The sequence below is a fragment of the Dendrobates tinctorius genome, unplaced genomic scaffold, assembly GCF_039654945.1.
Source record: "Dendrobates tinctorius isolate UK_male_01 unplaced genomic scaffold, ASM3965494v1 ptg000086l, whole genome shotgun sequence".
NCBI lineage: Eukaryota > Metazoa > Chordata > Amphibia > Anura > Dendrobatidae > Dendrobates > Dendrobates tinctorius.
The window spans coordinates 32632993-32705081 of record NW_027361754.1 but is presented as its reverse complement, the minus strand read 5'-3'; the positions used below and the strand labels follow the sequence as shown (position 1 = coordinate 32705081).

General features: G+C 44.3%; 1 protein-coding gene across 1 annotated transcript; it reads left to right on the top strand.

Moving 5' to 3' along the window:
• The first annotated feature begins 15210 nt into the window (after window positions 1–15210).
• Window positions 15211–67118, top strand: LOC141098103 (5-hydroxytryptamine receptor 3A-like). Its single transcript, XM_073585672.1, has 10 exons — window positions 15211–15521; window positions 17459–17503; window positions 24591–24700; window positions 30042–30211; window positions 36165–36326; window positions 44135–44335; window positions 57378–57599; window positions 59553–59791; window positions 66144–66383; window positions 67062–67118. Exons 1-10 carry the CDS (start codon window positions 15342–15344, stop codon window positions 67116–67118), a joined length of 1626 nt encoding a protein of 541 aa, XP_073441773.1. The 5' UTR covers window positions 15211–15341.
• Window positions 67119–72089: the final 4971 nt, after the last annotated feature.

Genomic DNA, 72089 nt, shown 5'->3' with positions numbered 1-72089 from the left:
ACCCCACTGCCCTGGGACTGGAGGGCGACCCACGAGTACAAGGTGTATGGTGGGGGACAGTCCCTATTTTGAGAGTCTGCCCCGCTGTCCTTACATTTCTCGCGGACGCAGGAGTACACGGCGGAGCTCCGAGGAGCACTTTAAAACTCGCATGGGACATTCCACAGGAAGTGATGTGCTGGAAGCTGACCGGAAATTAGATAATTTCAGGAGAAGATTGTGACTAGAGTTGAGCGACTTTTGGTTTTTTAGGGTCGCGTTTCGTTTTGTGAAACCCGACTTTTCCAAAAGTCGGGTCGAGCAAGATCGTCCGATTATAGGGAAAAGTCGAGGTCGTCCAGAAACACGAAACCCAATGTAAGTCAATGGGGAATAAAAGTCGGCAGTGAGAGGAGGACAGGAAACACACCTACAGTGCCCATTTGAATGCCAAAAGCATCAATTCTTCTTTCTTAAGCTTGTCAACCTTAATTAACTTCATAATACAAGTTACGCACTGAAAAATGGGGGTTATTTGGCTACAAACTGTGGGGGGGAGGGCTGGCTCCAGGTTTTCATGTGCCCTGGGCGAAAGAGCGCCCCTTTAACACATACCACAACTCATCATGCTCCGATACGGCAGAGAAATAGCGGTATAGTACAATGAAAAATACCTCACTTTTTACATCTCATGACGAGGCCCATCTATTTCTCCATACAGAATCATTGGTCCCATATAATGTTTGAAACAGTATATGATGAGCTCCACATAATGCTACAGTATATGTTGGTCCCCATGGATGAAGCTCCACTGTCTTATGGGCCCAAATAATGCTCCAAACATAATGGGCCCCATTTCTAATGCTCTAGTGTATAATGGGCCCTGTAAATGCTGCTCCAGTGTCTGATGTCCACCTTTGGAATGTTCCAGTGTATGGTGGGCCCCATCTATCATTCTCCAGAGTATAGTGCTCCCCAAAAATTGCTGTCCCAACATTGAAAACAATCAAATAAGTCTCCTCGCTAGGGAATCCCTGTACTTGTCTGGACAGGTGCTGTAGCTTGCTTAACAGCTCGCCAGCCGTTCTCACGCCCAGTATGGATTACACGTGATTGCACAAAGGTGAGAAAGGGTACCGTATCCCCAGATAACATGTATGGATAGCGTACACATTCAAAATATATGTCTCAGGAGGCAGGCTCAGACGGTGTTAGGCCCAGTATGGATTGCACGTGATTGCACAAAGGTTAGAAAGGGTACTGTATCCCCGGATAACATGTATGGATAGCGTACACATTCAAAATATATGTCTATACAGCATGAGGCAGGCTCAGACGGTGTTAGGCCCAGAATGGATTGCACGTGATTGCACAAAGGTTAGAAAGGGTACCGTATCCCTGGATAACATGTATGGATAGCGTACACATTCAAAATATATGTCTATACAGCATGAGGCAGGCTCAGACGGTGTTAGGCCCAGTATGGATTGCACATGATTGCACAAAGGTTAGAAAGGGTACCGTATCCCTGGATAACATGTATGGATAGCGTACACATTCAAAATATATGTCTCAGGAGGCAGGCTCAGACGGTGTTAGGCCCAGTATGGATTGCACGTGATTGCACAAAGGTTAGAAAGGGTACCGTATCCCCGGATAACATGTATGGATAGCGTACACATTCAAAATATATGTCTATACAGCATGAGGCAGGCTCAGACGGTGTTAGGCCCAGTATGGATTGCACGTGATTGCACAAAGGTTAGAAAGGGTACCGTATCCCTGGATAACATGTATGGATAGCGTACACATTCAAAATATATGTCTATACAGCATGAGGCAGGCTCAGACGGTGTTAGGCCCAGTATGGATTGCACGTGATTGCACAAAGGTTAGAAAGGGTACCGTATCCCTGGATAACATGTATGGATAGCGTACACATTCAAAATATACGTCTCAGGAGGCAGGCTCAGACGGTGTTAGGCCCAGTATGGATCGCACGTGATTGCACAAAGGTTAGAAAGGGTACCGTATCCCTGGATAACAAGTATGGATAGCGTACACATTCAAAATATATGTCTCAGGAGGCAGACTCAGACGGTGTTAGGCCCAGTATGGATTGCACGTGATTGCACAAAGGTTAGAAAGGGTACCGTATCCCTGGATAACATGTATGGATAGCGTACACATTCAAAATATATGTCTCAGGAGGCAGGCTCAGACGGTGTTAGGCCCAGTATGGATTGCACGTGATTGCACAAAGGTTAGAAAGGGTACCGTATCCCTGGATAACATGTATGGATAGCGTACACATTCAAAATATATGTCTATACAGCATGAGGCAGGCTCAGACGGTGTTAGGCCCAGTATGGATTGCACGTGATTGCACAAAGGTTAGAAAGGGTACCGTATCCCTGGATAACATGTATGGATAGCGTACACATTCAAAATATATGTCTATACAGCATGAGGCAGGCTCAGACGGTGTTAGGCCCAGTATGGATTGCACGTGATTGCACAAAGGTTAGAAAGGGTACCGTATCCCTGGATAACATGTATGGATAGCGTACACATTCAAAATATATGTCTATACAGCATGAGGCAGGCTCAGACGGTGTTAGGCCCAGTATGGATCGCACGTGATTGCACAAAGGTTAGAAAGGGTACCGTATCCCTGGATAACATGTATGGATAGCGTACACATTCAAAATATATGTCTCAGGAGGCAGGCTCAGACGGTGTTAGGCCCAGTATGGATTGCACGTGATTGCACAAAGGTTAGAAAGGGTACCGTATCCCTGGATAACATGTATGGATAGCGTACACATTCAAAATATATGTCTATACAGCATGAGGCAGGCTCAGACGGTGTTAGGCCCAGTATGGATTGCACGTGATTGCACAAAGGTTAGAAAGGGTACCGTATCCCTGGATAACATGTATGGATAGCGTACACAATCAAAATATATGTCTCAGGAGGCAGGCTCAGACGGTGTCAGGCACAGTATGGATTTGACGGCCCAGATGACACAGCGGAGGAGCAGGGAGAGGTAAAGATTGCAAATGCTGGGGCCCTGCCCAAGCAAGAGGGGCCCACTCGTGGGCGTCGGTACTGGCACTGGGCCCCTCATAGTACAGCGGTGTGTCTGACGGCGGGTGTGCACCACCACCGTCAGAGACACTTGATTGCACTATGAGGGACCCTGTGCCAGTGCCCGCGCCCAAGAGTCGGCCTACCCACCTGTCCAGGGCAACGGCACTCGCACGGTGTCGTGCGGTAGGTGGTGACCCCGGCCATGGGGGGGGGGAGGCAGCACAGTTAGGGAGTTTTAGAAAGTGGCATATGTTGATGTTGGACATTCAGCTGATGCAAAAGGCGAAATAGGTGAAGTACCAGGAAGAGGTGGACCAAAGCAAGCCATTTTTCTGTCACCCTATGTGTCATCAGGGGAAGGTGGGACAAAATCCTTGGAAACCCATGCGTGGTTCATTTTAATGAAGGTTAGATCATCCACATTTTGGGTTGACAGACGGGTCCTTTTTTCTGTCAGGATTGATCCAGCTGCACTGAAGACTCTTTCCGATAGCACACTTGCAGCTGGGCAAGCGAGCTCCTGTAAGGCATATTGGGCCAATTCAGGCCAGGTGTCCAGTTTAGCGGCCCAATAGTCAAAGGGGAATGACCTGTGTGGGAGAACATCGATATGGGAGGAAAAGTAGTTTGTTACCATAGTTGACAACTGCTGTCTCCTGTCACTTTCCATCGATGCAGTATTACCAGTTGTGTGAGCGGTATTTGAAAAATCAGTCCACAACATTGTCATGAAACCCCTGTCTCCAACGCCACTTCTGCTGTGTGCACCACGAACACCTCTGCCAAGCTGCCCCCGGCCCGTACGGCTCGTGTGAGAACCATCACCGCTGCTGTGTGCTGGGAATGCCTCAAGCAACCGATTTACCAGAGTTGCTTGTTTATTAGCCAATATTAGGTCAAGGTTCTCCTGTGGCATGATGTTTTGTAATTTGCCTTTATAGCGTGGATCCAGGATGCTGGCCAACCAGTAGTCGTCATCGTTCATCATTTTGGCAATGCGGGGGTCCCTTTTTAGGATCTGCAAGGCATAATCTGACATGTGGGCCAATGTTCCCGGTGTCAATGATGCACTGCGAGTGCTGGGTGGAGGAGCACTTTCTGGCAAATCCACATCCCTCCAGTCACGCACAAACCCTGTACCAGACCTTGCCACGCCAACATTTTCACTTGCCCCACGAGATGCATCCTCCTCCCCTAAGTAATCATCCCCATCATCCTCCTCCTCCTCCTCTTCTTCCTCCACCTCGTCCAGGAGAGGTCCCTGAGCAGACAATGGCTGAATGTCATCAAGGATTCCCTCCTCCTCTTCCTCCTCATCAACATTGGCTGCAGACGCCTGCTCCTTAAGGTGCGTCAAAGTTTGCATGAGCAGACGCATAAGTGGGATGCTCATGCTTAGGATGGCGTCATCTGCGCTTACCAGCCGTGTGCATTCCTCAAAACACTGAAGGACTTTACAAAGGTCTTTCAGCTTCGACCACTGCACACCTGTCAACTCCATGTCTGCTCTCAAAGTGCCTGGCCGTGTATCCTCCCACAAATGCATTATGGCCTGCCTCTGCTCGCACAGCCGCTCCACCATGTGCAGGGTGGAGTTCCACCTTGTTGCAATGTCGATAATGAGGCGGTGGTTGGGAAGGTGGAGCAATCGCTGCAGCTTCTGCATACGAACGGAGTGTACAGGCGACCGGCGGATGTGCGCGCACAGTCTTCGCACCTTCTGGAGCAGGGCTGTTAACTCCGGATAATTTTTGAGGAAGCACTGCACCACCAGGTTCAAGGTGTGAGCCAAGCAAGGTATGTGGCTGAGTTTTGAAAGGGCTATGGCTGCCACAAAATTACGGCCGTTATCACTAACTACCTTGCCTGCCTCAAGATGTACACTGCCCAGCCATGACTCAGTTTGTCGCTTCAAGTACTCGGCCAGCACCACGGCGGTGTGTCTGTCGCCCAAACACATCATCTGCAACACAGCCTGCTGACGCTTTCCACTAGCTGCTCGATAGGGGGACACATCGTGTGCAACAGTGGCAGCTGCAGATGGAGTGCTCGTACGACTGCGCTCTGTGGACGAGCTTTCGCTTCTGGAGGAGGTGGAGGAGGAGGAGGGTCGAACGCCTACAGCCAACTGTTTCCTATACCGTGGGCTAGGCAGCACTGTCCCACCACCGCTGTCCCCTGTGGACCCTGCATCCACCACATTAACCCAGTGCGCAGTGATGGACACGTAACGGCCCTGGCCATGCCGACTGGACCATGCATCAGTTGTGAGGTGCACCTTTCCGCTCACTGACTGCTTGAGTGCATGGACAATGCGGTCTTTCACATGAAGGTGGAGGGCTGGGATGGCTTTGCGAGAGAAGAAGTGGCGACTGGGTAGGTCATAGCGTGGTACTGCATAGGCCATGAGTTCGCGGAAAGCTGTGCTTTCCACCAACCGAAAGGGCATCATCTCAAACGAGATTAGTTTGGCAATGTGGGCATTCAAACCCAGTGTACGCGGATGAGAGACTGAGTACTTTCTTGACCTACTCATAGTGTCTGGGAGGGTGAGCTGGACTTGAGAGCTGCATATGGTGGAAGTAGCGGTGGACAGGGCGGACTGAGAGAGGGTTGATGATGGTGATGGAGTTGGTGTTCTTTCTGATGGCCTAGAATCAGTCTTTCGTTGATATAACAGTGGGATTCCCTGACTGCTGTGGCCTTGCAACGACACCTCAACATTTGCTGCTGTGCTAACCGGTGGGCTTACAGTGGGGGAAACAATGTAGCGTTGCTGACTACCTTCGTTGTGATCAGTTGCACATGTGGCACTTGAGGTTTGGTGTTGTGTCCACGCTTGCAAGTGCATGCTGGTTAAATGTCTAAGCATGCAACTGGTATTCAAATTTTTCAGATTTTTCCCTCGGCTAAAGGTCTTTGCGCACTTCTTACAGATAACCTTGGCCTGATCATGAGGATTTTGTTCAAAAAAGTGCCACACTGCACTCTTCCTACTTTGGCAGACATTTTGCGGCCTAGCACGCTGTGATCTTTTGACCCTCTGGACAAGCTGTCCAGCAACTCTTTTGATGTTTGGAACCTGTCTTTGGAGTGCTCCGGGCCTGCCAGATAACAGCTGTTGCGATGTCGATGTCTGCTGTGGATGCTCCTCATCTGAGCTATTGGAAGCAGCACCCTCTTCCCCCAATGGATGCCAATCTGGGTCAACAACTGGGTCATCCATCACCTCCTCTTCTATGTCATGTGCACCTTCCTCTGTGTCACCGTGTATGGTGGTATAGTGTGCGGGAAGGGGCACCTGAGTCTCATCAGGGTCAGAATCTGGCTCTGTACACTGCGAGGACAATGTAGTGCTCTGAGTGAATGTACCAGCAGAATCATCCATCAGCGGCTGTGCATCAGTGCACTCCATGTCAGATTCATCTTGGCCTGGGTAATTCACCATTTCACTTGATAATCCAGGCATGGTATGTGAAAACAGCTCCATGGAGTAATCAGTAGTATGGCCTGCGTCATCCTTCAATCTTGGTTGGGGTAAAGGACACAAGGAAAGGTGTGGTTCATGAACATGAGCCTCCAATGACGACTCAGTGCTTTTACTTTTTACAACTGAAGAAGAGGAGGCGATAGAACTGGAGGCTGAGTCAGCAATGTAAGACAAAACTTTTTCCTGATGCTCTGGCTTTAAAAGCGGTTTGCCAACTCTTAGAAAACTAAGCGTTCGAGGCCTTATGTAGCCAGACGATGACGCAGGCTCAACACCTCCTGCATTCGGTCCAATTTTGCTCTTGCCACTACCATCAGATCCACCACCAACACCATCATTACCAGCTGCCAACCCCCGCCCAATTCCACGGCCTCTTCCACCAGCCTTCCTCATTTTTGGTAGAAATGTAGACAAAATCCAACAAACTATATAGTATGTAAAACAAGGTGTCTATAGGACAGGGGAGATTTTGAATTTCTGTACACACTTTTGGACACTGGACACTTTTGGATTGTGTGAGGCCCACTGATATCTGAGCGCTATGTGACAGGCTCGATGGCACAGCTGTGACCTAAGTGACTAGAGAATAAGTGAGATTTTGAATCTCTGCACACACTTTTGGACACTGGACACTTTTGGATTGTGTGAGGCCCAATGAATATCTGAGCGCTATGTGACAAGCTCGATGGCACAGCTGTGACCTAAGTGACTAGAGAATAAGTGAGATTTTGAATCTCTGCACACACTTTTGGACACTGGACACTTTTGGATTGTGTGAGGCCCAATGAATATCTGAGCGCTATGTGACAGGCTCGATGGCACAGCTGTGACCTAAGTGACTAGAGAATAAGTGAGATTTTGAATCTCTGCACACACTTTTGGACACTGGACACTTTTGGATTGTGTGAGGCCCAATGAATATCTGAGCGCTATGTGACAAGCTCGATGGCACAGCTGTGACCTAAGTGACTAGAGGATAAGTGAGAGTTTGAATCTCTGCACACACTTTTGGACACTGGACACTTTTGGATTGTGTGAGGCCCAATGAATATCTGAGCGCTATGTGACAAGCTCGATGGCACAGCTGTGACCTAAGTGACTAGAGAATAAGTGAGAGTTTGAATCTCTGCACACGCTTTTGGACACTGGACACTTTTGGATTGTGTGAGGCCCAATGAATATCTGAGCGCTATGTGACAAGCTCGATGGCACAGCTGTGACCTAAGTGACTAGAGGATAAGTGAGAGTTTGAATCTCTGCACACACTTTTGGACACTGGACACTTTTGGATTGTGTGAGGCCCAATGAATATCTGAGCGCTATGTGACAAGCTCGATGGCACAGCTGTGACCTAAGTGACTAGAGGATAAGTGAGAGTTTGAATCTCTGCACACACTTTTGGACACTGGACACTTTTGGATTGTGTGAGGCCCAATGAATATCTGAGCGCTATGTGACAAGCTCGATGGCACAGCTGTGACCTAAGTGACTAGAGAATAAGTGAGATTTTGAATCTCTGCACACACTTTTGGACACTGGACACTTTTGGATTGTGTGAGGCCCAATGAATATCTGAGCGCTATGTGACAGGCTCGATGGCACAGCTGTGACCTAAGTGACTAGAGAATAAGTGAGATTTTGAATCTCTGCACACACTTTTGGACACTGGACACTTTTGGATTGTGTGAGGCCCAATGAATATCTGAGCGCTATGTGACAAGCTCGATGGCACAGCTGTGACCTAAGTGACTAGAGGATAAGTGAGAGTTTGAATCTCTGCACACACTTTTGGACACTGGACACTTTTGGATTGTGTGAGGCCCAATGAATATCTGAGCGCTATGTGACAAGCTCGATGGCACAGCTGTGACCTAAGTGACTAGAGGATAAGGGAGATTGGATTGCTTTTAAAAAAGCAGTTTGCGGAGCAGTGGGTAAACAGCAATGCCAGCCTGTCAGGAAGCCTTAAAAGGCAGCCCAACAACAAACACCACTGATACACCACTATATAGCCTCCCCTTGCACTGCACACAGTGACTGGTGTGTTGTGCAGGCCAAATTGCTATTAGCAGCAGAAGCAGGTTTTTTTTCTTCTCAGCAGGACAAAAAAAAAAAATTGGGATTGCTTTTAAAAAAGCAGTTTGAGGCCCAATGAATATCTGAGCGCTATGTGACAGGCTCGATGGCACAGCTGTGACCAAAGTGACTAGAGGATAAGGGAGATTGGATTGCTTTTAAAAAAGCAGTTTGCAGAGCAGTGGGTAAACAGCAATGCCAGCCTGTCAGGAAGCCTTAGAAGGCAGCCCAACAACCAACACCACTGATACACCACTATATAGCCTCCCCTTGCACTGCACACACAGTGACTGGTGTGTTGTGCAGGCCAAATCGCTAGCAGCAGAAGCAGTTTTTTGGTCTTCTTCCCTGCCTAACGCTCTCCCTACAGAATCAGCAGCAACCTCTCCCTATACTGAGATCGGCAGAAGTAAGATGGCGGTCGGCGTGCACGCCCTTTTATACCCCCTGTGACGCCCACCAAAGCAAGCCAATCACTTGCATGCCCTTCTGAAAGATGGTGGTGACCCGTGCCTAGGTCATCACGTTGCCCACAGTGTCCGTGGATCCTGATTGGCTGAAAAAGAGCGCAAAACAAACTTTTGAAACGCGACTTTGGCGCGTAAGTCGCCGACCTTGTGGCCGACCTCATCCTAGGGTTGGGTTTCGTTTCATGAAACCCGACTTTGCCAAAAGTCTGCGACTTTTGAATTTTTTCGACCCGTTTCGCTCAACTCTAATTGTGACGGAACCATGGAGGCTCTTCAGGGAATGCTTCAGATCCATCACCGTGTCCTTCTCCGACAGCGCGGACAGCGGGATAGCCTTGGAATTGGGAATGCCGGCCATGTGAGAGGATCATGTTATGTCCTGCATCGGGAGGCTCAGGTGGGCACTACAATGGGAGCTGGGTTGCTATAGTATCTTTAGTAGAATCTTTCTCTTTCTCTGTTTCTTTCTCTCTCTCTCAGTTCTTTCTTTCTCGCTCTAATCTTTTTTCTTTCTTTCTTTTTCTGTTCTTTCGTTCTCTGCTCTTTCTTTCTCTCTCTGTTCTTTCTTTCTCTCTATTCTTTCTTACCCCTCTTTCTTTCTCTCTATTCTTTATTTCCCCTCTTTCTTTCTCTCTCTATCTCTGTTCTTTCGTCTTTCCCTCTCTGTTCTCTATTTCTCTTTCTCTGTTTATCTCTTTTTATCTCTCTCCCTGTTCTTTCTTTTTCCCCTCTTTCTTTCTCTCTGTTCTTTCTTTCCCCTGTTTCTTTATTTCTTTCTTTCATTCTTTGCCCTCTCTGTTCTTTCTTTCTCTCTATTCTTTATTTCCCCTCTTTCTTTCTTTCTCTCTATTCTTTCTTTCCCCTCTTTCTTTCTTTCTCTCTCTCTGTTCTTTCTTCTTTCTTTCTCTGTTCTTTCTTTCTCTATCTCTGCTCTTTCTTTCTTTTTCTCTCTCTCACAGTTCTTTCTTTCTTTCCCCTCTTTCTTTCCCCTCTTTCTTTCTTTCTTTCTTTCTTTCTCTTCTTCCTTTCTATCTCTGTTCTTTCTTTCTTTCTCTGTTCTTTCTTTCTATCTCTCTGTTTCTCCTTTCTTTCTTTCTTTCTCTCTCTCTGATCTTTCTTTTTTCTCTCTCTGTTCTTTCTTTCTTTTCCTCAGTACCAGCCATTGTGCCCATAATGCCAGCCACTGTGCCCTCAGTAACAGTCAGTGTGATCAGCAGTGCTAAATGGGTGCTGTTGGGGCATGGATATGGGTGTGGCTAGTTGTGAAATGGGTGTTGTCGGGGGCATGGCCTACAATATGCTGCACGCCCGACCATGGCTTGCCCCCCTAGTTTTGATCCTGGGTACGCCCATGACACCCACAATCCCAAAATAGGGTTTCTGAAGTGCCCCGTGTGAATAGAGCAAAGGCAGCACATACACACCAATAACCCATTCTTTATGGAGCTGCCGTTGTACTCGTTTATCTCCAGCAGACCCATAAACTTGTGCAGACAATGAAATGGGGTACTTTAGTGCCTTGTTCTCAGGATTAATGGGGGGCCCAGAGGTCAGACCTCTCGCAATCAGTGAGATATCACCTATTGTGTAGATAAGATGATAACTTGCTAAGTGCAGAATTACACTTTAAGGGCAAACTAGATGGTTCACATCACAAGGTCTTTTTCTGTCATTAGTCTTCTATGTTTCTAAACCTTAACAATTAAAATTGAGCTTGTACATTTTCCAAAGTCATTCTGGATGATCAGTTCAATGATGTATTTATAATGGCTTCTCCCATATCAGATAGCATGGAAGATGACATTTAAATCTTCTCTACCTTTGAAGCATCATTTGCATCCCATCATTTTTGCATCTCTTTCACCATTTTATTCTGCTCCCACATGACTCTGTATATAAAATGCAAATCTCTGCTTTCAATCCATGAATGCTTTTTTCACTTAGCCATTGTTGCTTTTGCCACTTCTGTGTCTTATCTTTTGATATTGATGTTGTTCAATTTAAAAAAAAGTATTTATAAAGTAGATACAATAATTAAAGTTTTGCTCTAAAGTCTATACTTTTTCTACTTCAATTTTATTTCTTTAATACAATGTTTTAACAGGACATCCTGATTTTAGTGGTCCTTATTGGGGGACTTCCACCTTGTATATGGTGGTTAGAAGTGATATTTTTCAATTTTACTAACCCAAAATTAATGTACCAGGACCCAGGAGTGTCACTGACCTCTATATCCTTTATGGATATGTCTCGGAGTGAATGAAATCTTTCCTTTGACAAAGTCAGACATCAGTGTTTTAGGCATTTGTTCAAGTTCAGAAGTGACATTAAAGATATACGTCCACATTCCTACTTCTAAAAGGACACCTTTTTGGCCTCCCCCAGGTGAATGGGGTATAATGATACATTTACCATGACACTGGGAGATTATTTGACATTCCTGTTAAAGGGATTTTCCCATTACAAAGTTTGTTGCTTCAAAGAAAAGAAAAACTTTGTTCACCCTCCAGGAGTTCAACCTCTGTCTTTGCCATTGCTACATTTTTTGTTGATTGGCTGCAGCAGAGACGTTACATCAACAGCGCTACAGACAATCAATGAGCTCATTGGCTCTGCCAATGAAGACAGCAAGGACCGCCAAGCTCAGTGATTGGCTGCAGCACTGTCATCATGACGTCACTGCCGGAGCCTTTGACAGGGGGCAGCCCATTTAAATACCCATTTGTCTTGTCAACACACCTTTTGTCTGACCACCTAGAAGACTTTTGACAATCACTGGGGCTTAAGCTAAAGCTGGGATCAAAATTACTGAATGTGGATATTGCGTCTTTCGTGGATTTTTCCTATTTAGGGCGGGTGCAGATGAGAGTATTTTCGGTGCTTTGTGATTGCACCCGGAACAATGTTATTCTATGGGCCAGTGCACATATCAAATATTTTCCTCGGACAGAGTCTGTCTGAAGGAAAAAATACAGAATGCCAGAGTTTGATCTAATTTTTGGATCACATATGGCCATGCAAGCCAGTGAGTCCATGGAAAACATTTCCAATGACTCACAGTATGTGGAAGATGGAGACATTTGTTTCTGGTTCACCATCATCTCCTCATCCATGAAAATTGGATCACACTCTGATCAGCGCATGATTAGCATAATCAATCCAAGCCCCTTGGAGGAGAAAACATACGTCGTCTGCACCTGCACTCAAACCTATGAATTATATAGTCTATATATAAAATAATGACAGAAGAGGTAAATTATAAGGTGACTTGCATACTTTACCGAACATGGTCTGATATTGCCACGATGTCCAGCATTGTACATTACAGATCAATTCTATCCTATATTAGAGGATCATTTACATATACAATATTGTATATATTATATCAACTATTAATACAGTGCTCAGCATAAATGAGTACATCCCCTTCAAAAAGTAACATTTTAATCAATTTCTCACTGAACACACGAACAATTTCCAAAATTTTGGCAAGAATTTATTTCATAGAACATTTGTTTGACCCATAACATGAAAGTAAAGTTAATAATATAACTTTCATTACAAAATTTTCAGCTTTACTCGAGCTAGCTGATGTGAAAATGAGTACACCCCAAATAAAAAAAATACTTCTAGTATTGTGTATGACATCCATAATTTTTAAAGACAGCGTCAAGTCTTCTAGGTCTGGAATAAACAAGTTAGCGATGTATTGCAACATCTATCTTTTTCCATTCTTCAAGACCGAGCTCTTTTAGAGCCTGGATGCTTGATGGAGAGTGGTGACATCTTGTCTCTTCAGATTAGGAGACACTTGGCCACTGAATCAGTTTCACCCTGTTCTTCAGAAATGCATCAGCTGGGTGGTTTAGATCATTGTCATTGTCATGCGTCTGGATTTGAAACCTTAAGCCTGTGATTTGTGGTCTGCTTCACTAGCCAGTGAACCACAGCAATTGCACATTTTCTCCTAGTGTTTATTATCTGTTATCCTTGCTTTAGTCTTTTGAGGTTAACAGGTGTTTTCATTTATTCATGTGTACGCCCTATCACCTTTCAGGTGCGGCTTTATATACTTTCCCCCCTGCTGGCATTTCCTCCTGATTAAATTCTTATTTAGATGTACAGCCATACTTCCATGCCAGTCAGCGAAACACCAGCTAGGGTTCATCTTTCTGCTAATTATGCTTTTCACCCTGCACCTATGTTCTGTCTCTTGTTTAGGAAGTAGGCAACATACTCTCTTGCAGTATGTACCATATCTTCTCATATTTCATTATTTTTATTTAATTCACTCTGGAATCTCTATCGCAGCACTCCTTCCCTTTTTTAGGTAAATCGCACTCTGCTCTGCCCACTGGTTTGTTAGAAAGAACGTGAAGCACTTGACAGCCTTGCAAGCAGCATAGGTCCGAGATGACATTGTTAAGTCTCTTGTTAGGGCTGCTCCAGCCCATGTAGGAACCACTAGGGATTGCGGGGTCAGAATCTCTAGTCCGTACAGGAACCAGCAGAGTCAGTTGCAGTTTCTAGTGTTTTTAACCTGTTTTTCCGTGTGAGTTGTTGCACAATCATTACAGTCTTGTTGGAAGAGTTCTCGTCTACCATGGGTGCAGAGTGATGGCAGCTTCTTTGTCATTATTGAGCAGTATATCTGTGAATTAATGATACTATCAATGACATGGAGCCCCCCAACACCAGGAGCTCTCATGTGCCCCAAATAAGGACATGACGACCAACAGGTCTCACTGTAGGCAACATATAGTAGTGAGTATTGTATAATGAGCAGTGACTGTAATTGCTCCATACACTGCACCGGTGACTGGAAGTGAACAGCTATGGGGAGAATTAACTTTTCTTGTAGCCTTATACGATTTATATGCTCTTTACCTGTAGAGTAACCCTTATTTAGATTTCCAGCCATACTTCCATTCTTTATGCCAGTCAGTGAAAGACCAGGGAGATAGCGTTTTTTGGAGGTGACAAGTTCCCTTTTAAAGTGAAAGAAATGTAACAGTGATGAATTAAAATAATGACACACATAAGAGATCTTGTCACAAAATGATGACTATGAAGTAAATGTAACTCTAGTAGTATAGAGGCGGGAGGGGCGCAGACAGATCACATTTCTACTCTTCCAGGGTTTGTCCTCAATTAACAACAGAGGAGAGGTTACATGGATGGAAACATATATATGGTATGTAGGGAGAACAGAAAGCATGAGATAGTCACTTTGTAACAGTGTAGATCAGGCTTGTGAAGGTGAAACCTCGGGTGGACACTGACCCACATCTACAGGTATCGGGTGATGAATTCAGGATCCGTCTTTGGGGGAAGCTGGTACTATGGTGACTCTACTTATCCTACTCGTGATCTTCCCATGTACAGGTGAGTGTATCATCCTTTTAGTATCTTAATGAAGTCACATTTTGGCAATGTGGAATTTAGTGTATAACTATTTTTTTTTATTATGTGTTCATTTCTTTCTTGTGTCCATTATGTTTATTAACCCCTTAGTGACCCAAAAGAACCTTAAAACAAAAGTTAACTTTTTAATAATGTTTGATAAGTATATACCCCTCGTTTATGATAATGATCAGTGGGGTTCCTGGTCCTAAGACCCCCTCCATGATCGCTATAACCAAGCCTATACCTAAGTGCACAGACTGGTGTATGGACAGTTTCTACCAAGTTCATCCTCAGCTTTGTAAAAACTAGAAAAGAAGTTGGATATCTTATTTGAGTACCGATTGTGTTTTTATATTTTTCTTAATGTTTTAGTAATCATAATTTTTCTTACTTTTATTAACATTTTTATGGTTCTTTGTCTATCTATCTAAATATTTTTTATATACATATATGCACTATAAAGAGTGGACGTTTTCTGTAACACCCAAGAAATAAAAAAAAATCTACAAAAGTGAAAGAGGGTTTGTTGCATCATCAAATGCACCACATTTATTAGTGAGGCATGCCACTTTTAAGGAACAAAATACTGGACTAAAATTTTCTAATACACTTTAATTAAAATTTCCTACCGTTCCCTCAGTACTCTAACTGCTTTACTTTATTTCTCTACTTCCTCTGATGATGCTTCTTTTGAGAATCCCATTACATGCTGGGATAGTGAAAAGAAGCGTCATCAGGGGGCTGCGGCATCGTAAATGCATACTGGACAGTGGCATACAGGAAGTTATGCATTGGTTCCATATTAAAAAATATAAACAAGCGCTATATGTTTTTTATTTTCTTTCGTTATCCAGTATCTTATGAATTAGAATCCAATAAGTCAACACTAGTGGAGCTTTCAGACCACTTGATGGACGGCTACCACAAGGATGTGAGACCTGTGAAGAATTGGAGGAAAACAACGACAGTATATATAGAGGTGGCCGTATATGCAATTCTTGGAGTGGTAAGTTATTTCTTTCCTTAGGTATGGCTCTTCTAGACTTCAGAGTTGTTTAAAACATTGGGTTCAGCAATTGTTCAAATGTCTATTCGGTTTTCTTGCTTTCTAAACCAAGCCTTCTTCAGAGCGATTGTCCCCTTCAGAAAGCTCATTGCCCCCCTATAACAAATTTGAAAGTTCATTTTCAGGATCCTTGTATCTTGTCCAGAATAACGCATGGTTAGAAAGATCATTTCTTGCTTTGTAGGACCTGTGAAATCCACATTGGCTTCACTGCGAGAAGTAATATATTGATGCTTTTCTGTATAGCCAAAAACACAAAAATTGTATGCCAATACATACATTAGCCTGTCATCAAGTGAATGGATTTCTCAAAGGGGATCTTACTTCACATTTTACAATAAAAACTTTATTGTACAGTATACATTATTATTACTATGAGAAAAGAAAGCATAAAGACTGATTGGATTGTACAACTGTTTTCTGTTGCACCACCCGTCACAAGCTACAATCTGGTCCTTCACTAGGTCGAACCTAATCGATCCTTCCTCTGGTGTGCAATGTCGTCTTTGGGCATCTTGCCTCTGCTCTGGGGCTCCGTCACTAGGAAGGCCTCTAACATCACTGTACACATCATGAAATCAGAACATGCATCACCTAAGGCTTAGTCTGCACCTTGGGTGATGCACATCATCAAATCTAGGTGTAGTGATGTGCACCGTACTGTTAGAGGACTACTTGGCACTATAAGTTGTAGCGCAAAGTGAAAATTCTTGAAAATGAGCTATAGCTTAGTAGAAAGGTGCAAAGAAGAGGTCGAATGGGCAAAGGACCGGTGATGAGCTGCGGAAATGGCGAAACAAGTGAGTGTGAAGGTGAGGGGCTTTTTACTCTGTTTTCTGGGCCAATACAATGCAGGTAAATGGTGAGTGGCTGATCATTATTTTACTAGATTTACAAGTAGTGAACTGCAAAAAAAATGGATTTAGGAAAATCTGAAATTTAGCATAATTTGCAGTGAATTCAATCTGCCTTTAACAAATTTGCTTTAGTTTGTATATTCTAAGGGATAATGTTTCCTCTTGTGGAGATTGACATGCCAGGGAAAGGAGACTTATGAAATGCTCCTCTGGTCAATTAAATATGCAAATTGGCTCTTCAGAGAGGACATTGACATTAAATATATTGCCACCTATTGGAAGTACCAATTCTAAAAGTCAATATGGACCCCTTAAGGAGCTTTTTCACATAACTTAGGATACAAACCAGAATCTCAGTTTGCAGACACGTGTTTCGGAGTGTTTCCTATCCTCAGTGCAAAGCATGAGATCTCATTTGGCTGTATGAAAGGCCTCTGACTGGGGTCTAAAGGGTAACATCTAAAGAGAAGGACAAGCCAGACATGCCAGCGTAAGGAGACTTGTAGTTTATGCCATGCTCCTCTGGGAAATTAAATATGCAAATTTGCATCTTAATTAGTAGGTAAGATATAATCATGATAAACTTACATTGGTTTGCATTACTAATAAAGTGACCAAACATTTTACATCAACTTTAGTTTTGTAATTTGTAACCATTGCTAAAAAGTCATTGTTGGATTAGTTGTGACCTATAATACAATATTGCGAGCAAGAGTCTGAGATCAGACATTTTATATTTGAGCCTCTGATTTCTAACTTGGACGTTTCATTTTGGCTGAATTTCTCCTTTAATAGTTTGGTAACATTGTACAATGATCGAATCAACACAAATCAACACAGGAAAGTCTGAGTAACATCTACAATGCTATAAACCAAAACATGATAACTAATACGTAGGATGGAAGCATAACAAGAAGAAATCAAACTTTACATTATATCAGACATTGTTCCTCATGACATTGCATCATTTCAGCCATACTATGATTTTAATAGTCGTTTATATCTTTAATACTTTAATAGGATGAGAAAAACCAACTAGTGAAGACCTATATCTGGTACAATCAGGTAATGATACTAATAATTTACATTAATATACAGGGTGATTCACTCGCTACTTTTCCTGGAAAAATTGTTGTAACTTCTGAAGGTCAACCGTACTAAAATTTGGACCGTACATACCTTGCTTCATGAGAAGTGAGAATGCACAGAACCTCAGCAACAGCAACGAGAAACATCCTTGAGCCGAGCGGTCTCACCGACTCGTCCCTCCGTGGGTCGTTTCCACTACGAAATAGACTTAGTATATCAGACACCAGACTCACTATTATTGCACCAGGTGTACATACACCCTATAACTGCAGAAAACCACTCCACTGTCAAAATGATAGAAAACCCGAAAACCACAGGAGTTTAAATAAAAATACAAAATCTTTATTTCCATAGACAAATAATTAAAAAGCACTTAAATATTAGACAATGTATTCCAATAGACACCAAAAAAAAGGGAAATATGGCGCCAAGTATTCAATAATTAGTCAAAAAATGTCACTACAGTGATAATTTACCCCAGATAAAAATCTCCCATGCTATCACAAGTTACGTGGCTACCAAGTACCGCGTGTGAGTATTTACTCCCCTCTTCCCCCTACTTTCAGGAATTGTCCGGTCATATGGATTGCATGTTATGACATGTGGGACACTATGGAGGATAAATGGCTATTCTGGTCTCACTAAACTATAAAGGCCCCGTCACACATAGCATTCTCGCTAACGAGATCGCTGCTGAGTCACAACTTTTGTGACGTAACAGCGATGTCACCAGCGAGATCGCTGTGTGTGACAGCGATCAGCGACTGGCACCCCCTGCCGGTATCGCTGATCGCTGCCAGAAACCTTTGGACATTTTTTTCTTTGCTGGTCTCCCGCTGGCCAGCACGCATCGCTGCGTGTGACAGGCGGGAGACCAGCGATCAGCTGTAAAATAGTAAAAAAAATACAAAATATTGTTATTCTCACCTTCCGACGTCCCGCAGTCTTCCCGCCTCTCTCCACGCTCCCGGTCCCAGTAATCCTTTGCAAGAATGACCGTGAGACTTCGCGATCCCGCGAGAACGGACATCATCATGGTAATTCTCGCAAAGGATTACTGGGACCGGGAGGCGGGAATGCTGCGCGGGACGTCGGAAGGTGAGAATAACAATATTTTTTATTTTAATTCTATTTTTGACATGAATATGGCATCAGCGCTAACGAACACAGCGATGCCGCATGCGTGGCGTCGCTGTGCTAATCGCTGGTGAAGCTGCCTGTTTGACAGCTCACCAGCGATCACATAGCAACTTACCAGCGATCCTGACATGTTGATATCATTGTCAGGATCGCTGGTAAGTCGCTATGTGTGACTCCAGATTAATGGACTATTTCCTGGAGATTTGTGGGCCTAAGGCTACTTTCACACTTCAGGTTTTCGGCGTCAGGCGCGATCCGGCGTCGTGCCGGAACGCCGGATCCGGCAAATGTTTAGTAAAACCGGATGTGACGGATCCGTTTTTCTGCCGGATCCGTCTTTTTCTTGACAGACTAAACCGGATCCGTCTCATCCGGTTCATCCGTTTTTCGATGGATTACGCCGGATCCGGTTTTTAAAATTGACCCTTGTGGCCTTCCGAACGGGATTGGCTACTGGAAAACTATATATAGCATGTTCCTACAGCCCTTCTTTGACAGGTTGGAGAGAAGAGCAAGTTATTGGCGAAGATGGATGTTGTCACTGGAAATATTTTGAAGAATTTGGCGGATTTTATAGCGGAGGCGAATCGTTTGAGGGTGATTGTTATGGAGAAGGAGAGAGCGAGACAGCAGCGCATCAGGCATCGTAGACGACGTTTGTGGATCCACCCCATCACAGCCAAGAGAATGACGCGTGGGGTCTATTCTACACTCTGCATGGACCTTCGACGAAACCCGGATAAATTTTTTGGATATGTTAGGATGAAAATGGAGAATTTTGATTACTTGGTGGAGCGCATTGCACACCTCATAAGAAAAGCGGACACCTATTGCCGCTTCTCTGTTTCACCCACAGAGCGTCTGATGGTGACTTTAAGGTAAGCCACATTTATTGGATGTGATCGCATCAGAGCACACTTTCACTGCAATCTTGTTGGTGGTAGTTTGTATCTCCAAGTGTTATAGCTCAGTTTTGGTATGTAATGCTGTGATTTAAAACTAATTTATTGTTTTTTAATTCCCCACAGATTTCTTGCAACTGGAGAATCCCTTTCGTCACTGCATTTCCAGTACAGACTCGGGATTTCCACCATATCTGGAATAGTGAAGTACACATGCCGTGCACTGTGGGACTCCTTAGCTGAAGAGTTTTTACCAGAGCCCACAACAGAGAGGTGGATTGAAATTGCTGACAAGTTTCAACAGATATGTCAGTTTCCCAACTGCTTGGGCGCTGTGGACGGGAAACATATCCGCATTGTAAAGCCAGCTGGATCGGGATCGGAATATTTCAATTACAAGAAATATTTTTCAATTGTCCTCATGGCCATCGCTGACGCGGAATACAAATTTATTGCGGTTGATATTGGGGCCTATGGCCGTTCCATTGACTCTCAAGTTTTCAAACTGTCTGCCATGGGGCGTAAACTGTATGGAAACACCTTCCAGTTCCCACCACCTAGACCGCTGCCGCAAACATCTGGTCCACCTATGCCATTTGGCTGTGTAGGGGATGAAGCCTTCCAGCTGTCAGAACACCTTTTGAAACCGTACTCTAGCAGAGGATTGACAAGACCAAAACGCATTTTTAATTACCGCCTCACAAGAGCAAGAAGAATGGTTGAATGTACCTTTGGTATTCTGACAGCCAAATGGCGGGTCCTATTGACTGCGATCAACCTCAAGACAGAAACTGTGGACGAGGTGATCAAAGCGTGCGTGGTACTCCACAATTTTGTTATCTGCAAGGAACCCATTTCCATTGAGGACACCTCTGAAGAAACCACCTTGCAAGATTACCATGACATTACCACTAGAAGTTCTGTGACGGTTTCAGTAATGAGGGACAATTTTGCACTATACTTTATGTCACCTCAAGGCAGAGTACACTGGCAGGATGACAGAGTGTGAAAGATTTGTGCCCAACCAAACTTGTGTACCTTCTGTACCAACAGTATATACCTTTGCCAACCAAAGTTGGCTATCTTGTCATGGTCTCTATTTTTAGCTTTAGGCCACAGGTGTGTACCTGGTTGTGTTTTATGCAAAGTATTTCACCTTTTAACAAAAGTTGTGTACATTGTTAGGAAATCACCAACAATAAACACAACTTTTTAGGTGAAATACTTTGCTTCAAACACAACCAGGAACACAACTGTGGCAAAAAGCTAAAATTTACCCACAGTTATATACCTAGTTTTGAATACCATTTCACCTTTTAAATACCCTGTATTTAACCTTTTTCGCCGCAGAAAGAAATGACAGACAACCAGTGTAAAATAATTTAACTTTTATTGAAAAATGTTTTTTTTAGTAAACTTTTTTAAAATTTTAATAAACTTGTTTAATAAAGCTTTGAAACTATAAAACTGAAACCATAAAACTGGTCATTTTTATTTAAATACACACATTATAAATCTGTGTAGTGTGTGGTGGAAATACTGCTGTAGGGGCTGCGGGACACTTCGACACTGGGAGTGTGGAGAGAGGACTGGGATCATGGTGGGGAAGGAACAGTTAGAGGTGAAGGTGTGGAAAAAACTACAGAATGGGTGGACATGTGGGAAGCAGAAGAGGTGGTGGGTGGTGGAGTGGAGGGTTGGGCAGGGACTGTAGGAGCAGATGATGTTGATGGAAAGTTGTATGGGGAAGGAGTTTGGTACGGGGCAGGTTGCTGGAAGTGGGGAGATGTCTGGTACGGGGCAGGTTGCTGGAAGTGGGGAGATGTCTGGTACGGGGCAGGTTGCTGGAAGTGGGGAGATGTCTGGTACGGGGCAGGTTGCTGGAAGTGGGGAGATGTCTGGTACTGGGGAGGTTGCTGGTACTGGGGAGTTTGCAGGTACTGGGGAGGTTGCTGGTACTGGGGAGGTTGCTGGTACTGGGGAGGTTGCTGGTACTGGGGAGGTTGCTGGTACTGGGGAGGTTGCTGGTACTGGGGAGGTTGCTGGTACTGGGGAGGTGGATGGTGCTGGGGAGGTGGATGGTATGTAATAGGAGGGGGAGGATGGAAAGTGGCTGGAGGGGGTGTAGATGTAATAGGAGGGGGAGGATGGAAAGTGGCTGGAGGGGGTGTAGATGTAATAGGAGGGGGAGGATGGAAAGTGGCTGGAGGGGGTGCAGGTGGAGGAACTACTGTGGTGGGAGGAGGAGGTTGGGAGGTAACTTGCTGGAGAGCAGCATGGCATGAATGCATTACATGCATCTGCTGGGCAGGAGAGAGCGTTTCCATGCGCTCCACAACAGACCTGAAAAAGGTGTGGTTTGGCGAAGATCTTGCTTCTGAATGCATGGTTTGCAGAAGTGTCTTCACCTCCATAATGCTGGAGTTGATCTGCTGATAGCCTGCGGTGATTTGCTCTGACAAGACTTTTAGACAGTTCTGGAAAGATGCATTCAGATGCAAGAACTCTGGCGCATAAGTCTTTTCCTGACCCCTCTGCCGCTGCCGCCCAGTACCCGCAGGTGTACTAGAGGTGGCAGGGGCAGAAGGGTGGGGTAAAGGGAAAGCGATCTCCTCACCAGCAGCTTCATGTAATGTAGGCGGCCACGATGCTCCTGTGCTGGTGGATGGGACTGATGGGTCGAATGTGTGGGAAGGCTTGGAAGGTGCAGATGTACCGGGGCGGTCGAAGTCTCCCTCGGTGCCGGTCTCCTCAGGGATCGCCTCAGAAGGGTCCAATCGTGCAGGCTCCCGAGTGCTGCTCACCGTGCTGTGGAATAAAGAGAAAAAAAAAACAATTAAAATAGTGACATGGTATGGCCCTGGCTGAAAAAAAAAAGTTACATCTAAACATTTTTTTGTCACATGTGGTGTGTAATATTTACCTTCTGGTGAGCATTGTCTCCCGGAGGAACGACAGGGCTCGTGCGTACTTGTACTTGCTCCTGCGTCCTCCAGATCCACTCGGGGCCCGCATCTCTTTATTGAACTCCTTCTTGAAACGATCCCTCACAGACCGCCACCGCTTCACAATTCTCTCCCCTGAAACGAGAAAGGACAAAGTGGTTAGTATACAACATCAGTGTTTCCCAAACTCCAGTCCTCATGGTCCCCAGGGGTCATGTTTTCAGGATTTCCAAAGTAAATAGAAATCCTGAACACATGATCCGTGGGGACCACGAGGACTGGAGTTCGGGAAACACAGGTTTAAATCAAGCAACCGGTACTGTATATACTTACGCTCTTTAATCTGGGCCCGAGCTTCGAGGTCCTCCCAGCGGTCCACAAGGAGCGAACAGATTTCCTCCCAGAGTCGTCGGGTAACGATCAGGTCAGCGTGGCGTCGGTCAGCCATATTCCAGAGCGGCTCCCTTTCTCTGACGAGATCGATGAGGCGGTCGACATCAATCCCTCCATCCTCACCGTCAGAGTCGGGAGCACGCTGTGAAGGCTGTTAAAGAAAAAGACAAAAATAACATAATTAGCCTCCACAAAAGAAATGAAATAAAAAGTGCAAAAAAAACAAAGCAAAAATATTTATACTTACACGCTGGTGACCGCCGCGTTGCTGTCGCCGACGACCCTGGGAGGCACTGCGAGGACCTCTTGGCCGAGCACCAGATTGGGAAGACTAGAGAAGAAAACAAAAAATGTTATGTCTTTGGATGTAGGCATTTGTTTGCTGTGTGTGGTCTGCAGAACATTGTTTTCTATGTGTTGTGTGTAGTGTGATGTGTTTCTGCGTTTGATGCAAAAAACTTACCAATTGTGAGCCCACTCCAAGTGTCTGTCCACCCCTTCCTTCTTCTTCTGGGAGCTCCTCTTCATCTTGTGATTCCTGTTTTGAAATAAAAGGCAATGAATACACATATATTACAGAGATGATGGATTTTGGAAATAAAAACTTACCGTCAAACGCTGACGATGCGAGGGAGGGCTCCCAGAAGATGTGCTGTCTTCCTCATGGCCAGACTCCATGGCTGTGGGTGGTGTTTCTGCTGCTGCCATTGCTGCTGCTGCTGCTGCTGCTGCATCTATTGGGCGGCTGTTGAATAAAGAGAAACAAAGGGCCAATGAATATCTTGATATTCCATAGCCCTAGTTTGGAGGAATGGGGGATTTGATAATTACCGTCTCTCATCTGCTGCTGGACTCCCCTCCCGTTGTTCAGCATGCTGCTCCATTTGGGGTGGTGCTGATGGTGCTGCTGCTGCAGATGTCTGCTGCCTTCTCCTGCTCCTGGTTCTTGGCTTGGGTGGCATGTTGGGTGTGGCTGAGGGTCCCATTGTCTTGCTTTTATATATGTCCTGTGGGCAGAGCTACTGAGCATGCTCAGACCAAAAAAACCGGATCCGGCGCATTGCAGCGCTCATAGGCTTTCATTGTATGAAAAAGCCGGACACGCCGGATCCGGCGTGTCCGGCTTTTTCGACGGATACAAAAAACGTTACAGTCACCGTTTTTTCCAGACGCCGGATCGCGTCACATTGCCGGATCCGGCGAAAATCGGATGAAATGCATGGCCATCCGGCTCGATCCGGCTCTAATGCAAGTCAATGGGGGGGAAACCGGATCCGGCATTGCATTTCGACGGATCCGGTTTTAGTCAAAAGCGCCGGATCGCGCCTGAAGCAGAAAACCTGATGTGTGAAAGAGGCCTAACTTGTGATTGCATGGGGGATATTTATCTGGGGTAAATTATGTGGTAAGTTACGCCCATGATTCCACTCAAATATTTGCCCAACTCTAGTATTTACCACTTTCATATTTGTATTAATGTGCATGATTGGCCTTGATTTTCCTATATTTAGTAAATTCTCTTTTCTTTTTGGTTGTTTCATATATGAGAAAACGTCCATAAATACAGTTTAAAAAAAAATCAAAACTTTAACCTAGCAAGTTTTGCATATATGGGTTATAAATTTTTAATAGCGTTATAACCATTAATTGTTTTATCTCCTTGTTTGATTTTACCTTGTACAGTCTTGGGTGGATGAATTTTTAAAGTGGGATCCGATCCAGTTTGACAACATCACTCATATCTTCATTCCCACACATTCAGTATGGCTTCCAGATATTATGATTGAAGAAGTGTAAGTCATAATTTTTTTTTTCCTTCTAACCAATGAAGAAACCCTCTCCGTGGTAATTACATACAGACACATAAAATTGGTACAATCTCTATATATAAAAATGAATGTGTGTGTGTATCACCAACCAATCACGAAGCATCTTTCATTTCACCAGAGCTGTTCAAAAGAAGCTGAGCTGTGATTGGTTGCTATGAGCAACAGTTTTCCCACTTGACGACACCTCAGCAGATACTGACATCGTGGGAGAAATATAGCATCCTCGGAAACATAAGCTCCCAGCCATTGTCTGCCCCCCTGAAAGGAGCACAGAGCACATGACAGAAATGAAACCCCCCTCCTGTGCCCATATACCTTCACACATCCTCCATCCTATAGGCACATCTTCCCTCTTAAAGGGATCATTGGTATGGAAGTCAGTCCTCTCTTAAAGGGATCCCTGGTATGGAAGTTAGGACCGTTCCACTCAGCTCTGTGGTACTGACCCCAGGGTCTCTTAAAGGGATCATTGGTATGGAATTTAGGGCAAATCCACTCTGTGCTTTGGTACTGACCCCAGGCCCTTCTTAAAGGGATCTCCGGTATGGAAGTCAGGGCAAATCCATCCAGCTTTAATTCTGACCCCAGGCCTCTCTTAAAGGGATCCCCAATATGGAAGTCAGGGCAATTGCCTTCAAATGCTCTGGTACTGATCCCAGGCTCTCTTAAAGGGATCTCCTGCATGGAAGTTAGGGCAAATCCCTTGGCGCTCTTATTCTGACCCCACGGTTCTATTAAAGGGATCACTGGCATGCAAGTCAAGGCAAATCCACTCAGCGTTCTGGTTCTGATCCAAGGCTCTCTTAAAGGGATCCCTGGTATGGAAGTTAGGGCAAATCCACTCAGCTCTCTGGTTCTGACCCAAGTCCCCTCTTAAAGGGATTCTCGGTACGGAAGTGAGGGAAAATCCAGTCTGTGTTCTGATTCTCACCCCAGGCTTCTATTAAAGGGATCAATGGTATGGAAGTCAGGGCAAACCCACTCAGCGCTCTGGTTCTGACACCAGGCCTCTCTTAAAGGGATCCCCACTATGGAAGTTAGGACTGTTCCACTCAGCACTCTGGTTCGGACTCCAGGCTGAGGGGATGATGTGGGATATTAGGAGTAGTAGTTCAGTGGCTCTGGCCGATGGGATGATTTGGGATATTATGGGCAGTAGTCCGGTGGCTCTGGCTGATGGGACAATATGGGATATTATGGGTAGTAGTCCAGTGGCTCTGGCTGACTGGATGATATGGGATATTATGGGTAGTAGTCCGGAGGCTCTGGCTGATGGGATGATGTGGGATATTAGTGGTAGTAGTCTGGTGGCTCTGACTAATGGAACGATGTGGGATATTATGAGTTGTCCGGTAGCTCTGGCTGATGGGATGATATGGGATATTAGGAGTAGTAGTCCAGTGGCTCTGGCTGATAGGAGGATGTGGGATATTAGGGGTAGTAGTTCGGTAGCTTTGGCTGACGGGATGAGGTGGGATATTGTAGTGAATGTGGCTATGCAGAATGGGCGGGGCTATACACTCAGCTTTATATATATATATATATATATATATATATATATATAAAGTCAATGCAAGAAAGCGGATGGCACCGCTGTTACCGTGCTAAGGTCCGTGGCTGGCAGCAGAGTGCGACCTTTTTCTCTTGGAAAAAAAAAAAAATATATATATATATATATATAGATATAATCATTATAATTTGTTATAACTAACAGTAGTTAGTTACTATGCCCGGGCAACGCCAGGCTCTTCAGCTAGTAGTTAATAAAAAAGAGTCAAGAAAAAGAAAAAAAAAGGGTGTTCTACTCCTTCGGGACACCTAAGGTTATTTCTGCCTATATGAAGCCTGGTGTAGAGGTGGGTATAACATTGTATTGCACTTTTTGTCTGTTTTGCTATAATTTTGCTCAGATAAGTTAATGTTGCTTTGTATTTAGCAGACTAAAACTGAGATAGTTGTTGTTGAGTTCGAGGAAACTTCCAAATCAAGGTTCAAGCAAACTCTGGGTTACTCTTTGTGAAACAGTGTTGTTGTGAATTCATTTTTCCCTTCACCATTGAGGTCTGATGAACTCCCTCCTCTGGTGAAGGAAGGTAGTGAGACTGATTACCAAACACCTGGGCAGCTAGATGATAACTGGGTGGCTGGAATTGCGGACTGGATATAAGGCTGCCGACGCCCTTCTTCCTGGCTGGTGATTTTCCTGCTGGATTCTTGGAGACCAGTCTGATTCCTGCGTCTCAAAGCTAAGTTTTTCTGCTCTGCTTTGTACTCTTCAGTTTTGTTTTTGTTTTCCCTTGTTTTTTGGGAGTTCTGCCATCCTCGGCCGGGGGTGAGCTGAATTCCATTTTTGTCTCTGATCTGTTGATCTTTTGCTCTGTCTTCAGAATATACCTGAGTGCTGATATAGTCTTTTGAAGCCTAGCGACTTCAGGGCCTGTTTTTCCTATCAGTCGGTTGGCTCATTTTGATAGGGTTTTTGCGTATGGCAGACAGCAGCTTTCCTATCCTGTCCTATGTAGTTAGCTTGGGCCCCATCATTTGCTCAACCTATCTTTCTATCTGTGTTAGTGTTTTCATCTTGCTTCACCGTCATTATATGTTGGGGGCTGCCTATTGCTTTGGGGTCTGCTCTGGGGCAGTTTAGTTTTTCCCCTTTCTGTCTTTAGGCTATGTAGCTCTCCGGCTGTGATCGAGGGGTCTAGGGCACCGTAGGAACTCCCCACGGCTACTCCTAGTTGTTGTGGATAGGTTCAGGGGGCTGCCAACCTCTCTGGTTTCTCTGGACTTAGCTGGTATTTTGTTTTTTCCTCCTTCGGTGACTCATCATAACACAGTGCTTTAAGCAAGACCTGTCAACACGTTAGAAGTGGTCATTTTGCTCTTATTTTATTCCTGCTTTTTCCATGAGTATTTTGCTTTTAGTTTTATTTAAATCCGCCTTACGGTTACAGAGATATAGGTCTTTTTATTTAGTGCTAATTTTTATGGTGTTTACAAGGGGGTGTGGCTCACTAAATAATGAGCTAAAATACACGCCCTGGAGGATCCTGTGAGCCACACCCACTTAGAAAAGACCAAAAAAATAAATAAAATAAAAAGGACTGTATCTCTGGGAGAATATGATCAATTTAGAAAAGCGAAATGTGGAATAATCAGAAAAGCAGCAAGAATCAAATAAGAGCAAAAGCAGGACACTTTTGACCTGGTGACAGCTCTGCTTTATCTGGCAAAATACTGGTTATCAATGGCTACCTTTAGGGTAGCTCAGGAGCTTATCGCATGTGGTGATATTATTGGGTCTAAAGGGGGTTATTAGCTTGAGAAAAATTGTGTTTAGATATAATATGTTTGAATTATAAATATACAGACATTACTAATATATTTTCGAAGGGGTACTAAACACTGAACATCAACGACAGTCCTGTAACTTATGAAACATTACCATCTGTCACAACTTACACCTTTGCCGGCTGCCGCAGTGTTTTCTTTGACTGGTCTCCCTGAGGTCAGTGATTGTTTCGTGATGTTGGTCTACTAGGCATTGCTTCCACCTAGCCAGAATCCTACTTCGCACTGATGAGGGGCAACACCCCGAAACAGCTGTCTGTGGATGGATACCTGACCTTGGTATTTCCCTTGTCATATCTGTAAACTCGTAAAGAGCTGGATATTAACTTAAAGGGCCACTTAATATGGTGGTAATGGTGGTTTCCGAAAGGAGCCATCCCTTGGCTGGGTCCTTCCCTGGAGGAAGATCTGGCTAGTCCCGTGTTTGAGACTCTTAAATGAGGCTCCACGGACTTTATTTGCACACAACTTATGCATAGGCAGAGAAGGGGCAGCCAGTCAGCCAACCCTCTTCACATACAGCACATACTGACACAGGAAGTATATTTCATTTATTTTTTACTCATTTATATAGCGCCACTAATTCCACAGCGCTTTACAGACCTCATTATCACGGTCCCCATTGGGGATCACAATCTAAATTCCCTGTCAGTATGTCTTTAGAGTGTGGGAGGAAACCAGAGAACCCGGAGGAAACCCACCCAAACTCCTTGCAGATGTTGTCCTTGGTGGGATTTGAACCTAGGACCCCAGTGCTACAAAGTAACAGAGCTGACATTGAGCCACCACGCTGGCCTAATTTATCTACTGGGTTGAACCCAAGCTAGAGCGGTGATGCTATGAGCAGGGACTGATGCTGTTATCTGAAGACTGAGGCAATATTGAGATCACAAGAATATTAGTTAGCTTTGTAGATTTATATAGACTTCTAGCCACTGTAAAAAGGGAAAAATCCTGTGCCAAAAAATGAAAAATTATTTTCTGTTGGGGACACTGGCATCCGAGCATCATCTTGTGGACTTTCATATACATTTGCTGTGACTTTTTTTTGCTGAGCTGATGTTTTTGTTTTCTCTTTTTCCTTCACTTCTAGACACCCCCTTTATTTTTGTTTCCCCTAGCGGCAGTCAAAGGCAAACAGAATGTTATCCTTCAACTTCAGCTCTATGCAGGCTTTAAAAAGTTTTATCTATTACGTCTAGACAGATATATAAAGAAATCAATTTGCAAACAATTTTGAATGAAAAAATAATAATTCTTTTTAAAAGTGATTATGAGCATGGTGATTTCTTGCAGTCTGAGTGTCAGCATTAATCCTACAGTGTCACAGAAGAGCTTCGTGTTCCATTGTGACAAAATGTTGTTCACTATAAGTTGCTACTTTCTTACTATCTACAGCTCTGGCAAAAATTAAGAGACCACCACATCAGGACCCTGTCATGGGCAGCCCATTCTCCAGACCTGAACCCCATTGAAAACCTCTGGAATGTAATCAAGAGGATGATGGATAGTCACAAGCCAAACAAAGAAGAACTGCTTACATTTTTGCGCCAGGAGCAGTGTGAAAGACTGGTGGAAAGCATGCCAAGACGCATGAAAGCTGTGATTAAAAATCATGGTTATTCCACAAAATATTGATTATGAACTTGTTTTCTTGGCATTGTTTGAGGTCTGCAAGCAATGTTTTTTTTTAATTTTGACCATTTCTCCTTTTCAGAAAAAAAAACAACAAAATTTATCGCTTGGAAATTCGGAGAAATGTCAGAAGTTTATAGACTAAAAGGACAATTTAAATTTTACTCATACCTATAAAGAGAAAAATCAGACAAACTGAACATTTTTAATTGGTCTCTTATTTTTTGCCAGAGCTGTATAGTACATTCTGCGTTTTATATGTAATACTCTGCTCCATTACTGAATGCCCCGACAATTACTGATTGTTTTCGGTCTGCAGTGTGGGTGCTAGAGAGACAACAGATGCCCCTTATATCTACGTGAACAACAGAGGCCGAGTCTTCAAGAACAATCCCATTCACATCATGACTTCCTGCAATCTTGATATCTACCATTTCCCTTTTGATTTCCTGAACTGTTCCATCTCATTCAGAAGCTGGCTTCATTCCAGTAAGAATATCAGAATTTTGCTTCTAATTACGTTTTCAACCAAATGTATTAAATATCATTCATGATAAGAGAAAAAACAAGGGAGGGGGCGCAGACATAGGGCTTCACCTGGTATAAATCAATGAAAATGAAAAAAGTAGTCTAAAGTACTCACCCTTTATGGGTTGTGTTCAGACACAACCACTCACAACATTTTTTGCAGTTGTATAGCTGCTGCAGAGCTCGTGCAGGTGGAAACGTCCACTAAGAATCACAAGTTGAGGATCAAGAAAAGCACTTCTGAGCAACCGCACTGCTTCAGTGACACGAATTCTTCAGAAATCCATATAAATCTTTCAAGTTCTTTATTAACCCCTTCACCCCAAGGGTGGTTTGCACGTTCATGACCGGGCCAATTTTTACAATTCTGACCACTGTACCTTTATGAGGTCATAACTCTGGAACGCTTCCATGGATCCCAGTGATTCTGACATTGTTTTCTCGTGACATATTGTACTTCATGGTAGTGGTAAAATTTCATTCAAATAACAAGCGTTTATTTGTGAGAAAAACGGAAATTTGGCGAAAATTTTGAAAATTTCGCAATTTTCCAACTTTGAATTTTTATGCCCTTAAATCACAGAGATATGGCACCCAAAAAACTTGATAGCTAACATTTCCCACATGTTTACTTTACATCAGCACAATTTTGGAACCAAAATTTTTTTTTGTTAGGAAGTTATAAGGGTTAAAAGTTGACCATCGATTTCTCATTTTTACAACACCATTTTATTTTTACAGACCACATCACATTTGAAGCCACTTTGAGGGGTCTATATGATAGAAAATACCCAAAAGTGACACCATTCTAAAAACTGCACCCCTTAAGGTGCTCAAAATCACATTCAAGAAGTTTATTAACCCTTTAGGTGCGTCACAGGAATTTTTTTGAATATTTAAAAAAAAAAATGAACATCTAACTTTTTTTCACAAAAAAAGTATTTCAGGTTCAATTTTTTTTATTTTACCAAGGGTAACAGGAGAAATTGGACTGCAAAAGTTATTGTGCAATTTGTCCTGAGTACGCTGATACCTGATATGTGGGGGGGAGCGACTGTTTCGGAGCATGGCAGAGCTCAGAATGGAAGGAGCACCGCTTGACTTTTTCAATGCAAAATTGTCTGGAATTCAGATCGGACGCCATGTCACGTTTGGAGAGTCCCTGATGTACCTAAACAGTGGAAACCCCCTACAAGTGACCCCATTTTGGAAACTAGACCCCCCCCAAGGAACTTATCTAGATATGTGGTGAGAACTTTGAACCCACAAGGGCTTTACAGAAGTTTATAACGTACAGCAGTACAATTAAAAAATCATATTTTTTCCACAAAAATGATCTTTTCACCCCAATTTTTATTTTCCCAAGGGTAACAGGACCCTAAAAGTTATTGTGCAATTTGTCCTGAGTACGCTGATACCCCACATGTGGGGGTAAACCACTATTTGGGCGCATGGCAGAGCTCGGAAGGGAAGCAGCGCCATTTGACGTTTTTGGCTGGAATTGAGATCGGACATCATGTCGCGATTGGAAAACCCCTGATGTACCAAAACAGTGGAAACCCCCCACAAATGACACCATTTTGGAAACTAGACCCCCTAAGGAACTTATCTAGATGTGTGGTGAGAACTTTGAACCCCCAAGGGCTTCACAGAAGTTTATAACATAAAGCCGTACAATTAAAAAATCATATTTTTTCCACATAAATGATCTTTTCACCCTCAATTCTTATTTTTCCAAGGGTAACAGGACCCTAAAAGTTAAAAGTTATTGTGCAATTTGTCCTGAGTACGCTGATACCCCACATGTGGGGGTAAACCACTATTTGGGCACATGGCAGAGCTCGGAAGGGAAGCAGCGCCATTTGACGTTTTTGGCTGGAATTGAGATCGGACACCATGTCGCGATTGGAAAACCCCTGATGTACCAAAACAGTGGAAACCCCCCACAAATGACACCATTTTGGAAACTAGACCCCCTAAGGAACTTATCTAGATGTGTGGTGAGAACTTTGAACCCCCAAGGGCTTCACAGAAGTTTATAACATAAAGCCGTACAATTAAAAAATCATATTTTTTCCACAAAAATGATCTTTTCACCCTCAATTCTTATTTTTCCAAGGGTAACAGGACCCTAAAAGTTATTGTGCAATTTGTCCTGAGTACGCTGATACCCAACATGTGGGGGTAAACCACTATTTGGGCGCATGGTAGAGCTCGGAAGGGAAGCAGCGCCATTTGACGTTTTTGGCTGGAATTGAGATCGGATACCATGTCGCGATTGGAAAACCCCTGATGTACCTAAACAGTGGAAACCCCCCACAAATGACACCATTTTGTAAACTAGACCCCCCAAGGAACTTATCTAGATGTGGGGTGAGAACTTTGAACCCCCCAGTGCTTCACAGAAGTTTATAACGCCCGGGCGTGAAAATAAAAAATTCTTATTTTTTCCACAAACATGATCTTTTAGTCACCATTTTTTTATTTTCCCAAGGGTACCAGGAGAAATTGGACCCCAAAAGTTGTTGTCCAATTTGTCCTGAGTATGCTGATACCCCATATGTGGGAGAAAACTACTGTATGGGCACACGTCGGGGCTCGGGATGGAAGTAGTGACGTTTTGGAATGCAGACTTTGATGGAATGGTCTGCGGGTGTCATGTTGCCTTTGGAGAGCCCCTAATGTACCTAAACAGTGGAAACTCCCCACAAGTGACCACATTTTGAAAACTAGACCCCCTAAGGAACTTATCTAGATGTGAGGTGAGCACTTTGAACCCCCAAGGGCTTCACAGAAGTTTATAATGCCCGGGCATGAAAATAAAAAAATCGTATTTTTTCCACAAACATGATCAATTAATCCCCAATTTTTTTATTTTCCCAAGGGTAACAGGGGAAATTGAACCCCAAAAGTTGTTGTCCAATTTGTCCTGAGTACGCTGATGCCCCATATGTGGGAGAAAACTACTGTATGGACACACGTCGGGGCTCGGAAGGGAAGTAGTGACGTTTTGGAATGCAGACTTTGATGGAATGGTCTGCGGGTGTCATGTTGCCTTTGGAGAGCCCCTAATGTACCTAAACAGTGGAAACCCCCCACAAATGACCCCATTTTGAAAACTAGACCCCCTAAGGAACTTATCTAGATGTGAGGTGAGCACTTTGAACCCCCAAGGGTTTCACAGAAGTTTATAATACCCGGGCATGAAAATAAAAAAATCGTATTTTTTCCACAAACATGATCAATTAGTCCCCAATTTTTTTATTTTCCCAAGGGTAACAGGAGAAATTGAACCCCAAAAGTTGTTGTCCAATTTGTCATGAGTACGCTGACACCCCATATGTGGGAGAAAACTACTGTATGGACACACGTCGGGGCTCGGAAGGGAAGTAGTGACGTTTTGGAATGCAGACTTTGATGGAATGGTCTGCGGGTGTCATGTGCATTTGGAGAGCCCCTGATGTACCTAAACTATTGAAACTCCCCACAAGTGACCCCATTTTGGACACTAGACCCCCCACGGAACTTATCTAGATGTGTGGTGAGCACTTTGAACCCCCAAGTGCTTCACAGAATTTTATAACGCTCGGACGTGAAAATGAAAAAATCATTTTTTTCCACAAAAATGATATTTTTGCCCCCAATTTTTTATTTTCCTAAGGGAAACAGGAGAAATTGGACCCCAAAAATTGTTTTGCAATTTGTCCTGAGTAGGCTGATACCCTACATGTGGGGGTAAAACACTGTTTGGGCGCATGTCAGAGCTTGGAAGGGAAGGAGCACCATTTGACTTTTTCAACTCAGAATTGGCTGGAATTGAAATCAGACGCCATGTTGCATTTGGAGAGCCCCTGATATGCCGAAACAGTGGAAACCCCCAATTCTAACTCCAACCCGAACCCCAACACACCCCTAACCCTAATCTCAGCCTTAGCCCTAACCCTAACCCTAGCCCTAACCCTAACCCTAACCCTAGCCGTAATGGAAAAATGGAAATAAATACATTTTTTTTATTTTATTAATTTTCCCTAACTAAGGGGGTGATAACGGGGGGTTTGATTTACTATTTATGGCGGTTTTTATGTTTGGCGGCTGTCGCACGCTAAAAGACGCTTTTTATTGTAAAAATAGTTTTTGCATCACCACATATTGAGAGCTATAATTTTTCCGTATTTTGACCCACCGAGTCATGTGATGTCTTATTTTTTGCGGGACGAGTTGACGTTTTTATTGGTACCATTTTCGGGCACGTGACATTTTTTGATCGCTTTTTATTCCAATTTTTGGGACGCAGAATGAACAAAAACCAGCGTTTCATGAATTTCTTTTGGGGTGGGTGCGTTTACACCGTTCCGCGTGCGGTAAAATTGATAAAGCGGTTTTATTCTTCGGGTCAGTACGGTTACAGCGATACCTCATTTAGGTCATTTTTTTATGTTTTGTCGGTTTTATGCAATGAAAACTATTTTATATAAAAAATAATTATTTTTGCATCGCTTTATTCTGCGAGCTATAACTTTTTAATTTTTTCGCTGATGATGCTGTGTGGCGGCTCGTTTTTTGCGGGACAAGATGACGTTTTCAGCAGTACCATGGATATTTATATGCGTCTTTTTGATCGCGCATTATTACACTTTTTGTTTGGCGGTATGATAATAAATCATTATTTTTTGCTTCGTTTTTTATTTTTATTTTTTAAGGGGTTCGCTAAAGGGGTTAACTAATGGGACAGTTTTATAGGGCGGGTTGTTATGGACGCGGCGATACCTAATATGTGTACTTTTATTGTTTTTTTTTTTTATTTTCAAAAAATGGATTTATTTGGGGGAATATTTTTTTTTTTTTTTTGTAATTTATTTGGCGATTTTTTTAAAATTATTTTAACACTTTATTTTTTTTTTTTTTTTACTTTATTAAATAGTCCCAGGTGGGACATCATTGTTCTGTGACAGATCGCTGATCTGTCACATCACAGATCACTGTGACAGATCAGCGATCTGTCACAGGCAGTGCACAAGGCTTCCTCATGCCTGTGCTTTGCAGGCACTGAGGAAGCCAGCTTCCTGCAGGCCCCCGAAGGCCCCCGTCGCCATCTTGGATTCGGGGGCCTGCAGGAAAGGAGCCCCCGGCAGCAGCGCTGCACATTGCGCTGCCGTGGGGGGCTCAGGGAAGCACGGAGGGAGCCCCCTCCCTGCCGATGCTTCCCTTTAACCCCCGGTACACCGCGATCAAACATGATGTGTGTAAGGGTTTAACGTGTCGGGGGCGGTCCGTGACCGCCCCTGACACATTGTGCCGGGTGTCAGCTGTGATAATCAGCTGACACCCGGCCGCGATCAGTGGCGCTCACAACGTGGGCACCGCTGATCGCGTTAGACGTACTATCCCGTCCATGGGCATAGAGGCCCGGGTCCCATGGACGGGATAGTACGTCGGATGTCAGGAAGGGGTTAAATGTACTACATAGAAGTCTATGTTATCATATTGATTGTCTGAATGGGATACACAATACTATCACTATCTGGAATATATGTTTTTTGATATATATGTTATTTTGCCTGTTTTTGTTTTTCTTCTCAAATATCTTTATGTGCAACATGTGCAGGTTGACGCCCTTTTCTTACGACGGGGGGCCATGTCCACACAGCATATAAAGCTATCATTTGTATAGACCGATTACAACTCTGTACTGTAACCTGAAGAAGAGGTGCGGTTTGTCGCTTCGAAACGCGTAGTTTTTGTAGTACATTTAATAAAGAACTTGAAAGATTTATATGGATTTCTGAAGAATTCGTGTCACTGAAGCAGCGCGGTTGCTCAGAAGTGCTTTTCTTGATCCTCAACTTGTGATTCATGATAACAGGTAAGTGATCTGCTTCTGAGACAGTTCTCATCTTTGCATCGTCTCTTTCAGCTCAAGAAATAAATCTATCTTTATGGAGAACACCAAAAGACATGCAATTGCTCAAAAACCCTTCTGAGGACGATGGAGAATGGGATCTCGTAAGTGTGGTGCCCAGTTACGCAGTGACTACTGATCATAACCTCAATTATGGACAGATAACGTTCTACGTAAGTGAATGTCAGGATGAAGCAGAGACCCTGTGTGCTCAGCAACTGATCAACAAAAGTTGAATTTTATCCCATTAGTAATATTGAAGTCCTGTAGCTTTCCCCATATAGGCTGTCTTTTGAGCAGCCATCCCATCAAAGTTTTTTATCCTATTAATATATTGCATTTTTGATATTATGTAGCAGTATACTTAGGCTACTTTCACACTTGCTTTTTTTTGCAGCTCGTTTTTCGCGCAAAAAAACGCATTGAAAAAACGCATACAAACGCATGCAAATGCTGCGTTTTTTTCAAGCATTTTTATGCGCATGCATGAAAAAAAATAAGCGTTTTAATGCATTTGTATGCGTTTTTAGTGCATTTTTACCGCGTTTGCATTTTTTTCCAACATTAGTTGGCCTCACCAAAAAAATCAAGATAGGGTTAGGATTAACACTAAACCAAACCATGACTTTACTAACTCTAACTCCTATCCCTAACCCTAACCCTAACCCTAATACTAACCCTAACCAAACCCTACTAACCCTAACCCTACTAACCCTAACCCCTAACTAACCCCTAACCCTTAACCAAACCCTACTAACCCTAACCCTAACCCAAACCCTAACCCCTAACTAACCCTAGACCCTAACCCTTAACCAAACCATACTAACCCTAACACAAACACAAACCCTAAACCCCCTTAACTAACCCTAACTCTAACCCTAACCCCTAATTTCCATTGACTAACCAATGGTCAACAAAAAAACGAATGCGCAAAAAAACGCATACATGCGCATGCCAATGCGCACGTATGCGCACCCATAGACTTACAATGGGTGTCTTGCTGTAAAAAAACGCATTGCGCGTGCATGCTTTTTTTGAGGCAAGTCGGACGCCCAAAAAATGCAACAGGATGCATTTTGTGCGCCCGAGAGCACACCACAAAAAAACGCATGGGCGCAAAAGCGCATACAAACGCATGTGTATGTGCACATAAGCGCATCCCATGCAATATATAGGAAAAAATGCATGCGTTTTTTAGCGCTAAAATACAGCGCAATAAAGCGCAAGTGTGAAACCAGCCTTACAATTGCTCGTTTGCCCCTTTACCCAGTTACCGTAATTCTTCTCTTTTCAATTAGGTCTATGTCACCACGTGATTAAATTCATACTAGCTGAATCCTTCCAAGCTCTATAAAGAAACAAGAAGTCTCTTTTCTCTGCATGAGTCATCATTAGAACTACAATTCCACATCACTGCAAAGTTTCTGGCAGGTGGGAGGAGCAGGTCAGGAGTTGAAGAGGAGGTGGAGCTGGGCTGCCAGGGACTTTGCAGTGAGATACAATTGTAGTTCTAATGATGAATTACTGTGTTTATTTGTGCTGGTCTTCTGAAACTTTATACTAGCCAGTTAATAAATGCACTCTGGCTTGTATCAGGTTGGGATACATCATCATAACAAACCAGCTCCATCATTATACCGAGCATGCGCAATGAGCAGATGAAGCCTTGGCTAGGCCATCTCACTTCACAGCACAGTGGTGGAAACCATCAGTCCTGGGTTGTGATTATGTATCCCGGGCCTTAGGCCTCTTTCACACATCAGGTTTTCGCCGTCAGGCGCGATCCGTCGCTTTTGACAGAAACCGGATCCGGCGAAATGCAATGCCGGATCCGGTTTCCCCCCCATTGACTTGCATTTGCGCCGGATCGCGCCGGATGGCCATGCGTTTCATCCGGTTTTCGCCGGATCCGGCAATGTGTCGCAATGTGTCGCGATCCGGCGTCTGGAAAAAACGTCTACTGTAACGTTTTTTGTCTCCGGCGAAAAAGCCGTACCCGCCGGATCCGGCGCGTCTGGCTTTTTCACACAATGAAAGCCTATGAGCGCCGCAATGCGCCGGATCCGGCGAAAGCCTGATCCGGCGGCCGGATCCGGTTTTTTTGTCTGAGCATGCTCAGTAGCTCTGCCCACAGGAGATATATAAAAGCAAGACAATGGGACCCTCAGCCACACCCAACATGCCACCCAAGCCAAGAACCAGGAGCAGGAGAAGGCAGCAGACATCTGCAGCAGCAGCACCATCAGCACCACCCCAAATGGAGCAGCATGCTGAACAACGGGAGGGGAGTCCAGAAGCAGATGAGAGACGGTAATTATCAAATCCCCCATTCCTCCAAACTAGGGCCATGGAATATCAAGATATTCATTGGCCCTTTGTTTCTCTTTATTCAACAGCCGCCAAAGAGATGCAGCAGCAGCAGCAGCAGAAATGGCATCACTGGCAGCAGCAATACCCACAGCCATGGAGTCTGGCCATCAACAGGACAGCACATCTTCTTCTGGGAGCCCTCCCTCGCATCGTCAGCGTTTGACGGTAAGTTTTTATTTCCAAAATCCATCATCTCTGTAATATATGTCTATTCATTGCCTTTTATTTCAAAACAGGAATCACAAGATGAAGAGGAGCTCCCAGAAGAAGAAGGAAGGGGTGGACAGACACCTGGAGTGGGCTCACAATTCGTAAGTTTTTTGCATCAAACGCAGAAACACAACATCACACTACACACAACACACAGAAAACAATGTTCTGCAGACCACACACAGCAAACAAATGCCTACATCCAAACACATAACATTTTTTGTTTTCTTCTCTAGTCTTCCCAATCTGGTGCTCAGCCAAGAGGTCCTCACAGTGCCTCCCAGGGTCGTCGGCGACAGCAACGCGGCGGTCACCAGCGTGTAAGTATAAATATTTTTGCTTTGTTTTTTTGCACTTTTTATTTCATTTCTTTTGTGGAGGCTAATTATGTTATTTTTGTCTTTTTCTTTAACAGCCTTCACAGCGTGCTTCCGACTCTGACGGTGAGGATGGAGGGATTGATGTGGACCGCCTCATCGATCTTGTCAGAGAAAGGGAGCCGCTCTGGAACCTTTACCCCACCCTTCTGCCCCTGCCACCTCTAGTACACCTGCGGGTACTGGGCGGCAGCGGCAGAGGGGTCAGGAAAAGAGTTATGCGCAAGAGTTCTTGCATCTGAATGCATCTTTCCAGAACTGTCTCAAAGTCTTGTCAGAGCAAATCTCCGCAGGCTTTCAGCAGATCAACTCCAGCATTCTGGAGGTGAAGACACTTCTGCAAACCATGCATTCAGAAGCAAGATCTTCGACAAACCACACCTTTTTCAGGTCTGTTGTGGAGCGCATGGCAACACTATCTCCTACCCAGCAGATGCATGTAATGCATTCGTGCCACGGTGCTCTACAGCAGGTTACCTCCCAACCTCCACCTCCCACCACTGTAGTTCCTCCACCTGCACCCCCTCCAGCCACTTTCCGTCCTCCCCCTCCTATTACATCTGCACCCCCCCCAGCCACTTTCCATCCTCCCCCTCCTATTACATCTGCACCCCCTCCAGCCACTTTCCATCCTCCCCCTCCTATTACATACCAGCAACCTCACCAGTACCAGACATCTCCCCACTTCCAGCAACCTGCCCCGTACCAAACTCCTTCCCCGTACCAAACTCCTTCCCCGTACCAAACTCCTTCCCCATACAACTTTCCATCAACATCATCTGCTCCTACCGTCCCTGCCCAACCCTCCACTCCACCGCCCACCACCTCTTCTGCCTCCCACATGTCCACCCTTTCTGTAGCTTTTTCCACACCTTCACCTCTAACTGTTCCTTCTCCACCACGATCCCAGTCCTCTCTCCACACACCCAGTGTCGAAGTGTCCCGCAGCCCCTCCAGCAGTATTTCCACCCCACAGTATACCGATTTGTAATGTTTTTTTTTTGTAATAAAAATGCCCATTGGGTTTAAAACCTTTATTAGGCTAGTTTCACACTTGCTTTTTTTTGCAGCGCGTTTTTCCCGCAAAAAAACGCATTGAAAAAACGCATACAAAAGCATACAACTGCTGCGTTTTTTTCAAGCATTTTTATGAGCATGCATGAAAAAAACGCAGCGTTTTTATGCGTTTGTATGCGTTTTTAGTGCGTTTTTACCGCGTTTGCGTTTTTTTCCAACATTAGGTGGCCCCTCACACTAACCCAAACCATGACTTTACTAACCCTAACCCTGACCCTAACCCTAACCCTAACCCTGACCCTAACCCTAACCCTGACCCTAACCCTTAACCAAATCATACTTAACCCTAACCCAAACCCTAAACCCTAACTAACCCTAACCCTAACCCTAACCCTGACCCTAACCCTAACCCTAACCCTGACCCTAACCCTTAACCAAACCATACTTAACCCTAATCCTGACCCTAACCCTGACCCTAACCCTTAACCAAACCATACTTAACCCTAATCCTGACCCTAACCCTGACCCTAACCCTTAACCAAACCATACTTAACCCTAATCCTGACCCTAACCCTGACCCTAACCCTTAACCAAACCATACTTAACCCTAACCCTGACCCAAACCCCAACCCTAACCCTGACCCTGACCCTAACCCTAACCCCCCTTAACTAACCCTAACTCTAACCCAAACCCCTAAATTCCATGGTTAAAAAAAAAAAATGCATATGCAAAAAAACGCATACGTGAGCATGCCAGTGCGCACATATGCGCATCCATAGGCTATAATGGCCATTTTTAGCGCAAAACGTGCGCATATGTGCGCATGCGCTTTTTTGCAGGGCCAAAAAATGCAACATGCTGCGTCTGGAAAATACAAACGCACACCCCAAAAAAATGCAGCGCATGAAAATCGCATACATGCGCTTACAAGCGCGCAGGTATGCGCACCCATGTTAAATATAGGGGAAAAAACGCATGCGCACATATGCGTTTTTTTCCAGCGCTAAAAAACGCAAATGTGAAACCAGCCTTAAAAAAGTTTTTTGCACTTTAAAAACAAAAAAAAAAAAAAAAATTTAAATAAAAGTTAAATTATCGTTTCACAATGGTTGTCTGTCATTTCTTTCTGCGGCAAACTATGTTTTAAAAAAAGGTTAAATACAGGGTATTTCAAAGGTAAAAAGGTATTCAAAACCAGGTATATAACTGTGGGTAAATTTTAGCTTTTTGCCACAGTTGTGTTCCTGGTTGTGTTTGAAGCAAAGTATTTCACCTAAAAAGTTGTGTTTATTGTTGGTGATTTCCTACCAATGTACACAACTTTTGTTAAAAGGTGAAATACTTTGCATAAAACACAACCAGGTACACACCTGTGGCCTAAAGCTAAAAATAGTAAGACCATGACAAGATAGCCAACTTTGGTTGGCAAAGGTATATACTGTTGGTCCAGAAGGTACACAAGTTTGGTTAGGGCACAAATCTTTCACACTCTGTCATCCCAGTGTACTCTGCCTTGAGGTGACATAAAGTATAGTGGAAAATTGTCCCTGAAACCGTCACAGAACTTCTAGTGGTAATATTTCCAATGACAACATCCATCTTCGCCAGTAACTTGCTCTTCTCTCCAACCTGCACTTTCTTCTCTACAACCTGTCAAAGAAGGGCTGTAGGAACATGCTATATATAGTTTTCCAGTAGCCAATCCCGTTCGGAAGGCCACAAGGGTCAATTTTAAAAACCGGATCCGGCGAAAAAACGGATAGAAAAACGGATAGAAAAACGGATGAACCGGATGAACCGGATGAGACGGATCCGGTTTTGTCTGTCAAGAACAAGACGGATCCGGCAGAAAACCGGATCCGGCACTTCAGGTTTTACAAAACATTTGCCGGATCCGGCATTCCGGCACGACGCCGGATCGCGCCTGACGCCGAAAACCTGATGTGTGAAAGTAGCCTTAGGGAGATCTATTTTGAGGCCGGCTGGTCTGATTCTTTGGAGGAACAACTTTGCCCCATAACTCCTTTTTTTACACGTTATTTGCATGCAACGCTTTCAAAAAAATTTTATTGCTTATATAACAGCTGCAAAGAATCTGCAAAGAATATATTTACAAAACTATTATACTATTAACCTATTAAGCTCAGTGCAGTTTTTAACCCCTTCACACCGCAGCCCTTTTTCATTTTTGTTTCTGTTTTTCGCTTCACTTCTTCCCAGAGACATAACTTTTTTATTTTTCTGTCAATACGCCGTGTGAGGGCTTGTTTTTTGCGGGACAAGTTGTACTTTTGAATGACACCATTGGTTCTACCATATTGTATACTCAAAAACAAGAAAAAAAATTCCAAGTGAGGTGAAATTGCAAAAAAGTGCAATCCCACAACTGTTTTTTTTTTTTTTACCATGTTCACCAAATGCTAAAACTGAGCTGCTATTATGATTCTCCAGGTCATTGCAAGTTTGTAGATACCAAACATGTATAGGTTATTTTTTATGTAAATGGTGAAAAAAAATCCAAAGTTTGATAAAAAAAAAATTGTCATTTTCCGAGGCCCGCAGTGTCTCCATTTTTCATGATCTCGTGTTGGTTGAGGGCTTATTTTTTGCATGCCGAGCTGATGTTTTCATGATACCATTTTGGTGCAGATATGATCTTTTGATCTCGCATTATTGCATTTCAATGCAATGTTGCGGCGACCCACAAAACATAATTCTGGTGTTTTGACTTTTTTTTTCTCTACGTCATTTACCGATTGGATTAATTATTTTTATATATTGATAGATCGGGCAATTCTGAACCCGGCAATACCAAATAGGTGTATTTTTATTAATTGTTTTATTTTGAATGGGGCGAATGGGGGTGATTTGAACTTTTACTTTTTTATTTTTTTAATATTTTTAAAAACTTTTTTTTAATTTTCCCTTGCTTCAAGAGTCTCCTTGGGAGCTGCCATAATCCGATCGCCTCTGCTACACACAGGAGATGATCATAGCAATCCGGCAATGACAACCACAAGGGTCGCCTGCAGACTAGAGTTGAGCGACTTTAGTCGGATCGGGTTTCATGAAACAAAATTTGTTTCAGATGAAACTGGTCCGACTAGGGCAAAAAATGGCGGAGTTTCATCCGAAACCCGACCCCAATGCAAGTCAATGGGAAATAAAAGTCGGCATTGAGCGGATGACATTCATCCACTCAATGCCGACTTTTATTCCCCATTGACTTGCATTGGGGTCGGGTTTCGGATGAAACTCCGACTTTTTTTGCCCTAGTCGATCCAGTTTCATCTGAAACAAATTTTGTTTCATGAAACCCGATCGGACTAAAGTCGCTCAACTCTACTGCAGACCCCTGGTTGTCATGCCAACCCATCGGCGACCTGCAGTCATGTGACATGGGCACCGATGGATGGGATTAGTGTTGCGCTTCTGGCGCAATCACATTAAATGTGCTGTCAGAGATTGACAGCGGCATTTAACGGGTTAACAGTCATGGTAGATCACGATTCCAACCGCGGCTGTTAGAGGCACATGTCAGCTGTTCAAAACAGCTGACATGTGCTGGAAAAGATGTGGGCTCCGCGCCGAAGCCTACATCAAATGGAGGGACACGACATGCTTAGTATATGTACAGCGCATGTTGTGAAAGGGTTAAACTGAAACCCACATTCCCCTATTAGATTAGAAGTTGAAAAGTACAAACTGTTTTCCAAAAGTGTTATTAAGAGGGGGCAACCAGGCAAAAATGCCAAGGAACCAAATTTACTAGTAACTAGCCTATACAGTATAAGATCAGATCACTTTGTGCTTCCTTGTGACCTAGCACTTTTCTGCCAGTCAGTTTCTCTAGTGATCTCTCACCCTGTGGCTTCAGTAGAAAAATATGACATAAAGCAAAATGTGTCCTTACATGGAATATTGGTATATAATCTTGTGTAGGTCACATTATACCTGACCTCTTTTACACTTCACATTTTCTCTTTCATACATTTGATCACCACAGGTAGGTGTCAGGAGAAGACCTCTCTTCTACATTGTGAATCTGATTCTCCCCAGCGTCCTCCTCATGATAATGGATATTATTGGCTTCTATATTCCTCCAGAGAGTGGAGAGAGGATATCATTTAAGATCACTCTTCTTCTGGGTTACTCTGTCTTCCTCATCATCGTATCAGATACATTACCTGCAACCGGAGCTCCGTTAATAGGTGAGACCAGAGCAACATAGACATAAGTGTACTGTGCAAAAAACTGGCATAAAATGTGAGTTAAAGTGACTGTCCCAACTTATCAAGTCATCACCTATTCAAAGGATAGATAGTAACTTGGTGATCACTGGAGGCCCCATCACTGGCTTCCTATGATCCTGAGATCGGAGCTCTGAAGTTCCCAGTTTGAACAGAATTATGGCCACCATGTACACCTTTGCCTAGGTCAAAGAATGGAATGGTGATGGACATTTGGGGCTGTTGTTCTGATCAATCAAGGCATTTCAGAGCCTCGCTCTCAGGATCATGGGGTCCAGCAGGAAAATTATCCTGTAGCAACACAGACAGATATACAGAGAGAATTACCGGAACACATATATCCACTAACTAGATCAGCTACACTGATTGAACTGTGAAGGAAAAGTCTGTACTTCTACTTTGGTCACAAACTTAAGCACTGAATTCAGTGCAGTCTTTTAATGGAGGTCCTGTCTTGACACATCTGTTTACAGATGGAGAGCTATTCCTTGTTGATTTGTGAGGAGGTGGACACATTGCCCACGTTACCTCTTGAAGAATATGTGTCATGTTGTATTGTGAAATGTGAACTGTGACATATGTTAATACTGTAGATACTGTATGTTTCCCAAACGTAGGGAGAGTTAGAGTTAAATTTAGGACTATCCCAGAACATGAGATAGGGCCTAGAGTACATAGAAAGCTGACCTAAGGTCTGATCTGTAAGCAGTATCACATGACGTGAGTGTCCCTAATGTGAGAGGAGACCTTGACAAAAGATAGCGATATCCTAGTGGAAGGAAGGGGAGAAGTGACCAAAGGAGCAGAGTGATCTATCAGAGGCGGGTCCCAGGAGAAGACATCTAGCAGTACGGCCCTGAGTTTATAAATCCAAGAGGTAACTGGCCAAGGTGGGACACAACACATGACATGAAGAGAATTACCCGGGCAGAAGTTTCAAGGTGTCAGTAGCAGAGAAGATAAGTATCGGCCATAATGGCAACATAGTTCCCTTGAGGGGAAAGAAGATGCGGAACCACGGGTTGTGAATAGTACTCTTGCTAACAGGACTGAAGTACTGCGCTGGGCTGTGGTGAAGTAGTGAGGGATGATGAAGATAGAGAACAAGAGAGTAAGAAAGAAGAAATTGAAACTGTGTGTGGAAAATTCTTCGTTTTATGACGAAAACATTCACAAAGTTGTGTACCCACTAGCTACTGTATGTAATCCCCACCAAGTTATTGTTTAATAAAAAGTTTGTTTTTGACTGGTGGTCTCCCTCATTGAACAGTCAAATATCTGGTCCTGGCCAACCAAAGTCATTGGTTACATGTGGCCTACAAGGGAGTAGCGCCCCCCACCGCACAATTCTACAAACCCAGCCAGGACCCCACCTTCATGTAACATGCTGGGGTGTAAAAGATGACTACCTCAACCACGGCTACCACTCCGCGACACGTTACACATTTCTCTGATGGGCCTAAGCTATGTTGCTATCCAATACAAGGGTTGGATATTGACCATTAGCATTGCATTAAGAGGCACTATAGATCTAGCTTTCATTATCTTGAAGAACAGCTTTTTTGCAATCTCTACTTTCTGGCCTATAAGACTCTACACCAGCTGATGTCTCCACATGGAATAGCAGGACCCTATAGACCTCCATCAAAGGCCTCTCACCCACACAGCCAGTGAACGGCACTGTACTGATGAAAGGCAGAAGTTCTGCAACAGCTTTCTATAGAAGTTTGTCTTTTGGAGTAAACTCTAATTTGGCTAAATATTCTAGGTGTTTTGTCAAGGTTTGTTAAAGGGTCAGACCTTGACTTAGAGGGTGACTACTAAATGGCACTCGAAAACCAGATGGAGGATAGTTCAGTTAATATCATACTAACACATTAAAACACAGCTGCAGAGGGAAAACCCTTTCTAAGCAATATTCATCTGTTCTGTACATTGCCCAGACCAGGTGTGGGTGGTGATACATTAAAGGAATTATCCAAAACTTCAATATTGATGGCTTATTTTTTTAAGATAGGTCATCAATATCAGATTGGTGGGGTCTGACACCTAACACTACAATTGATCATCTGTTACCATGACCCACAACAGTTGGATGTATACTGGAACAGCAGAGCTCCATACACCACGTAGTGGTCATTCTTGAGTACTGCATCTCAGATCACAAATACGTCAATTGTAGTTGAGCTCTAAGGAGCTGACAAGCGGCGGACGCTGCGTCTTCCTCCAGGCACGTGCACACATCCAGGTCCCCTGGCTTATTTACTGTCATGTCCTCACTAAATGAACAGGATTCATATAGCTTGACAAGCAGCTAAACCGCTATACCGGGGTCCAATAAGGGAGACTGTAGTTGAATCTGTGATTTATTGAACGTAGATATAGATGTGTATGGTAAAACTACAAACACATACAGATACATAGGATCAGTATAGGATTCATGGAAATATACATTATACATAACATACAATCTGAACTACTAGCTGAGCAGGGGATGTAACTAAGCTAGCTAATACAAGGCAGAATATACAGAGGGAATGATTACATACCACCGATGCTAATACAAGGGGAAACAAGCGATGAGGTGCTTCCAATATGCAGACTTGAAAGAAATGGCCGACTGAAGAGAAGGGGGCTGGCATAGACCATGATCCCTTTCAAAGTTACCCAGAATACATCGTGGATGGGAGGGAAAATACAGGAACGAAAATGAGGCTAAGATAACACTTCAGTTATATCTTTTGGCCACTAGAGGGAGCTAAGAGAACAAGAAACATTAATCTGTATGGAAAACTGAGCATTCTAAACATACAGCAATGATTATATGTTATTAGAACAGGCAGTTATGAGTCATTGATTATGCCGGAGACAGAACACTCCCCGTCTGGCATTGAACGGATGCCACCATTACTATCCTCTGAACACAACAATAGGACCAGCTCAGTCACTGGTCTGGAGAATGTCTTAGGTCCATCTCCTTTAGCCATCCTGAGTTCGACTTTGCAGACATGGCCATATTTACTTGGGAACGTAGCAGTAACCAGTCCAAGAGGCTACTGGTTCCGATGGGCCTGGCAGTCTTTAACAAGGACGAGGTCACCAATCTGAAGATTAGGCCGGGTAGATTGCCACTTTGTCCATGGCTGCAAGGTAGACAAATATTGTTTGCGCCACCTGTCCCAGTATGTATTGGCAAGACCTTGTACCTGCCTCCGTTGGCGCTTGTAGAGATCCTTAGTGTCGAATCCTCCTGGAGGGGCACTGGATTGTCCTGTTTTCTGGGTTAGAAGAATAGCTGGAGTCTTTGTATGAAGTGTAGATACCTGAGGGTGGATTTCAGCACCTGAGTCTTTTCTCACAAGTTCAAAGGTGTCTGGACAACGTTCCTCAGTGTGCAATAGTTTTGGTCCTGAGAGCCATGTTGTGCTCTCTAGCCGACTTGCGTCAACTGCTCTAGTTGCATGATCTGCAGGGTTTTGGTCCGTGGAGACGTAGTGCCACTGTTTTGGATGGTGGATGTATCCCAGGACTACTTTGCTGTCTGAGTAGAACTTGGCATGGGTCAAGTCGATATCCATCTCGGATGTGATGAACTCTGCTAACTCGACGGCTAAGACTGCAGCACAAAGTTGTAACCTTGGTATGGTGTGCTCTGGTCAAGGAGCAAGTTTGGCTTTCCCCATGATGAATCCAATGTGGCTCTGACATTTGGAGTCCACAGTTTTGAGATAGGCAACAGCAGCAATTGCTTTGACAGAAGCATCTGCAAATACATATAGTCTTTGGTTCTGTATCTCTGTAGACAGCACAGGGGTGTATGGCCTTGGCACATTCAGGTTGGCGAGAGCTGCTAAAGAGTTCTTCCATGCTTCCCACTGGGTTCTCTTATCAGATGGCAGAGGTGCCTTCCAGTCAGAAGACTCCTTGGTTAAGTCTCTTAGTATGGCTTTGCCTTGTATAGTAACAGGACCTGCGAAACCTAAGGGATCGTACAGGCTGTTGATGGTAGACAGGACACCTCTGCATGTGAAAGGCTTTTCTTCCTGGCTGAGCTGGTAAGGTAAAAGTTTCTGACTGTAGATTCCAGAGAAACCCGAGGCTGCGTTGCATTGGTGTGGGGTCTGACGCCAGGTCCAGGTCTCTGAGACCATTACACATGTCTTGTGAAGGGAATGCTTTCATGAGTTCTTGGCTGTTTGAGGCTATTTTGTGAAGCCTGAGGTTAGAGCAAGCAAACATCTCCTGTGCTCTACTGAGAAGACTGATGGCAGTCTCATTTGAAGGCATGGCTTTCAGACAGTCATCAACATAAAAGTCTTTCTCTATGAATTGTCTGGCATCTGACCCGTATTCTGTTTCTCCTTCTAGAGCTGACCTTTTGAGTCCATAGATGGCGACTGCAGGAGAAGGGCTATTGCCAAAGATGTGCACTCTCATGCGGTACTATGTGACTTCTTTAGTAGGATCATTGTCTCTGTACAAGAAGAATCTTAGGAAGTTCCTGTCTCTCTCTCTCACAAGGAAACAATAGAACATTTGCTGGATGTCAGCGATGAAGGCAATGGAATCCTTACGGAAACGCAGAAGTACTCTCAGTAGTTTGTTATTGAGATCTGGTCCTGTCAGTAGAACATCATTCAGGGAGACATCATCAAACTTAGCACTAGAGTCGAACACCACTCTAATTTGGCCTGGTTTCTTAGGGTGGTATACTCCAAACATGGGTAGGAACCAGCATTCTTCAGAGTCTTTGAGAGTGGGAGCTAGTTCTGCATGGCAGTTCTCAAATATCTTTGACATGAAGGAGAAGAAGTGATCTCTCATATCTGGCTTCTTTTGCAGACTGTGTTTGAGAGAGGAGAAGCGTTTGAATGCCTGATCACTGTTGTTTGGTAGACGTGGTCTGTGGGTTCTGAAGGGAAGAGGTGCGACCCAGCTGTTGGTCTCATCTTTTATGAGCCCTTTGTCCATTACCTCTAAGAACAGCTTATCCTGTACCGACATTGCTACTTGGTTGTCTTGCTCAGTTCTCTGGAAGACTGTGCACCCCAGCTGATCCTCATAGCTTCCTGACACCATACTGCTGTCATGAGTAAAGTCTATTAAGTGTTTGGGTAGTTGGATGCTGTGTGGTAGTTCCTTGACATGGAACTCGTTGTTGCAAGGTTGAAACAGAGATGGGCGCCCTTTCTCCAGTGTATTTGTTAGCATGCTTGTCACAGAAGATGGGGCGTGCATGTGTTCCAAGCATACGTTTCCTATTATGACCCATCCTAGGTCTAGCTTTTCGGGATAGGGAGCATTGTTGAGTCCATTGATATGACTTCTCACTTTATGAACCTGCAGGATATCTCTTCGCAATAGCAGTATTATCTGTGCCTGAGGGTCGAGTTCCGGTATGAGATGTGCTCTGCATTTTAAGTGAGCATGATGGATTGCCACATCTGATGCAGGGATTTCAGACCTGTTGTCTGGGATCTGATTACACTCGATGATTGTAGGTAGTGGCAGGCAGAATTGTCCATCTAAGGACTCAATTTGGTAGTCAGTGGCTTTCCTGCCCGCTGTTGTCACAGTACCTGCACATGTCTTTAATGAGTAAGGAGTGCTTGGTCCCTTAATGTTGAATAGGTCAAAGAATGTTGATCTGGCCAGGGATCAATTACTTTGATCATCCAAGATAGCATACAGTCTCACAGCTTTGTCTTTATGGCCCTTTGGGTACACTCTGACGAGGCATATTTTTGAACAAGACCTACTGTTTATTGTCCGTTTACAGACTTCAGTACATTGTGAAGTGATCTCTGGCATAGCTGCATCGGTGCTCTTTTCTCCCCGCCATGCTCACTATCAGCTGGCGTGTTCTGTGCACTCCATGGAGCTGGGCCAGGGTGTAGGGCAGTGTTATGATCTGTGGTGCCACATTCTGTGCATTTTACACTGACCTTACAATCCTTGGCGAGATGAGTGGTAGATGAGCAGCACTTGTAGCAGATACCGTTCTCTTTCAGGAAGCTTCTGCGATCCGGCAGTGATTTTCCTCTGAAGGCTCTGCATTTCAGGAGAGGATGAGGCTTCTGATGAAGCGGGCACTGCTTGTCAGGTTCTCGTACCTTTGTCTCTGATTGAGAGCAGCCAGCAGACCTGTAATTGGAACTTGGAGAAGAAACATTAGTCTTGTGCACTACCACAGATGTTGTGCGTGGGTTTGCAGCTGGTGGTGGTGCGGCATATGATGTTGTAAAGTCAAAGCTGGGATCATTTCTGATTGCCGCTTGTTCGTGTATAAAGTCTACAAAAACGGAGAAGGGAGGGAATGAACATTGTGTTTGTATTTGTACGTGGAGCCACGTGTGAGCCACCTCTCCTGTAGATTGTAGGGAAGCTTTTGGACTATAGGGTTATCACCTTTGGCTGTGTCGAGGTATGAAAGTCCCGGTAGGTCTCCTTCACATTTGGCAACTAGGACCTCTTGTAGCAAGTTACCTAGCTCTCTAAGTTTTGGGAGACCTTTGTTAGATATTTTAGGAAAGTCATCGATTCTTTTGAACAAGGCTCTCTCTATTACCTCACCAGAGCCGTAACACTCATCTAGCCTCTTCCAGATCTCTTTAAGGCCTATTTGAGGGTAGTTTATATTAATGTCTCTGATCCTTACTGTGTGTTTGACTGACTCTTCTCCCAGGTATTTGACTAAGAGGTCTATCTTCTCTCTGTTTTTTAGCCCCAAGTCTCTAGTAATATTTTGGAAGGAAGCTTTCCAAGCTCTGTAACCTTCCGCGTGGTCAGTGAATTTCATGAGTCCCTTGGCAACTAGATCACGTCGTGTGAAGATCCTAGCAAGTTCTGATGTGAACAGGTTGTCAGCAGAGTATACTGGTGATGGGTCACCCTGATAGTGATGTGAGGTGCGTTCATACCTGTTAGTATCCTTAGGGTGGCGCCAGCCGGTGTCATATTGCTTCGGTCTGACATGCGGTGTGTCAGGAAGGTGATTCACGTTGGTTACCTGGTGAGGGGCAAGGAAGACAGGAGAGTTGCTTTGCTTCATGTTTTCCTGGAGCTGAGCTTCATGATGACTCTCACTCGTTTCACTGGATGTGTCGTGATCTTGGTTATAGTTTGGATCAGGAAGTTCATTAACATATTGAGATGTGCGTTGTGGTGAATCTTGCAGCAGCAACTTCAGACTTGACGCACTGCTGCGACTATACAGTTCAGGGTTGTGTGCGGCTTCCAGTGCTTCTACCTCTGCAAGTGCTGCAGCCACTTCCTTTTTTGCAGCTAGGCTCTCTAAGGCGGCATCCACACGCGCCTTCTCATTATCTATGCGTGCTTTCTCTAGTTTAAGTTGCATCTCTTCTTCAGCATAGCTTGATTGCATTTTGGCGGCCTCAGCATTTGCGCGGGCAATGGCGACTGCGCTGCTGATAGATACAGTCTTTGAGGAGACGGATGTAGCAGATTTTGTCCTGTGCAATTTGTGGGACATGGTGTCTTAGAGGGATGCTTGGCTGTGCAGAGATTGCTGTAGCTGTATCAGTCTCTGTGTAGCTGGTGACTTGAAGCTCCCTAGATGAATTTCTGCAGCATCACTAGTTTCTGCAAGCTGGATGAAGGGCTGTCTTTTCCCTGGATTGCACTAGCTGGATGGCGCTGTGTAACTGGCCTCTGCAGGATAGAAGGCTGTTTTCTGTATTCCACTAGCTGGAGAGCCGGTGTTTTACTGTCATGTCCTCACTAAATGAACGGGATTCATGTAGCTTAACAAGCAGCTAAACCGCTATATCGGGGTCCAATAAGGGAGACTGTAGTTGAATCTGTGATTTATTGAACGTAGATATAGATGTGTATGGTAAAACTACAAACAGATACAGATACATAGGATCAGTGTAGGATTCATGGAAATATACATTATACATAACATACAATCTGAACTACTAGCTGAGCAGGGGATGTAACTAAGCTAGCTAATACAAGGCAGAATATACAGAGGGAATGATTACATACCACCGATGCTAATACAAGGGGAAACAAGCGATGAGGTGCTTCCAATGTGCAGACTTGAAAGAAATGGCTGACTGAAGAAAAGAAGGGGGCTGGCATAGACCATGATCCCTTGCAAAGTTACCCAGAATACATTGTGGATTGGAGGGAAAATACAGCAACGAAAATGAAACTAAGATAACACTGCAGTTATATCTTTTGGCCACTAGATGGAGCTAAGAGAACAAGAAACATTAAACTGTATGGAAAACTGAGGATTCTAAACATACAGCAATGATTATATGTTATCAGAACAGGCAGTTACGAGTCATTGATTATGTCGGAGACAGAACATTTACCATTGGGGTTTTTCCTCTTTAACGCCCCACACTCTTTTGGAGCTGACAAGCGGTGGACGCTGCGTCTTCCTTCAGGCACGTGCACACATCCAGGTCCCCTGGCTTATTTACCATTGGGGTTTTTCCTCTTTAATGCCCCACACTCTTGTGAAAGTGACCATACCGAGACATGCCTCACTAAATATCCACAGAATTCCCACGAATCCCTGACACTTCTGTATAGTTTGTAATTGATAAAGGCCAAATGTGGCCGAAACATTTTGCCTTGACTACATTAAAAAGTCAAAAAATTCATCATTAAGTTGAGTGCCTAATTTATTTTTATTACCTTCATGGTATGGGATCCTACTAGGGTACCTTCCTTAGTAGTGTGCATGGTTCTCTACTACTACACTGTATACATTTGGCAGCTACAGGACCAGATAATAGCGAGTCGATAGGGGTGCCAGATGTCGACCCCGAATGATCTGATATCAATGAGCTATCCTAAGAATAGGGCATCAGAATCAAGGTCCTGGATAATCCCTTTAAGGCTTCTTTTACACTTGCTGTGTTTTTTGCGTCCCGTTTTTGCGGGCCATATTGTCGTAATTTTCACGGTCTGCCGCAAAAACAGGCCGCAAAAATCTTCTCTGATTTCTGCAGGCCTTCAAAGTGATAAACAGGAAGTACATGTGAGAGCCCTAGTAAAAATACTGCATTCCACAAATAAGGTCTTCACGGTGTACCGCAAAATCAACACACTGGGCAAGCTACCGTTGTTTTTGCGCCCCCATTGATTTTCAATGAGGCCGTGTCCATAAGCCGTGAAAAATATTGAGCAGGCTAGATATTTTTTCACGGCCATAAATACGGCCCTCAAGGCCATACAGCGTATGGCGCTCCGATAAATTTTTACGGCCCGTTTTTGCTGCCCCATAGAAATCTATTGGGGCTGCAAAAACGGCCTGCAAAAACACGGCAAATGTAAAAGAAGCATAACAGAGCATTACCGTAATGTTTACATAGTAGCAAAACATATGTTAGGTGTAAATTTCACTGTTTTCTTTGCAGCAAATGTATCCATATAATTATAAAACCGTCCTCCAGGTGTCGACGCTTTTTCCTCTATCTTTCTACTTTAAGTAATGTTTTACTACTCAGACAGTCAGACAGTAAAATTATGCATGAAATTATTAAGTTGTCTGGAAGAATAAAAATGACGAGCAGCAAAATATATCAATATCTTTCTGGTAATAAAACAATCAAAATGTAACGAGGAAAACAAGGGTAAATTATGGAGCAAAGAGAATCTATTGCTAAACAGAAAAGCAGATTTTCTGCAGACACAGATTTCCTTCTCCTGGCTTCTCATACACCACCACTCACTATACTTCATGCGGTAAAATGCACAACATTTATTATGAAGTGTACACCCTTTAGTAAATGTGGTGCATCTTTTTGCAGAAAGGGAAACAGGTCCCTTTGTGACAACATGTTCAGTAAAGTAGTCTCCAACCCATTGGGTATTCTTAAGAAATGAAACACATATACACTTTGTGCAGAATTATTAGGAAAGTTGTATTTGAGAGGATTCCTTTTATTATTGAACAACAACTATGTTCTCAATCAACCCAAAAGACTCATAGATATCAAAGCTTAATATTTTTGGAAGTTGGAGTGGGGTTTTTTTAGATTTGGCTATCTTAGGAGGATATCTGCTTTTTCAGGTAACTATTACTGTGCAGAATTATTAGGCAACTTAATGAAAACCAAACATATACCCATCCCACTTGTTTATTTTCACCAGGTAAACCAATATAACAACACAAAATTTAGAAATCAACATTTCTGACATTCAAAAACAAAACAAACAAAAAAATCAGTAACCAATATAGCCACCTTTCTTTATGATGACACTCAAAAGCCTTCCATCCATAGATTCTGTCAGTTGCTTGATCTGTTTACAATCAACATTGCGTGCAGCAGCCACCACAGCCTCCCAGACACTGTTTCGAGAGGTGTACTGTTTTTCCTCCCTGTAAATCTCACATTTTATGAGGGACCACAGGTTCTCTATGGGGTTCAGATCAGGTGAACAAGGGGGCCATGTCATTATTTTTTCTTCTTTTAGACCTTTTCTGGCCAGCCACGCTGTGAAGTATTTGGATGCATGTGATGACCATTGGCCTGCATGAAAATCATGTTTTTCTTGAACGATACCGACTTCTTCCTGGACCACTGCTTGAAGAAGGTGTCTTCCAGAAACTGGCAGTAGGTCTAGGAGTTGTGGTTGACCTTGCAGATTGTCCTGCTTGAAAATCATGTTTTTCTTGAACGATACTGACTTCTTCCTATACCACTGCTTGAAGAAGGTGTCTTCCAGAAACTGGCAGTAGGTCTGGGAGTTGAGCTTCACTCCATCCTTAACCCGAAAAGGTCCCACAAGTTCATCTTTGATGATACCAGCCCATACCAGTACCCCACCTCCACCTTGCTGGCGTCTGAGTCGGAGTGGAGCTCTCTGCCCTTTACTGATCCAACCTCGGGCCCATCCATCTGGCCCATCAAGAGTCACTCTCATTTTATCAGTCCATAAAACCTTAGAAAAATCAGTCTTAAGATATTTCTTGGCCCAGTCTTGACGTTTTATCTTATGTTTCTCGTTGAAAGGTGGTCATTTTTCAGCCTTCCTTACCTTGGCCATGTCCCTGTGTATGGCACACCTTGTGCTTTTTGATACTCCAGTAACGTTTCAGCTCTGAAATATGGCAAAACTGGTGGCAAATGGCATCTTGGCAGCTTCACGCTTGATTTTCCTCAATTCATGGGCAGTTATTTTGCGCCTTTGTTTATCAACACGCTTCTTGCGACCCTGTTGGCTATTTGCCATGAAATGCTTGATTGTTCGGTGATCACGCGTCAAAAGTTTGGCAATTTCAAGACTGCTGCATCCCTCTGCAAGACATCTCACAATTTTTGACTTTTCAGAGTCCAACAAATCTCTTTTCTGACCCATTTTGCCAAAGGAAAGGAAGTTGTCTAATAATTAAGCACACCTTATATAGGGTGTTGATGTCATTAGACCACACCACTCCTCATTACAGAGATGCAAATCACCTGATTTACATAATTGGCAGTTGGCTTTCAAGCCTATACAGTTTGGAGTAGGACAACATGTATAAAAAGGAGGATGTGATCAAAATACTCATTTCCCTAATAATTCTGCACACAGTGTAGTATCCAAACTCCCTTGGTCCAGTGCCAGTGCCACCACTTCAGTCTCTGCTTTGGCTACAGTGGTGACTTCACAGCTACAATGCATGTCACCACTGCAGCCAATCACTGAGCATTGCGGCTTGCGCGGACTACAACAGCAGAGCTGCTGAGCTCAGAGATTGGCTGCAGCAGTGATCAGGTCACTGTAGTTGTGATATCACAGAAATTGGAGCAGCGGCAGAAAGCTGGTATCGGACCAAGGGAGAGGGGAGGATCGGTTTGCTTTGTTTCAAATATTCAATCATTTGGGGTCCAGTTGGAAAACCCCTTTAAGTATATGCTGTGCGAGTCGTATTAAATTGGATGGGAACCATAAAGCAGATTGTCCAGTGTTGTATAGACACTAAGGAAACAGAGAGTCCCTAGAAATGCAGCCAAATTATCTGCTTAGACGCTATTCACACTGCATTTCCTGTGTATATTAAAGAGTAACTAAACTTTTAAAAGTTTTATTTTTTTAGATGTTTTAGCCCATTAGCTGTTTTATAGATCATGTGAGTGTCACTACCCAGACCCTTATTGATTGCTAAAAAAACTGCGCAGGATTGCTGAGCTCCAGCACGCTCACTGTGATACGTACTGAAGAGAAAGTCTACTGATCTGATCCGTACATCACTATGCGAGATCTCTCTGTTATTTCAGCAATCAGTGGGTGTCTCAGGGTTGGACCCCAATAATCGACAAGTCATTCAATGGGCTCCAATATATGAAACAACTTCTAAAAGTTTAACTTAAGTTTTGCACAATTTTAGTTTGTGTAAATTTAACGTCAACTATGTTTTTTCTTTGAAATTGGCTGCGTAGAACAAACACTGGCTTTTTCTAGGTATTTTTTTTTAAACTTATTTTAACACCATATTGGGCTCATTTTTAAAGCAAAATATAAAGAGTGGGCCGCATCTTTAACCCTGTCTATGGTTTCCATCATTACATGGATCAATATACACATAAAAGTGTTCATAATAGTAACAGTATCAGTCAGTCATAGTAACAGGATTAGTCAGGATTAGTGATGAGCGAAAGTGCTGGGATAAGGTGTTATCTGAGCATGCTTGGGTCCTAACAGTGACTTTGGCGCGCTCGAATACTATGTTCGAGTCCCCGAACCTGCATGTCTCGCAGCTGGGATTGCCTAACAAACAGGCAATCCCTGCATGTGTTGAGGCTGTTGAACAGCTGCGAGACATGCAGCCGTGGGGACTTGAACATATTTTTCGAGTGCGCCGAAGACACTCGGTTAGGACTTGAGCATGCTCAGATAACACCTTGTCTGAGTACATTCACTCATCACTTGTGAGGATACAAATATACCATGCCGTATATAAACACCTCTCCATTCCATAGCTGTAATGTAGCATTCTGGGTTTTCTGCTCACTTTGGATACATTACTCCTTCCTAGGTATATACTTTGCACTGTGTATGATTCTGCTTCTGATAAGTCTAACAGAAAGCATCCTCATCGTCCGATCATTCCATCAGCAGAATCTCAGGCCTGAGGTTCCCAAATGGTTAAAAACGTTAGTTCTGGAGAAGATGACGGTTTTTATTTCCGTAAAGGACAGAGGAGAAAGCGATGGATCGAACTCTGGAGCTTGTTTTCATAATGAAAACGTCAGCAGCGGTGAGTGTGCGATCAGCGAAGAACCGGGAGCAGCTGTATATAATGTGTAATATTGGAGAGGGTAGTCAGGCTTGGACTGGCCCACGGGAGAAAAGGACAATCCTCCGGTGGGCCGCTGTGCAGGAGTGGCCCCGCCCTCTTATACAGGTATTTATGTTAAATGTCTTTAAAACAAATTGGTGATGTTTTCGTCTTTATTTTTCATATCAGGATCTATATTTAGAGAGAACCTGTCACCAGGTCAAAAGTGGCATTTTTTTTATTCTCGCTGCTCCCCTCCGATTATTCATTTTTTAGGGGAGGAGGAATGTTTTATTTGTTTTTCAAAACCAGCCATACGGTTCCACAGATATTGGCCTATTTATTTAGTACTAACTCATTTTCTCAGCGCTTTCCGAGGAGGCGTGGCTCTCAGGGTAATTATGTAGTGCATCCTAAAGACTCACCCCAGAGGATCCTGAAAGATAATTCCCCTTTGGTACAGATCATAAAATTAGTACAAAGTAAAAAAAAGACCATAGCTCTACAACCATATGGCAGATTTAAAATAAACAGCCGCAGGAATAATATAAGAACAAAAACTAGATACTTTTGACCTGGCGACAGATCCTTTTTAGTGTAAGTTCAGAAATATTGCAATTTTCACAATGTCACTAGGAACTCATTTAAGACTCATGCTTTCTGTTAATTCAGGAAATGTACATTAGCGGCAGTAGCCTGACATAGACCCTATGTTTTGCATTGATGCATCTAATGAGCATGTGCAAAGGTCATTGTGTAGGGAAGGGGATGAGTTGAGCTGTGACATCACTTATTGTGAATGCTGGATCCTGTGTTACCTACTGTATTTAGAGGTGTTATGAGTCATTGTACAGGAGGAGAAGGTGAGCTGTGAATGGTGGTTCTGTGTTATTGACTGTATATAGAGGTGTTATCAGTCATTGTACAGGAGGAGGAGGTAAGCTGTGACATCACCTACTGTGAATGGTGGATCCTGTGTTATATACTACATATAGAGGTGTTATCAGTCATTGTACAGGAGGAGGAGGTGAGCTGTGAATGGTGGATCCTGTGCTATCTACTGTATTTAGAGGTGTTATCAGTCATTGTACAGGAGGAGGAGGTGAGCTGTGACATCACCTACTGTGAATGGTGGATCCTGTGTTATATACTACATATAGAGGTGTTATCAGTCATTGTACAGGAGGAGGAGGTGAGCTGTGACATCACCTGTTGTGACTGGTGGATCCTATGCTATCTACTGTATTTAGAGGTGTTATAAGTCATTGTACAGGAGGAGAAGGTGAGCTGTGACATCACCTATTGTGAATGGTGGATCCTGTGTTATATACTGTATGTAGAGGTGCTATCATCAGTCATTGTACAGGAGGAGGAGGTGAGCTGTGACATCACCTATTGTGAATATTTAATCCTTTATTATCTACTATATATGTGTGTTATCAATCATTAAAATCCTGACTGATGATAATGAGACTCCTGAAAGTGTTCTGTAAAAAAAAAAAGGAAGAATCTTAAATTAGGCTTATTGATCATTTGAAAATTGCAACATTTCTATTTTTTAATGTAGATATTGAACATAAAAAGTGATTATTAAAAATATTAAATAAATAAATTTTACATGAAAACCTGCTTTAATCAATATGGCATTTACTGATGATACATTATTTTAACCCAATCACACCATGGCCTTTTTCCATTTTTCTTGCCTTTATTCCACATTTTCCAAAATCCAAATAGTATTTATTTTTCGATCACTGTAGGCATATGAGGGCTTGTTTTGTCGGGATATGTTTTATTTTTTGGTTTCCTGTGTAATGCTCTGAATAATGGAAAATTATTGGAAATGGGAAATAATCAGCAACTCCACAATGATTTTTTAACATAGATTCATTTGCTACATTAAAACATATGTTTGTGTTTTCATGTATCCAGAGAATCCTCCTGACGGTAACAATGAAAAGGAAAGTGAAAGTTACGTTCCGACACAACTGAAAACAGTGCACGCGAGATACCTGGAAGCTCTTCATCACATTGCGAAAGAGATCACATGTATCCGGCTTCACCTACATGGCGCTAAGGACCGGAAAGCCCACACTGAGTGGTTACACGTGGCTTATGTTTTGGACATGTTTTTCTTCCGAGTTTATCTTGCTTTTCTAATTGTATTTGCGGTGACAATAGTTTGCCTCTGGGCGACCTAGTTACCCGTCCTAAACCGGTAATACTTCCATATAGATAGTTGGGTTGTAGAAGACTTATGTTCAATGGTGTAACAGGGGCAAAAATCCCGACATGACCCCAACCATCACTGGTCTTTAATAGTAATGGTCATTTCATATTGGCCAAAGGCACCTTTTTGGCCCCTCTAAGCTCCAGGGCCCAGGTGCGGTTACACTTCTGATGGTGAGGGAGGAAGGGGCAAGGGTAAGCTCCAGAACCAAGTTTCCTCCTATAATATAAAGGAAGGTGAATATTTTGGACTTGACAACTGGACCAACATGAATTCTATACGTTTTCAAATAATGTTTCATGGTTTGCCATACGTATTGGCCGATTCGGTCACCAGCTTGCTCTCTCGTCCCCCTCATACATGTGAGCACTCCTTCAGTTGTGCATGCTCCCGTAGGGAGCTTTCACATTGTATTTAGGCCCCCATTCAGTGGCACCATTGGGGCTTACATCCAAACCCCCCGCAGAGCGGGATTTGGAGGTATGCACCCATAGGGCCATAGACTCCAGTACAATGGTGCTGGCAGAGCGAACATTCATTCCACTATGCACCATTTTATGGCGTGTACACAGTCTACTACATGAATGTCCACTTCCAGTAGGCATACACGCCTGAAAATGATGCACGGCAGAGTACACATTCGCTCTACCAGCATTATTATAGTCTATGGCCCCGTCCAAATCCCGTTTTGTGGCTGGTATTGACATAAGGCTTGACGTGAGCCACTGAATGGGTGCCTAAACGCAATGTGAAAGAACCTTTAGTAGTAAAAGAGGGTAAAGGCTTTTCTTAACTACCTGACAACAAGCGGATTGGGCATAACTGATGAGCCAACTTACTCAGATAAGGTGTTATTGGAGCATGCTCATGTACTAACTGAGTGTCTTCGGCATGCTCAAAAATTATGTTCAAGTTCCCGCACCTGCATGTCTCTCAGCTGTTCAACAGCCGCAACACATGCAGGGATTTCCTGAAAACTTCAGTGGGCATAACTATTCACTCCCCTAAAGTCAGTACTTTGCAGAGCCTCCTTTTATTGGCAATTACCCCCTTATGACCGGGCCAAATTTTTTAAAATCTGGCCAGCGTCACTTTATGTGGTGATAACTGTGGAACGCTTAAACAAATCCCAGTGATTTTGAGACGCATCACACACAAATCGGATTACAAAAATCTTCAAACACAAGTTGTAACGTAGCAAAACAGATAAAAAGCCTAGGGGGTGAATACTATTGCAAGTCACAGTGCAATTAAGTGTCTTGGGTGAGAAAACAACATTACAAATATTTGTTACTTGTATTTTATAAATTTTTGTCTTAACTGAAAGCAGCTATTTCTTTATCGAGCTTATGATGCAGCTTCTGCTTATACAGAACAGGAAGAACTGTAGTGTAAATCATGGGGGAGGGAGTGAGCAGCAGAATAAGGGGACGTGCACATGAAGGATTTTTTAGGCATTCAAAAACAAGTTTTATAGTGGAAACTGCGTGTATTGACTCCAGCCATGACCTTAAGACTATAATTCACATCACCGCTGCAGCCAATCAATGATTGAAAGCAGAGGTGATGTGCACTATAGTCTTGACATCATGCCTCCAGCCAATCCACAGAGAGCCGAGTAGTGGCGTCGGACTCGAGGAGGGTAAGTACTAGTGTTTTTTTTTTTTTTTCAAGTATACAGTAGTTAGGGGACAACTTTTGGAAAGTTGAAAAAACAATTAAAGGAGTTGGCCACTTTGTCTTTAAGAAACATGTTAGGAACATGATTTAGTGACACTAATATACATGTATTACCCATACTCCTCCTGCACTGGGATCATGCAGTCCCATGTAAAAGCACAAATGATAAGTTGTCATGTTTTACATGAATGAGTTGGGTCGGACAATGAAATCAGCTCTGCTACATCTATACCTGTGTGCATACAGTGAGAGCAGTCGGAGAAATGCTGCTAGGAATAACATTTTCAGGTCAAGCTACCAAACATCTGGCATTTCAGGAGGGCATTGGTCAGAATCCAAATAATTGGTCCCAACAGCATTGAAATGGGTTGTTTTAGCTGAACTGGTGCTGAAAGAGTTTGAGCTCGGAGACGGTGCGGAGAGGTGATGTTTAGCATCTGTTCTTCACTTAATGTGCTGATCATCCCTAAGTAACCATCTATTGATGAGGTGTCCAGAGCGGGAGTTAGTAAGACAGTAAATCAGCCATTGATCCCTGCTAAATCAATTGAGTTACAGAGCTGATCAGCACAATGGGCAATTAACAACCTCTCCGATCGGTTACGTTCATGTAACATCAAACGCCTCGCTGGACAAATCCAATAGTTAGATTGATCTACGCCGTCGTTTTCTGTATACACCATATAAATGTACATAAACCAGGAAAAGCGACGGTGCGCATGGTTAGATTTATGCTCGTCTCGATAAAAAGAAGCTTAAAGAAGTTTTATCTGTTACCAATGGCTACACCAATATACCGAACTTCTACCAAAGTGGTAGCTGTCAGCTTCTCGGTGCTTTTTCTATCATGAATAGATGAGAATAGTCCCTGAATTTTGGAGCGCTGCTCATTAAAATGTTACCAAATAGTATATGAAATGTAGCAGAGCTGAATTTGTTGTGTAAACCTTTAATTGACATACTGCAACAGATTTACATGACATTGTGATAATCGGCTCAGCTACTCCGGGAATTTAAAGGAAAGCTTAGCAAGCACAGCTGAATCCTGATAGTGAGGAGATTACACACTGTTAGGATTGGCTACAGGGCTTCATTTTATAATTAAAGGGCTCGCTCAGGTTTGAGATGAAAGTCTGCAGTCATTCTATGTTAGTGGTGAGCGAGTATACTCGTTACTCGAGATTCCCGAGCATGTTCTGGTGATCTCAGAGTATTTGGACGTGCTCGGAGATTTAGTTTCTGTCATTGAAGCTGAATGATTTGCGGCTGCTAGACAGCCTGAATACATGTAGGGATTACCTGTTTGTTAGGAAATCCCCACATGTATTTCGGCTGGTTAGCAGCCGCAAATCATGCAGCTACGGCGACAGAAACTAAGTCTCCGAGCACATCCAAACACTTGGAGATCTCCCGAGCATGCTCTGGAAATCTCGTGTAACGAGTATACTCGCTCATCACTATTCTATGGGACTGCAGGCTTCTGAATTCTCACAGCTCATGCATTGCACAATTTTAGGATTCCCCCTTGGCAGGTGGCTAGAGTGGAAGGTCATATGAGTACATATGTGCGATTTGTATAGTTCTGGCCACATTCCAACTATACTTGTGTTTTGCTCAATTCATTTTCATGAAGTGAGGCCACGCGTGTCTAGTTGGCACGAAACCACATGTATGCAAATTGCCAGCATGAGAGAATCCTGACAGCATGCAGTGAGCACTGTGAGAATGCAGAAGTCACTTAGAATGACTGCAGACATCACAAACTTGGAAAACCCCTTTAATGATCCTAATATTAATAAAAATATGAGAATTACTATCACAAAAAAAACTTTTACATCCAGGTACCTTATAAATGATGTTGACTCTGGAGTTGTTCTTTCTATTCTTCTTCATCTTGTCCAGATGTCATGATGAGTTTTTCCTTTCATGTCTCATCTCTGCAGACTTCCATTTTCTTTGGTCTTCTGCAGCACATCCCCACACGATGCCCTTAAAGAAGCTGTCCACTACTTGGGCAACTTCTTCTCATACCCCACGCTTGGTCCCCACAAGATAATAAAACTTATACTCACCTCCCATGGTGGCGCCATTCCCGCAGTGTTGGCATTCAGTCTCCCAGGGCTCTTGTGCGTTGTTGTGACACATGACGTTGGCGTCCAATCAGCGCTGGCGTCACTGTCTTCGTTTCCTGTTGAATTGAAATGGAAGTCTGAGATCAGCCGCAGTCTGGAATTCCTCTTCATGGTCAGTTCGCACCACAGCGCCAAATGGGCCCCGGCGTTACATGTCACAACAACGTATGAGAGCCCTGGGGAGAGCAGCTGGCACGAGAGGTGAGTAAAAAAATTTTTATTTTATCTTGGCCAAACATTTTGATCAAGAAGGGGTTGTCCCAGTAGTGGGTAACCCCTTTAAATACAACATAAAAAAGGAATGGGGAACAGGAGAAGTCTGCTCACCATTTGCAGTGTCTTTCCAAGAATGAGTTCCACGCATGGAGCTGCCTGGGCTTGGGCGCGCAAGTTCCAAAGAATGAAGAAAAAAGGTACTCCAGCATAAAAAATATAAAACTTCATCTTTAATGGAAAACATTCATAAAAACAATCACAATGTGGACAACATATAAATCCCAGAGAGCTATTAACTGATGCTTTCGACACTCCGGTCTTAAACATAATTAAGACCGAAGTGTCAAAAAGCATCAGTTAGTAGCTCTCTCGGATCTATACGTTGTCCACATTGTGCCTGTTTTTATTAATTTTTTCCATTAAAGACAAAGTTTTATATTTTTTCTTCGCTGGAGAACCTTTTTTCTTCATTCTTTAAAGATAGCTGTGTCTTTATAATGTTCCTGAATACAAATATATGCCCTACACTGAGCCACTGAATAAACAATTGCTCCTCACTATATTCCCTGCACAAAATATGACCCCCACACTGTCCTTCTTATGGTACATGCTCCCTTTTCACACTTTAGGCCGGTCAGACTTGCGAGTACAATGCGAGAAACTCGCGCGTGTCTCTTGCATCAATACCCGGCACTGCCGCTGGTACTCGGGGCTGAAATGTGTGACTGCATAGAAATACATGCAGCCGCACACTCTAGTTCAAGTATCCTCCCTATAGAGCCAATTCTCTATACTGTGCCCCATCACCAAACTCCCCCTCCTTGGCTTACTATCCCTTCCTGGCTTTTCCCTCATGCTGTCCCCCCATGCTACCCCCCTCCCGCACTACTCAGTCTTTATTCTGTGCCCACTCACACTTTTCTCTCTGCATACTGACTCTTTTCACTATTACACTCAATAGTCTCCCCACACATTTCCCCTTACCTTCTAACTCTCCATACTGAATCCTCACACATCCCCCAGACTCCACATACTGTGTCCGCACTCATACTATCACCCTCGCTCCCCATACTGTGTCCGCATGCATTTTCCCCTCACTGTTCGTAGTGTATCTGCACGACCCTACCACTCATCATACTGTGTCCGCACCCATCCCCCCACTTAACATGCTGTGTCTGCGCCCATCTCCCCACTCACCATACTGTGTCTGCAGTGCACTCATAACCCCATTACCCATAATGTGTCTTCACCTGTCCCTTCCTTGCTTCCCAAACTTGTGTCCTCAAATGTTCCCCATTACATTAAATCTCCCCCAGCCCCATTATACTAAATCTCCCCAACAGAGAAAATCCTCCCACACAGTAACTCTCCTCTCTCACACAGTAAATCTCCCCTGCCATACAGTAAATCTGCCCCCACACTAAATCTCCCCTTGTTACATTTAATCATCGGTGTTTTCAGCTCCACTAGTGTGGAGTACTTACCACAAATGTTCTTCGAGCTTCTGTGCCCGGCAAAATATGTCAGCAGTGTGATCACATAACCTGATCATGCTGCTATCATCGCTCTGACCTGGCGGTCAGGGCTTTAATTGTACTTGCGTCTGAAAGAGTAGCAGGGCAATATTTAATAGCAGTGATTTTATAGAGTACTAAATGGAGTCTGGTGTCTTCCAGCAGGGCAATGGTCAATAGCTGGAATGTCACAGAGTAGTAAATAAAGTCTGGTATCTTCCAGCAGTTCAATGGTTAATAGCAGCGATGTCACAGAGAGGAAAATATAAATTGGTATCTTCCAGCAGGGGAATAGTTAATAGCAGTGCTGTCATAGAGTAGTAAATAGAATCTGGTATTGTCGAACAAGGCAATAGTTAATAGCAGTGATGTCACTGTGTAGTAAATACAGCCTGGTATCTTCCAGCAGAACAATTGGAGTAGTAAATGCAATCTGGTACCTTTCAGCAAAGCAATAGTTAATAGCAGCAATGTAGTAAATGCAGTCTGTTATATTCCAGCAGGGAAATGATTAATAGCAGCAATGTCACAAAGTAGTTAGTGTATTCTGGTATCTTCAAGCAGGGCAATGGCGATTAGCAGCAATGTAACAGAGAATTGAATGCAGCAGACATGTAATGAAATATAGACAAACTGGAGCTTCACTTGAAAAGATGCGATACCTTGATGGCAGAGGCTAGGTGTGAACAGTTGAAAGAAGTTGACAACTTGTTGAGAGATGGATTGAGCATGCAAATAACTCTGATTGTAGCACTTAAGTCAGGATAAGCTGAGGAGTTGGCAATTGTCCTTCATTTGGCTGGAGCTAAACCAAGTGAAGGAGCAGCAACTGACAAACTTAAGACGCCTGAAACAAAGTTACTTAATTGCTCAGCACCTGAGCCCTGCAAAAGTCGTCCTTAAAAGACCTATTGAGATGATGTCAGGAGAGTTCACCAGGTTACCTGAGAAACCTGTCATGGACTACAGCAAAGGAAGGCCACCGACGGAGGTAAATAACAGCAAGGAATGCATTATGTCAAGAGATACACCATTATTATAGCATTATATATTTACATTGGAAGTGCTCATATTGTAAGTGCTGTGGGTATAATCACTTGGTGAGTACTACAGATCCTAGCATGCCAAAGAATGGAATAAAATTTTTATTGATTACACTTCATGTTTATGTCAATTATTGAGCATACGAGCCATAGTTCATCATTGCCTTTGCTCCTTTTTTCTAGAATAAAAATGGTTCTTTTGGTGACTTTTCTGTTTGCCCCTTATTCGTTATTTCATTTCAGCATTTTTTTTTTTAAGTCTTCTTGTTTGTTTGATTTTCAAAAATTCGGATGTGGGTTTTAACCTAGCTTATCATGTGCAACGCTTTGAAATGTTATACTCTATTAGCCTACCGGACTACAAGATCTGTCTAATTTTATTTTTGCTCAGTTGAAGACTAATGTGTGACATTTGAAAAGTATCATGCTACTTTTTGCTATAAAAGGATGCAAAAAAAAGTGCAATTTTGATTTTTGTCCAAAATTCCAAGCATCATTTTGAAGAATTTGGAGCAGAAAAGGCAATGAATACTAAAAAGAAAAGTCAGTTAAAACTTACTAACGATGAAAAAGAAAGAGGAACAAATATCATATGGTATAGATATTTATATTATTCTTTTTTATAGCACCAACAGTTTCTGCAGCACTGTACAGGGATTGTCATCATTCACATCAGTTTCTGACCCCATTGGGGCTTAATTCCAAATTCCAATTTAACCGATCATTATGTCTCAGATGGAAGCAAATCACAGCAACCATATGAAACCCAGGCTAACATGAGAAGAACATACAAACTCCATGCAGATTTTTGTCCTTGGTCAGATTTAAACCGAGGAATACAAGGTACCACTTCTAATCAATGAGACACTTTTCTCCCCATTCATATTGCATGTTGTAAATGCACTCCAATGTTCAGATGAGCGTATTATTCTCCATGTGCTGTCCATAAACATATGGAATTCAATGACATGCATACTTTTTTTCCATGCTGTGCGTGCGAAAAAAATTACATCCATAGGTCAAGTTCGACTTGTGGACAAGCCTTGAGTGTTGGACTGACTCAATGGTTCAAATTTACTAATTTTTAAGTTAATTTAAATAAAAAATGTACAAATTTATAAAGAAGCGCAGAGCTTTTTCTAGGTTAAAATGCAAAGTACATGAGCGAACCAGCTTACCCTGCATAAGACTCCAATGATCCTTGGGACGTAAAAACACTCATGCCCAACGTGGTGGAACCACAATATGAAACTAGATGTGTATTTCCTGAAGGAAGTACAGATAGTGGTTTGAAATGGTGCCCGGGCTGCCCCTTTAAGATAGACTTGCATGCTGCCCCTGCAAGACTTTCAAGTCAGGATCCGTTTTAATTGTGGGTGCCTCTCAGGGGCCACTTTGGCCTCAGGGTCTGATTTGGTGGGTGAGGCCCCTCAGGATCTGATTCGGTGGCCTGGGCTCCTCAGGGCTTGAATTGGTGGCCGGGATCGCTCAGGGTCCGATTTTGTGGGTGTGGCCCCTCAGGGTCTGATTTTGTGGGTGTGGCCCCTCAGGGTCCGATTTTGTGGGTGGGGCCCCTCAGTGTCTGATTTTGTGGGTGGGGCCCCTCAGGGTCCGATTTTGTGGCCGGAGCCCCTCAAGGTCCGTTTTTGTGACCGGGGCCCCTCAGGGTCTAATTTTGTGGCCTGGACCCCTCAGGGTCCGATTTTGTGGTTGGGGCCCCTCTGAGTCCGATTTGGTGGGCGGGGCCCCTCAGGGTCCGATTTGGTGGACGGAGCCACTCAGGGTCTGAATTGGTGGGTGGGGCCCCTCTGGGTCTGATTTGGTGGGCGGGGCCACACTGGGTCTGATTTGGTGGGTAGGGCCACTCTGGGTCTGATTTAGTGGGCGGGGCCGCTCTGAGTCCGATTTTGTGGGCGGAGCCCCTCAGGGTCTGGTTTGGTGGGCGGGGCCACTCTGGGTCTGATTTGGTGGGTACGGCCCCTCAGGGTCCGATTTGGTGGGCGGGGCACCTCAGGGTCCGATTTGGTGGGTGGGGCCACTTTGGGTCCGATTTGGTGGGCGGGGCCACTCTGGGTCCGATTTGGTGGGCGGGGCCACTCTGGGTCCGATTTGGTGGGTGGGGCACCTCAGGGTCCGATTTGGTGGGCGGGGCACCTCAGGGTCCGATTTGGTGGGCGGGGCCACTCTGGGTCCGATTTGGTGGGCGGGGCACCTCAGGGTCCGATTTGGAGGCCAGGGTGGCTCAGTCTCCGTTTTGTAAGCCAGGGTCGATCAGCCTCCGATTTGTAGGCCAGGGTCAATCAGCCTCCGATTTGGAGCCTGGGGTCACTCAGCTTTCGATTTGGCGCGCCGGCCCTTTAAGACTCATTTTGGTGCGCCGGCCCTTTAAGAATCACTTAGGCGCATCAGCCCTTTAAGATCTAGTTTGGCGCACTGGGCTTCTAAATCCACTTTGGCGCACATTCTCTCTCAGGGGCATGCGTCATGTGATGAAGCTAGATTTGCATTTGTGCTCTGGGTTTCGCTTTAAGAGCTGATATTATCTGCCAGAAACTCTTGAAGTCATGAAAAGTTTGTAGGCGTTGGCATAGTAACTGGGTGTGCCTGCGCATATCAATGAGCTTAACTGCTATTTGAATCGCCTCACGACTGCCCCATGTTTTCCCTATGGCAAAATTTTCCATTTGAAATGCATTGAGACAGTGCATTCCAATGACAGGAAAATGTTTTTTCAAACGCAAATTGCACAAAAACTATAAATCTGACTCGAAAAATACTTAGCACACCTCTCATGGACGCTGGCTTCGAAACGACACCTCAACGGAGTCTGTGCGTGTAGCGGTTCGGGCCGCATTAATTGCGGAAATCAACTGAATAGTAATAATAATACTAGATGTGTATTTCCTGAAGGAAGTACAGATAGTGGTTTGAAATGGTGCCCGGGCAGCCCCTTTAAGATAGATTTGCCTGCTGCCCCTGCAAGACTTTCAACTCAGGATCCGTTTTAACTGTGGGTGCCTCTCAGGGGCCACTTTGGCAAGTGGGGCCTCTCAGGGTCTGATTTGGTGGGTGGGGCACCTCAGGATCCGATTTGGCGGGCGGGGCCACACTGGGTCTAATTTGGTGGGCGTGGCCACTCTGGTTCCAATTTGGTGGGCAGGGCACCTCAGGGTCCGATTTGGTGGGCGGAGCACCTCAGGGTCTGATTTGGTGGGTGGGGCCCCTCAGGGTCCGATTTGGAGGCCGGGGTGGCTCAGCCTCCGATTTGGAGCCTGGGGTCACTCAGCTTTCGATTTAGCACGCTGGCCCTTTAAGACTTATTTCGGTACGCCGGCCCCTTAAGAATCACTTTGGCGCGTCAGCCCTTTAAGAGCCAGTTTGGCGCACTGGGCTTCTAAATCCACTTTGGCGCACATTCTCAGGGGTATGCATCATGTGATGAAGCTAGATTTGCATTTGTGCTGTGGGTTTCGCTTTAAGTGCAGAAATTATCTGCCAGAAACTGTGTCCTGGAAAGGTCATGTGACGTTCGTAGGCGTTGGCATAGTAACTGGGTGTGCTTGCGCATATCAATGAGCATAACTGCCATTTCAATTGCCTCAGGGCATGTTTTGTCTGTGGCAACATTTCCCCATTGAATTGCATTGAGGAAAATGTTTTTTCAAACGCAAATTGCGCAAAAACTACAAATCCGATCGACACGAAAAATACTTAGCACACCTCTCGTGGACGCTGGCTTCGAAACAACACCTCAGCGGAGTCTGTGCGTGTAGCGGTTCGGGCCGCATTAATTGTGGAAATCAACTGAAAAATAAGAATAAGTTAGCAGCGTTCGGATTACAACATTAATACTAGATGTGTATTTCCTGAAGGAAGTACAGATAGTGGTTTGAAATGGTGCCCGGGCTGCCCCTTTAAGAGAGACTTGCCTGCTGCCCCTGCAAGACTTTCAAGTCAGGATACGATTTAACTGTGGGTGCCTCTCAGGGGCCACTTTGGCCTCAGGGTCTGATTTTGTGGGTGGGGCCCCTCAGGGCCTGATTTTGTGGGTGGGGCCCCTCAGGGTCCGATTTTGTGGGTGGGGCCCCTCAGGGTCCGATTTTGTGGCCGGGGCCACTCAGGGTCCGATTTGGTGGCCGGGGCCCCTCAGGGTCTGATTTGGTGGGTGGGGCCCCTCAAGGTCCGATTTTGTGGCTGGGGCCCCTCAGGGTCCGATTTTGTGGCCGGGGCCACTCAGGATCCGATTTTTGTGGCCGGAACTCCTCAGGGTCCAATTTTGTGGCTGGGGCCCCTCAGGGTCCGATTTGGTGGGCGGGGCCCCTCAGGGTCCAATTTGGTGGGCAGGGCTTCTCAGGGTCCAATTTGGTGGGTTGGGCCTCTCAGGGTCCGATTTTGTGGCCGGGGCCCCTCAGGGTCCGATTTTGTGGTTGGGTCCCCTCAGGGTCCGATTTTGTGGTTGGGTCCCCCCTCAGGGTCCGATTTTGTGGTTGGGGCCCCTCAGGGTCCGATTTTGTGGCCGCGGCCCCTCAGGGCCTGATTTTGTGGCCGCGGCCTCTCAGGGTCCGATTTTGTGGGCGGAGCCCCACTGGGTCCAATTTGGTGGGCGGGACCACTCTGGGTCCAATTTGGTGGGCGGGACCACTCTGGGTCCAATTTGGTGGGCGGGACCACTCTGGGTCCAATTTGGTGGGCGGGGCCTCTCAGGGTCCGATTTGGTGGGCGGGGCCCCTCAGGGTCCTATTTGGTGGGTAGGGCCTCTCTGGGTCTGATTTGGTGGGTGGGACCACTCTGGGTAAGATTTGGAGGCTGGGGTCGCTCAGCCTCCAATTTGGAGGCCAGGGTCATTGAGCTTCCGATTTGGAGGCCGAGGTCAAAGAGCCTCAGATTTGGAGGCAGGGGTCGATGAGCTTCCGATTTGGAGGCCGGGGTCGATGAGCCTCCGATTTGGAGGCCGGGGTGGCTCAGCCTCCGATTTGGAGGCCGGGGTGGATCAGCCTCCGATTTGGAGGCCGGGGTGGCTCAGCCTCCGATTTGGAGGCCGGGGTGGCTCAGCCTCCGATTTGGAGGCCGGGGTGGCTCAGCCTCCGATTTGGAGGCCGGGGTGGCTCAGCCTCCGATTTGGAGGCCGGGGTCGATCAGCCTCCGATTTGGAGGTCGGGGTGGCTCAGCCTCCGATTTGGAGGCCGGGGTGGATCAGCCTCCGATTTGGAGGCCGGGGTGGCTCAGCCTCCGATTTGGAGGCCGGGGTGGCTCAGCCTCCGATTTGGAGGCCGGGGTGGCTCAGCCTCCGATTTGGAGGCCGGGGTGGCTCAGCCTCCGATTTGGAGGCCGGGGTGGCTCAGCCTCCGATTTGGAGGCCGGGGTGGATCAGCCTCCGATTTGGAGGCCGGGGTGGATCAGCCTCCGATTTGGAGGCCGGGGTGGATCAGCCTCCGATTTGGAGGCCGGGGTGGATCAGGCTCCGATTTGGAGGCCGGGGTGGATCAGGCTCCGATTTGGAGGCCGGGGTGGATCAGGCTCTGATTTGGAGGCCGGGGTGGATCAGGCTCCGATTTGGAGGCCGGGGTGGCTCAGCCTCCGATTTGGAGGCCGGGGTGGCTCAGCCTCCGATTTGGTGTGTCGGCCCTTTAAGACTCATTTGGGTGCGCTGGCCC

What these genes read in the sequence shown, in the direction of transcription:
- LOC141098103 (XM_073585672.1), top strand. Translation starts at nt 15,342, where the DNA reads ATGTTTTTTATTTTCTTTCGTTATCCAGTATCTTATGAATTAGAATCC. An exon ending in ACAGATAACGTTCTACGTAA is followed by an intron (nt 36,327 to 44,134) that starts GTGAATGTCAGG and finishes CACCACAGGTAG; the next exon opens with GTGTCAGGAGAAGACCTCTC. An exon ending in CTTTTCTAATTGTATTTGCG is followed by an intron (nt 59,792 to 66,143) that starts GTGACAATAGTT and finishes CTCTGATTGTAG; the next exon opens with CACTTAAGTCAGGATAAGCT.